The 72,089-nt window shown below is 36.5% G+C and overlaps 2 long non-coding RNA genes across 2 annotated transcripts in view; both read left to right on the forward strand.

Moving 5' to 3' along the window:
* The first annotated feature begins 4,462 nt into the window (after positions 1–4,462).
* LOC145280155 (uncharacterized) lies at positions 4,463–27,391 on the forward strand. Its single transcript, XR_013868562.1, has 3 exons — positions 4,463–4,526; positions 19,483–19,600; positions 21,017–27,391. It is a non-coding gene; the product is annotated as an uncharacterized LOC145280155 (long non-coding RNA).
* A 28,106-nt stretch (positions 27,392–55,497) lies between these two features.
* The window catches only part of LOC145280156 (uncharacterized), a 19,006-nt gene continuing 2,414 nt past the window's right edge, over positions 55,498–72,089 (forward strand). Inside the window, exon 1 of the long non-coding RNA XR_013868563.1 lies at positions 55,498–55,905. This is a non-coding gene — a long non-coding RNA (uncharacterized LOC145280156). The remainder of the gene's footprint in view (positions 55,906–72,089) is intronic.

Below are 72,089 nucleotides of genomic sequence, written 5' to 3' on the forward strand. Positions count from 1 at the left end.
TTTTTCTCCTTGTTGTAGACATCTACTGCAAATGGCCCGAAATATTTCAAATGAGCCGCATTACTTCTGAGGAAACAATTTCCAAATTTCAGAAGATTTTCAGCAGGTTCGGCATTCCAAGACTTTGGTCTCTGACAACGGCACCGCTTTTAACTCAGCCAAGTTCTCCACCTTCTGTGAACAAAATGGTATCAACCACATTCGCACAGCACCGTTCCACCCACAATCAAATGGTCAAGTCGAACGACTTGTGGATAACTTTAAAAGAGCCCTTTTAAAACTCAGGGGAGAAGAGTCAACATCAGAAATTCTGGAAACGTTCTTGACAAGCTATAGGCCAACACCAAACCCTAACACACCAAACAGTACCGCACCAGCCGAATGCTTGATGAATCGGAAAATCCGATTACACATTGATGTACTACGTTCAAAACCACATCATCCCATCAAGAGGAACACAAAAATGGAACGGCAGTACAACCGCCATCATGTTTCTGTCCAAAGAACATTCTCTCCGGGTCAACAAGTCCTAGCAAAGGATTACCGCAACAACAAGGACTCATGGACACATTATACAAAGAACTGGAAATGTAACGTACAAGGTAAAACACGCTAACCAATTGCAACCATCACATCTTCCAGACAACATGCAAGATTATTCTATTCCTCTAAACTTCTTGTTGGACACCTTCAACTTGCCTCAACAACCACCAGAAGCTTCTCAGAGCACTGAAGCTGGGATGTAGGACCCAAACATCCAGAAGTCAGCTTTCACCCATTATCCAACACAACACTTACAGGTGGATCCGCAATTTAACAAGCGACATAATTAAAAGGGGAGATGTTCAGATGACAATTAGAACGAATATAAGAATCCAATCTAAGGGAAATAACTCCTACATTTTCAGAGAAGAGTTGTTCTCCTGAACTGTGGAATGGTCCCTGGGATTCTCGTATGTAAACACAGGAACGAGAATACCACGAGAAGTGGCACAGTCTGTGATTGGGACAATGGAGGAACGAACATCTTTCTTCATAGCAAAGACATTTCTAATTCAATCTGTTTCCATCTGAGTATATATTTTTATGTAATCGTTAAGTTAACATCCATAAACATGTTAACTGATAACCATTGTTTTGCCTCTCGATCGATGTGATTTATTGCCATGGTTTTACTGTTAAGAACGATTCCATTTACCCACGTCATAACAATATATATATATATATATATATATATATATATATATATATATATATACTAAACTTTTTAGCCCATGGCAAAACAGGAACAACTTATAGCCTTAGAATAAGTACTTTATGTCAAATTTGTTCTTTGATGTGGTTAAATTTGTGCTCATTTTTGCATTAAATACTAATCTGTATTATCCTACACTGTACATCGAACGGATACCATAATATTTACTTTTTTTTTTTTTTACACGGTGGTCACCACTTATCAAGGTCCGGAAGCCACTCAGGGATAAGGGTTATTGCAAGTACAGTGTATTTTATCACAAAAAGATCCATACATAACTTCAGCCATATCAGACCAGTAGTTTCTGGGGGAAAATTGGAGTGGACAGTCAGACAAATAGATAAACAAACTGATCAACTAATATATATATATATATATATATATATATATATATATATATATATATATATGTGTGTGTGTGTGTGGGTGTGGGTGTATATATATATATATATATATATATATATATATATATATAGATATAGGTAGTTTTTTTTCTCTACGGCATATTTCATATAATAAAATAGACGTTTTTTGTCTATTAATTCTATTTTTGATCCTTTTCAACTTCCGAATAACAGTCTTCACTTTTGCCAGGAACTAGCTGATGTAATCACTATATTTATCATAAGTTCGAGTACTTTCCAATCCTTCAAGATTCATCGTGAGGGATAAAATTAATCTAACTGGTTTTGAACAATTTATAATGATTTTTTTTCTAATTGGTTAATTATTTTATTTATCTTTTTCCCATTGGTTAAAATTATTAGCATCCAGAAATGTTTGCAAATGAGATATATATCTTATATACACTCAGAGTTCTTAGTTTGTTAAAAACGTTGTCTTAGAAAGACTGTTTATGCCAAATTGCTGGTCGAATATGGTTCAATTTATGCTCATTTTTGCTTTGAATATTAATCCTTATTAACACCTTTTAATCCCCTAACCTTGAATTGAACAGCAAAGGTTAATGCAAAATTTAAACCCGATTGGCTTAGTATTTCCAGAGAAAACTTCTAGAGTAAATGCTGTATTATGGTGACTAATCCTTATTAATCTCTCTTTATCCACATTCAGCAAATGGATACCATGATACTTAGTTCGCTGGACCATATCATAATAAAGGTCCATGCAAAATAATAACATCAACATTTGGTACATTTTAGGTAAAAAAAAAAGTTAAATTGATCCAATGGACAGACTGGCAAACAAACATAAAGCGAAAATAAGACAAATGTAATATTTTCGCGTTCACTTTCTGCTTTTAATGACTCAGTAAGGGGCGTGTTTAAATTAATGTTTCTTTTCAGAACACAATCGAACTATGATACTTGACTTTTGTATGTTTAACTTTAATGCAAGTGATTATGTAAAAATGATTTTATAAAATCAACAGTTGGTTCTTTGATAAGACAGGGGCGCGTTCGAATTGAATGTTTCTGTTTAGAGCACAATTGAACCATGATACTTGACTTTTGCATTTTAAACTTTAAGTGAAGTTATTATTTCCGAATAATTTGATAAAATAAACAGTACGGTTTCTACATTGTAATGTACACTAAAATGTGGACTAAGTCTCTGCGGGGAGGCATGTGAGGCTTCCTTCCAATACACTGTGGGGCAGAGTCTCTAACCCCCGAGCAGGCAATTAGTCGACTTGATCAAAAAATGGGTGATTTTACAAATTTCGATGCCAATAAAAGTATGGAAAGACGGTACACTTGTTGACCCTCATTCAATCCCGCACAACGTCGGATCTCCCTGCTAGTAACATTTATGACAGACGTCTTTACAATAACAAGAGATGGATACAATTTTCTTTTGGGGGAATAACCTCGGCCAATGGGAAAACATATCTTATCCATCTGGATTGATCTTGGTTTGACAGATCTTTGGAAAAGTTGTAAATGAAGATTCGTACGACTTGAAGTATTGTATTTACAGCAGCTTTATTTACCAATGTTTCCCCACTGGAAAGCTGCATTTTTAATATCAACATTTTCCGACAATCTTTCCTGCTCGGAGCCATTTTGGTCAGTTAATCGGATATCTCTCTCTGACTACTTCCTGTCGACTCTCAACTCTGCCAAATTCTTGACTAATTTCTATGTGTCTCTCAAACTCTCTTATTATGTCGTTAACTCCATGTGACCAAACACGCAAATCAGATGATTCACTTTTGTCATGTATACTTGTTTATCTAGCTAACTTTTCCGTTTGTGTTATGAAAACTAACATTCCTTTTTATTTATATCATAAATATTTTTATCCTGAAAAATACCGTTCACCTTGATACATTCTTCCTAGTATCCTATTTTACAATATCAATAACAATCATTATTTTGTTTTGTCGGCTATTCTAATAAATGGCCCAGATGAATTCATTTTTAAAAAAATAATTAAAAGTGCATTTAAGTGTTAAAAAATATCAATTATATTTGCTGATTACACTGACAATTCATTCATTAAAAATCTAAAATACTTATTTATTAATGATGAAATTAAATACAATTAAAACTTGAAATAAATTGATTAGTTCATAAGTTTGGAAAAGTAAATTAAATTCACTGATTATGCTGACAATTTATTCATTTTAAAATGATCCCGATCCGCAATGTATTTTTTTCTTCTTTTTTTTTTTTTACAACGCTGTAAAATCATACGCTTTCACTAAGATTAAAAGTAATTAATGAGTTCATTAATGGGTGATCGTTTATTAACAAATACTGAAAATTTCATTAAAATTGGTTGATATCCTAAATTTTAATAATTTCATAAGTAGAAAAAGGGGGTCCAAATTTGATACATTTTGAGGATCAGCCATTCTTGCACGTATCTAGTTTTCTTTAATAATTACTATCAAATAAATACTTTTGTAAAATAATCAGAAAAGAGCCCAAATTTAAGCCAAAATTTTTTAAAAGCCAAATACAATTTTACAAAAGGCCAAATTTGGTGCATTTGGCCTTAAAAAGGACAATCTGGCAACCTCATTGAGAGGGAGGCGCGTTTATTTAATTATAAATTATGATTAACTAAAAAAATTCAAACGTTATCTTTTTAAACATAACCCAATCCCAAAACTAGTGCATATTTTGTGTTAAATGGGTGGAGGAGGGTGAAAGGAAGCACACAAATTATTATCCAATCAGAGAAAAGCAATTTTTCAGTCCGTAGACATAAAACATAAATAAATGAATAAATAAATAAATAAGTAAACAATTATTTAAACGCACGAAAAGTCCCCAATTAACAAATCACAGCATGAATATTTGTAAGTTTTGTTATTTTGTTTTCATTACATCAAACTACGTCATCAGGTGTAAATGTTTGTTAGACCATGTTTTTATTTCGTCTTACATTTCAATTTTGATTGATATATTTTTAAATTCATATGAAAAAAAAAACGTTGTTTTATACAACAGGGGCGCATGCACAAAAAAAAGGAAATTTTTCTTTTGTTTTAAGGAAAATCATGAAAGAAAAATATGTTACTCATTTCAGATTTTTATTCAAACCGAAAACACACTATTCGTCAGTTTAAAGGCTTCAGAAATCTTCTTTTTTTTTACGGGTAAAACCTCAGTATAGTGTCCTGAACATAATACGATGAAAAATTAGGCACTTGTGCTTGTGCACTTTTGTTTTTGAGGACAAACTTCCATCATCTGGTGTTTACGAAGGTTATGCCGGAACTATCGTTTGCAAAATGATTTTTTTATTGTATTTTTTTTTTTTAAATAAGCAACCAAACAGACATTGTAAACATTGAGCGACGGAACTTGAATATAGCACTTTTTGTTTTCATTTTGGAAGGCTTTCACTTGGAACAAGGGGAGACAATGGATGCCAGTACATTAAATTTGCATTTTTATTTTTTTAACTTTGTACAAAAAAAAAACGAAACTTGAAATTCACTTCGCTTTTTTTCTAAAAAAGAAGAAGAAGAAAAAAACAACTGAAACCACACTTTGTTCAGTTGGATAAGCTTTTTTTTCATAGGTTGCAACTTATCAAGGATAAAACACACTCGAGCACGAGCATAAGTGTTTTTTTTTCTCCTAAAACAAAACACAACAAAAGCAACTAAAACTTATCCAGAAAAAGCTCATGCACGTTGTTTACTTGAAGAAATAAAATTAGTTTTTTCTTCTTTTAATGAGTCGCAACTTATTAAGGATAAAACACACTCGAGGATATTTTTTTTTTCTAAAACAAAACAAAGCAAAAAACAAAACAAAAACTAAAGCTTATCCAGAAAAGACGGACTTTGTTTAGTGTAATTAAAAACTCCCCCATTAATCCTTATCTTCGAGTGTTTTATCTTTGATAAGTTGTGACTCATTAGAAGAAAAAATACTAATTTTATTTCTACCAGTAAACTATGTGCGCCTTTTCGGGATAATTTTTTTGTTTGTTTTGTCTTAGGAAAAAACCTTATCCTCGAGTTTGTTTTTATCCTTGATAAGTTGCGACTTAAGAAAAAAACAACTTATGTTTTCCTTTTCTTTCCCTATCTGCAATCCAGTCATATGATAGGGTAGACAAAGGCGTTGCCACTTACATAAGTAGTATCTTCTATTGCCTTTGCACACATCTCCCCCTACCCCTGTATTGCTGTTGGATGTGAGCCTCTTTGCCCGAGTGTGCCTCTAAAGTTGGGGGAAGAAATAATTTTTTCCATTATGCCAAACATTGTAGTTGGGCAGTCTACCACAATCGTCATCTTTCTGGGTTACTAGTGTAAGAAGAATTGTCTATCGATGCTGACCTTCTTGGCCTATTTAGTGGTTTGTTTTCTTATGGTGAGCCACTGGTGGTATTGAATAGAGTCCAGGCTCCCGGAAAAGGGTGCAAATTTTTACATGAAATATTCCATCACCCATCACTGAATTAGGACTGTTTATTCCAGTCAGCTGACCTGTCCTGGATGTGATTGTACACCTGTTATGAGGGATTCTGATTCAAATCGCATCTCCCACTTAGAATTGCCCCCAGATATCCGGTGGGTCAGGGCTGACTATGGAATTAATTGCTTATATACAAATGAGGTAATTGTATGTACTGTTGGATGGTGCTGTAGGTGTTGAAATACCGTCTTTTATACCAATAAATCACTTCTGATATGGAACAGTGTTTCCTAGCAACAATGTTTTTTTATACTTCTGTGGCTTTTCTCAACTATACCGTTTTCTTTCTGGTTCGTAGGCACAGCTTAATTGCAGCCATACACCACAGTCTTGTAGGAACTGCTGAAAGTATTGAAAATTGCGGTGCCATTGTCTGTTAGAATTATTAGATATTGGCTGGGCAATGCTGAAAGGTGTGCTGCTTGACAATTATTATGATCGTTATAAATATTTGTAAAAATAAAATGTCAGAAAGAATGTTATCATAGCGAAATAACACAAACAATAATTTAAAAATAAGTTTGACATCTAGAGCATAGCATAACATGACATAGATGTCACTTAAGATGGCGTGGATCTTAGGGTAGCACTTGAAAGACACGTACCATTTTAGTCAAGAGTTGAAGTCAAGAGAAGGACAGAGACGATCTTCAGATCATGATGGCTCTGAGTAGAGGTGAACAAAAATGGTGATAGTCTAGGACTAGCGTTGCAGCTTTCTAATGGAGAAAACATCCAGAATAAAGTTGTTTCAAATATCACCAAGACTTTGAGTTGTATGAATCTTTATTTGCAGCTTTTCTGAGGATCCCTCAAATCAAGAGCAAAGATGGCCCATGACAATACAGCAGTATTTCAACTGATGAGTCTTGCTCATGAAATATGGAGTCCAGCTGGTGTAGGATGCTTGGCGAATTTTCCTAACATAAAGACCACTAGATTGCAAGTTAATCAATTAGTCTGAGATAGTGGTCATGCCATGATGAGCAATGTCCACATCCAACTTGTTCCCGACATCAAGTATTTCTTTGCACCAGTGTACAGGCACAGGATGAACACCCCTCACATATTTTGACTGCCATTTGTACATTGGCTTTTGATGCAGTTGTGTCCTTTTGTTTGACAAAGTATATTGTACATTTTATTCTGGGTTGTCCATTCTGATAATGAATATGTGCAATTTGCTTAATGTTCAACTGATGTGCAGCAGCGGCGCAAGTATCTCGTCCACATGTGCATCATAGTTGACTGCTGTCACTGTGAACATGCAATCCGAGCACCTATGGTCTATTTTGAAGTTACTCAGAAAACGTACAGGCCAGTCCAAATTTTGCCAAATGTTCCTTCACTTGATGTGTAAATGTGAGACTTAAATTGATAAAAATATTGTTAATCTATGATGACGTTGCTCATTGTATGGCATAAAGGTTTACTTCATAAGATCTCTAGCTATGGTATAGCTGGAAATGTCTTCTCAATTATCAAATCATTTCTTTCTGATAGGTTCATAAGAGTAGTAGTTGATGGGCAAAAATCAGAAGCCCACAGTATTAATGCCGGTGTCCATCCTGGGCCCAACTCTTTTCCTGATCTACATTAATGATCTTCCAAATCACACCCTTACATCATTTGTAGACATTTATGCTGACGACACTACCATTTATGGTAGCACATCTAAGACAGTAAACGACCAAGTTCTCTCCAATTCTCTCTCCTCTGATCTTGAGCATGTAGTACAATGGGGAAAGGAGTGGCTGGTTACTTTTAATGCATCTAAAACCAAGCTTCTCTCTTTACATCATCAACATTCTGATCCACATCTGGCATCAATTGAAATGAATGGCTCTCGTCTTCAGGAGGCCTCAAGTTTTGACAAGCTTCTGGGCTTGACCATTACTCCTGATCTTAAATGGAACACGTACATCAAATCTGTTGCCAAGGCCGCTGGAAAAATGGTGGGATCTTTCTATCGATCCAGTAGATATCTCACTGCTGATGCAATTCTCTATCTATATAAGAGCCAGGTATGTCCAAGGATGGAATACTGTTGCCACATCTGGGCAGGAGCTGCTAGAAAGGACTTGGCCTGCCTTGATAGAGTTCAAAATAGACTTCGTAGCCTCGTAGGAGATGTCCTTTTCTCTTCCTTGCAACCTCTATCTCACAGAAGAGATGTTGCGAGTTTGTCTCTGATGTATCGTTATTTTCATGGAAAGTGTTCGACTGAGCTTCAATCTATGGTCCCCCCTCTCAAAACTTTCACAAGAAACACTCGTCTAGCTGTAAACACTATCAATAATTCCCCCCACTCTTTATCTGTGCCTAAACCTAAACGTAGATTCCATGAACAAAGCTTTTTTATTAGAACTGCACGCCTGTGGAATTGTCTTCCGTTTTCCTGCTTTCCGGCTGACTACAATATGGTTGTCTTCAAGTCTAACGTAAATAAGTTCTTGATGAGCCGTTCCATATAAGTTATCAAATTTAACAAATTTTCATTACTAATGATTATTATATTGTCCAATTTCTACTGTACACTCTTTAACCCTTATCCTTGAGTGGCCTCTTGGCCTTGATAATGAGTTGATACCTATGAAAAAAAAAAAAAAAGAAAAAGTCCAATGTGAACAAGTTCTAATTGAATCGTCCCCCTAAGTAATCCAAGTTTCAAAATTCCCACTGTTTACTATGCTAAAATCACAATGACTAATGTATACCTATTAACCCTTATCCTCGAGTGGCCTCTGGGCCTTGATAAGTGGTGACACCCTTGTAAAAAAAAAAAAAAATATCCGGGGGAAATTACTGAGTTCCTAATGGATTGCATTATTAGTGTAACATTCAGGCCAAACCCAAGTTGTGTGAGGCAATACCTTTGCTTCTTAAACATCACTATCTGAAAGGCCAGACTGATTTCTGTATATGCACTTTAAGGTAGGCCTTCTTCGGGTCCAGTATGACAATATCTTAGCCTTCATGCCACCATTCCTGCAACTTCTGTATAAATAAATCCTGTAGAAGCGTTGACAAAGGCATTGAGCTCCCTATAGTCCATCACAGATCACTTTGTTCTTGTTCGTCTGTGCTATTAATGGAATTAATGCCTTAGCTGGATCAGGTTATTTTCTGGATATGGCACCACTTTTCAATCATAGCTGCAGTTCTTTTTTGTATTCAGACTAAATAGGCTTTGCTATGGGGTACTCTTGTTTTCAATTTTTTAGTTGCCCTGTGTTATATTTCGGAAGGGAATAATTTTTGTCTGTTGTTATGGATATCTTATTATTAACGTGTGTATCTTCTTTTAGCATCCAACTTGACTCATCTGTTTCGCCCAAATTGGAAGCCAGTCTGTACTTGCATGCGAGTGAAAAGATGTATTCCTCTATTTCTTTTATGCTCTCTCATTCTTTCTTTTCAATGTTTTCTTTCACATGAACCAGTCAAGAAAAGGTCAGACATTCCCATTATATTGTAAAAGTTTTCCATTTAATTCCTTTTGATTAGTCATCCCCACTGACCACCCAGACAACCATAATACCACTGACCACTCCAACAACCATACAGCCCGTAGCTTCATGAACTCAGATTTTCAATGCAGGAAAATCCTTCTCGTTGACTCTTGACTTAAAGTTGAAGAAAATCTATAATTATAACCACCGAGGCCCTCAAGCACTTGACCTCTCGATGATTCAGTCATCTGCCAGATTTTCTGACACTCTTCCTCTCCCATGGGTGTTACCAGACCATTCTCATATTTCTGTCATCAACTTATACTTTCCATCATCTTAATCATACCATAATTCTGGGGAACAAAACTGAAAACCTCTAATTACATAGCTATGACAGTCAGATATCTAAACACACGAGATATCTTCTACATACCAAATCACTTGGATAGCGAAACCTTTGAAACTTAGCTCCTGGCACAGATTCAGAAAAATGTCACACCCCTAACCTTACTCGCCTTTTACCAGTGTAACATGCTTACTAATTTACTAACTATTGTTTCAAAGGACCATGTGTGATTTTTCCTACATCTCTGCCAAAGCGCAGAGTAAAAAAACTGTGATCAACCCACATATATACTCATCAAAAGACTTAATAAGGTTTCTTGTTATACTATCACTCCCATTTGGGATCCAATCTACTGATTAATGTGTTATGTATGTCAGCCCTTTTTTCTTCTATTTTATACGCCATTTCACTTTTCATCACCCAAGTGATTTGCTACCTAATAGCAATCCTTTTGCCATTAGAACCGTCCACTTCATGTCAGAGGCATAATCTGTATTCTCCAAGGTTAGGCATTCGTAACTCGCTGAGGCTAATGAGTGGCTCCTGTTCACATCTTTTTTTCATTATGTGGAAAATCCATTTCTCCAAGATTCAGCTAAAACTTGCCTTTTCTGGCCCATAGCAAATGTGAACACTGAATTTCCTTGGCAACCATCTGTGGCTGAAGAAAATCACAAAACAAAGCATAAACCGTGCAAATCATTTCCAAAATAATAAAATAAATCATGACCGTAGCATAACATTCAACCTATCAATCTTTACCCATGCTGACCTCTGCATCTCAATTAGCCATCTCGTAATTCTGTTTTTTTTTTATAATTATATATTGCTCTCTATTTACTTAAAATTAACTCAACCGGTTTAGGGTGTGACAGGCTTTCCAAGGAAAATTATACAACCAATATTACAATTATATCAACATTTTTCAATACACCTAAAATCGATTTCACACAAAGTTTTACAAATCATTGTAATGCCCTTAAATACAACAAAAATCCACCATAAAATCACAAAACAGTAAACATATACAACAGTTCAATTCGTTAGGTGTTCAGAAATATGAAAACATTTTTTTCACAAATATTTCCAACCCAAAACAATGAATTTATAGTTCACTTGCATTAAAACAAACTTTTATTCCCAGGTAATACCGGTTTATTACAATGAAAAATCACTTCATTTGCTCTTTTTTCTATACAATTTTCTATGTTTCATAAGTCAACAATAGAAGAAGCTTCCCCAAAACAAAGCTTACAACAATTACATACATAAACATTTTTCCAATACAACTTACATTAACAAAACACAAAATACAATTATAAACAATAAGAATCGATCTTCAACCACTATCCAACTAACCATTGTCCTAGCAATTAAAAGTAAATTGTAACCTACAAACAACTAATAAATGATCTTTAAAAAAGTCTCTCATAAAAAAAAGTCCCTGGAAAAAAATAACATCATTTGTTTTAGAAAACAGTTAACATGCATAATTCACCCTAAAAAGTTTTTTTTTTCTTTCATTTTTTTTCTTTCTGTGTGGGCAACTGTATTGACAGACCAAACAAGGTGCGCCAGCGTTTCATAAGATACAAATCAAGACCCCATACATTCAAACTTGCTTGTCGCTTTCTTTTTTTTCCCCTTTCTCTCTACCTGCAGTTCTTTTACAGTAAATCAAAGCCTTTTTCTTTTATAATTCAAATCACAATTCAACCATATTCTAACAATTTAAAAAAAAGTTTTCCTAAGTAGAACAAACATTTTATTTTTTTCTTACTTTCAACACAATTTTAAGCACCATTCCTTTTTCTGTGAATTTAAACACAATTCCTTTTTCTGTGAATTTAAACACAATTCTTTTTTCTGTGAATTTAAACACAATTCTTTTTTCTTAATTTAAACACAATTCTTTTTTCTGTGAATTTAAACACAATTCTTTTTTCTGTGAATTTAAACACAATTCTTTTTTCTGTGAATTTAAACACAATTCTTTTTTCTGTGAATTTAAACACAATTCTTTTTTCTGTGAATTTAAACACAATTCTTTTTTCTGTGAGTTTAAACACAATTCTTTTTTCTGTGAATTTAAACACAATTCTTTTTTCTGTGAATTTAAACACAATTTGTTTTCATTTGCAAACGCACAATATCTGTGTATATCTCATGTTTTCATATTTCTTGTGCGTCTTAACTGTGTGTGTATGTACGTTTCTTTTTTTCATTCTTACCATAACTACATTTTTTTTTCATTAAATATGTTTTCACTTTCCATTATTGAAATTATTCGTATTTCTTTGTTTTACAGGTTTTACTATCTTATTTTTATATGTTTTTCTATCTTTTTTTCTATCTTATTTTGTTTTTTTGTGACGATCTTCTCTTTTTTTTTGTATTTCTTTAATGATTACTTTTTTCACCCTCATGGTCAATTCTTTTTTCTTAATTTAAACACAATTCTTTTTTCTGTGAATTTAAACACAATTCTTTTTTCTGTGAATTTAAACACAATTCTTTTTTCTGTGAATTTAAACACAATTCTTTTTTCTGTGAATTTAAACACAATTCTTTTTTCTGTGAGTTTAAACACAATTCTTTTTTCTGTGAATTTAAACACAATTCTTTTTTCTGTGAATTTAAACACAATTCTTTTTTCTGTGAATTTAAACACAATTCTTTTTTCTGTGAATTTAAACACAATTCTTTTTTCTGTGAATTTAAACACAATTCTTTTTTCTGTGAATTTAAACACAATTCTTTTTTCTGTGAATGCTTATTGTATTACTATCTTTTTTGTATAATATATATATATATATATATATATATATATATATATATATATAACTAATTCGTGATATGTTCTCTTGTGCCTTTCTATATAAAGTGTCTATATGACTGTTGCTATGTGCGTCTTGTGTATATGTGTGGGTGGATCTAATTGCCTTTTTGTAATTGTCTCAAAATCTCGCCACGTGCATCTTCCCCATTTAATTATATACCCAAGTCTTACATACATTTATACAGTCGGGTGTGTATAGATGTGGTGGAGCTCCTTTTAAGGACCCTTAAGTTGTGTATAGTTCTTAACTCTGTGTGTGAGTGTTTTTTTTTCTTTATAGGTCTGTGGACTCATTCACGTTTTCTTTTTTTTTTGCATGTTTTTCTTCTCTCATTTTGTTTTGCATGTAACCATGTTCCTTCGTGTCATCAGATCACGAAAATGGTCATTGCAGCATCAAACTGACAATGTTATATTTTGAGGAAGGATTTTTGTTTGTTGTAATCTATGTCTTATTATTAGCATGTGTCTCTTAGTACATGTCTATACATGTGATCGTGATACATCTTGTGTGTGTGTGCCTATGTATATACACGATAAAGCTCTCTGTACCTTTTTTCTGTCATCTTTGTCTTCTCTGGGATAAATTCTTCCCATCACTGGTCGATGCAAGGAACATCTCCAATGAAAACATAACGCCAATTTTCTAGCACGGATTACTTTATTTTGTCTATGAGTGAATTAGGGGAAGCCATTGCATTGTTGACTTAAGCTTTTTGCGTTTCTTTTTTGACGTATTTTTGGCATCCAACCCTACACGCCGGTTTTGCCCCAAATCAGAAGCCAGACTGCACTTGCATATGAGCAAAAAGAGATCTTCCTCTCTTTTATGCTCTCTCGCTTTCTTTCCACGTTTTCTCTCATGTGAACCAAATGAACTATTTCAGGTGTAACCCTGACTTTAGATACAGCATTTGACATACGGGAATAACTTAACCCATTGAACTCTTTTTGCACAAACCAACCTACACAACAAAATCACAATTTTCAACATGCTGGTATAACTCAGAATAGATTACATATCACTTGGTGTTTGTTCACCCATCTCATTCCATGAGGCAGTCTATTCCTTCTGTTGGTCAAAGATGACACTGAAGTCAGGCTCATTAATTTTGGTCCCAGCACATCAAGATATGTTCACTCTAAGGAAGTGAACCTCACCAGATTCGGTCACATGCACCTCCTCTTCACAACTTCTTGAGGAGGTAAAATCCTAGTAAAATTTAAAAGCCTTGGGTGGGATTGCAACCACTATCTTTAGATAATGCTCACCTGGAACTGTAGAGCCTCTATCCATTGCACCAGCGGCCTTGAAGAAAAAATACACTACTTACTCATCTCAAAGGATTTCAATAAAATGATATATAAAACGTTCACTCATTTCAGAATTTTCTTGAAGAAAAGAAAATTCATTGATTTTCATATAATAGATACATGCAAAATGAATGACCGATCTCCAAAATGTAAAAACATTTTCACCCCCTCCTTTCAATTAAAAATTCATCAAAATTTAAGAAATTAACCAAATTTTATGACATTTTCAATACTTATTAATTTACAATCACAGAATGTAATAAACCCATTATTTTTTTTAAATGTTAGTGTAAATGTATTATTTCGTGTAAAAAAATCATTTTTATAAAGTTATATTTCTTAATATAAAAACACATGAATTTATTTTTCCTTTTTTACGAAAATAAAGCATAGCCGTTAATTAAATTCATAAAAATATATTTCCATATATGACTATGAAAGAGGTGTATGAATGAAATCAATATAAGTATAAGAAAAATTAGTTGTTCATACGAAGGATATTATCATTGAATTAAGCTCTTTTTAGCCAATATTTCCTAAAACAAATTATATAATTGAAAAAATAATACATGTCATTTTAATGTTAAGCGTTTTCATGAAAATTATTAATGTGGTATTCTAATATTTCCTTTATGCGCATAAAAGTGTAAACATCAGCTGAGAATTTTTTTATAATCTTAAAAAATCATGTATTGGTCCACTAAAGAATATTAAAACAATGCGATAATTCATACTAATGATTAGTTTGAAGAAGTATGGGTGGACAGAACGGTGAAAAAATAAAATCTAAGTCTTTAACTGATATTAATAAATACATTTTTTCAAAGTTGAATTCTATTTAATTCTTAATAAAGAATTTTTTTGCCTATTTTTTAATTAATCTTACAATTAAAAAAACTCTAAATTTGTAATTGCTAAAATTGATACAGTAACAATAAAAAGTTTCAAGTGACATTTTATAAAAGTTTTATTTTAAATTCCAAAGAAAAATCATTAATCAATAATTTGAGAATATTACCGAATAGAAAAAACTAACGCAAAGTTAAATAAGAAACTTTTTCAGGTAACAATAAATAAATATTTACTTGGTTCATCAAAAATATTCTGATTAAGTAATCATTCCCTTTTTTATTGCAACAAATTTAAATTAATTAAATCAAATTATTACATTAAACATGTTTCATAGTTTTCCGAAAGTCAGCAGACATTTTGTGTTTATATTTGACAGCAGACATTTTTTACCATCACCCTCATTTTTAGATAATATGCAATTTTTATTTTTTACTTTTTTATTTAATTTTATATTTTTTATTTTAGAAAAGTAAGTATATTTTGTTTAATTCCCTATCTTAAAACATTAATTTGCTAATTATCGTTAGAAAATTGATAATTATTTTTCCAGAGATTTTAAGTTAATTTATTCAAACTTTAAATTTAAATTATTATTTTCTTTTTTTAACCACCATATTAATATTTTCTGCTGTGGTGTTTTGAACACATAAATCTACAGATTTCCCTTTAAACGTAAACTACAAAATAATAATAAGCCTCTTTTAAGTAGTAGTAGTAGTAGTAGTAGTAGTAGTAATGAAGAAATCTAATGAGTTGGATAAGTGTAAGAAATGAAAACACTGCAAAGAACAGATTATAATGATTTTGAAAGAAATATATTTTTCTATCACCTATGAAATTTTAGAGAGAGTGATAGAATAAACTGCAATGTGTCCTCACACCTCTGTTAAAGAATGATAAAGTTGATACAGTTTAATGCAAAGAACTTGTTAAGATTACTGTCAAATGTGTTATAACTATTCTAGTGATGAAGAGGAGTAGCTCAAGTGATGTGAAGGTTGAGATTCTTGAAATGATTTCCAAACAGGATTGTGATGGATCAAATTAACAAGTGGAAGTGAAAGAGTCTGATAAATATCAAAGATAAAATGTTGACTGCAAACAATGGATTGAGAAGTCAACTGATATCTATGTAATTTGTGCCTTTGCAACAATTCTTAATGTGGTATTTTCATTAAGAAAAGATGAAAGGTTTTTTAAACAAGTGAAAGTGAAAGAATTTAATCCCAAAGATAAAATGTTGACTATCGACAATGGATTAAGAAGTCGCATCCTCTAGAGAAAATGTACTTGACACAATTTAAAAGAAGACTACTGATCTCTATGTAGACATACAATATTGAAAAGGGTGGAATTTCAACAAATGGCCCTCCTTGAAGATTCTATTGAATGTGATATGATGTGAATGTAGAGGTTCTTGAAATTATTTCTAAACAAGATTGTGAAGGAGAAGGTCAACTGTGACAAGCATTCATGGAAGCCCACAAGAATTATGCCATGAGTCAGGCATACCTGCGGCAAAAAAGCGAACCTGAGACCTTTAGATTGCAACTCAAATGTCTATCAATGAGCTACATCTACCCTACCCACAGTGATGATTGAGTTTTGCTCAACGGCGCTAAAAAGCCAATAAGTCATTCAGGGGCAGTTGAAAAGGATTGCTCTGTGTTACTGCATTCGTGATCATATCATGGCATGTCAATCGAGGTGTTGTTCAGAATCGTATCATGTCAATCGAGGTGTTGTTTGGAATCGTGTTATGTCGATCAAGGTGATGTTTGGAATCGTGTCCTGTGTAGTAGACAGTATCATTTGGGAGTGTGTCATGCTGAATCGTTGGAGGTGTTCAGGATTGCGTGGACAAATTTGTCTAGCACCATGCTGCCATGTGTAATATAAATATATATACATATTTATATTTCTTTTTTCTTTTGTCATTCTCTCTTCCCTCGTGAAGTAACAAGCTATTTCAGCCATCATGGCCTTTGATCTAAACCCCATGCTTGTACTTGATGGCAGTGAACCTGAACTGTCAAGAGTGCAGTGGTTGGAGAAAGCTGAACTGATATGTCAGCTGAGTGAGGTGAAGCGCATCAAATGCATGGAAGCAGTTTGCAGCATGCTGCCTCCATCCAGGTGAAACGATCAATGTATTTTTGGCAGAACTATATAGGTTTGCAGTCCTGTTTGGTGGCGTATCGGATCAATGCTTGCAATGTGCATTCATTGCTGGATTGTCTGAACATGTGGAAAACTTGTTACAAGTATCCTCCCAGATGGATAAACTAGATCTGTCACACATGCTGGCACATGCTCATGCCATTTTACAGAACTGCACGGTAGACACAAATCAGATTTAAGGAGATGGATACTTCGTGGTAGTGTTATAATTGTAAAGGACTCAATCTTAGGGCAAGCAATTGTTTACTGGATAGTGTGATGGGCAGATATGTTGGTGTCAAGCCTTGGAAAAATATCACCTGCTATCGATATCAGCAGCATGGGCACATTGCTCGATTTTGTTCAGGAAATGAGCAAGGGGGTGGGAATTCAGCACCAATCTCATACGCCAAACTGGTAAAAATGGTGCATTGCCAGTTATAACTGTTCACATCAGTGGACTACCACATACAGCTCTAGTGGATTATGGATGCATCAGTCACTAGTATGCAAGTTGTGTTGCAAGAAATGGATGAGGAAAGTGACCCCTGTTTTCAAAGTAGATGGAAGCACACTTAGCTGCTGTGGTATAGGAGTGGTGCAAGTTAACCTTGCTGCAACGTGAAGCCTTAGCATAGAAATCTTAGTTGTGGATGGATACTTACTGGGATTTGATTTATTGCTTGGGCTGGACGCAATCAAGCGACTGGGAAGAATAGCTGTGTCTAGTGCCGGTGAGGTAACTTTTCCACATTTCAGCAAGACCAATTTTGCTACTATCACCATTACCGAGTCTAATTTCTCTGCAGAGTATGAACAGAACACTCGGAAGTAAAACACTTCATGGAAATGAGCTGGCAACTCGTGTCAAGGAACATTTTGAGACGTTTGGTCTGGAAAGCATGGGCTCACGCATGTTGGGATTATGTGTCCAGGAGGAGCATGGAAAATATTTTATGGTGGCATGAAAGTGACCTTCCAGCAGTGCCTGATAGACTTACTCACCAATGTGTGGCTGGTCCATGTCATCACAGCATTTATAAAATGAAGGGCAAATATGATGGAATACTGGATGGAATAACAAAGTGCCAGACCCTCTTCTAGGATGGATAATCGAAGACATTTGTTTGAGAGCAGCCCAGGATGATCCAGTGAAAGATGACTGGTGTATCTGTGGAGAAGATGTTACAGTGTGGGGGACACTAGTTCCATTGCCACAGGTGTTGTTGTGGAAAGCAATTGTGGCTCTGAGCAGTGCATGAGGTCAAGCATATAAATTTAGCTGAGTTTGATGCTGTGCTGTGAGGTGTCAACCTTGCATTGCAGTGGAAAGCCAAAACCATACATTTACAAATGGATTCTGTATGTGTATATTGGTGAATGACTGACACCTTATCTGGACAGATGAGAATGCACACCAAAGCAGCCTTGGAAATGTTGCTTAGGTGTCATCTCTCCACGATCCGAGATGTGGCCTTGAAGTATGCAGTGACAATGTAGTGCTCGGTAAGTCTAATGATAACAGAGGTGATCAACTTATTGGGTACCACAGCAATGGTTGAATGAGATCCATAAAATTACAGAATGCCCAGAACTTGTGTGTGCCATGGCCACATAACAACATATGTTTCAAATACAGCCAATTCATCGGGCTAGTGGACATCTCGGTGTGAAAAGGACTTTGTGAAGTTAGTCAACTTATTAATAAGTGAAACTGAAGTGCAGGTAGTTGTTGGGGATTGTAAAGAATGTCAGACTATAGATCCAGCTCCAGTGCATTGGAAGCCAGGTAAACTTGACGTCCTGATAACCTATAGATATAACCTATTTCGGCACTCAGTTGTACTTGGCGTTGATAGACTGTAGCCTTAGCTATTTTGCTATTTGGAAGCAATTGCATTTACAGGATTCTGTTAGTGTCATGGAGAGTATATTCTGTGAAAGGGGGCCGTCGATTAAATTGCTCACAGATAATGGCGCAGTGTTTTGTGGAAAGATATTTGTGGAGTTTACATTGTGACAAGAACAAGGTGCACGATCTTAGAGGCAGTGTACTGGCACGGTGTCATGCCTAAAGATGGCCATAACAACACCTGCAAATGTGCTATACACTTAAAGGATCCGTGTCAAGGGTATCAATGAAGTGATGCTACCCGTTGCTAATCTGTACCAGGAGAGAGATGCGATTTGGGTGAAGAATCCACAGGGAAGATTTACAACATAGTTTGGCACAGGAACAGTAACAAAAATCAATAGCCAACACTCAATTTCAGTCAGTAGAACTACACACCACTTAAAGGATGTCTGTCCAACATGTTGACATAATTGTGTAATCAGTAATGAAATTACCTTTTCAGATGACAAAGCCCCACTGCTGTACAAACGGCCAGATTAAGAAAGCTCCTCAGAAGATGATGCATCCAAGAATCCAGAGCAGGAATAGTTTAATGATGCAACAGACAAAGGCATCACTGAGTAAGTTCATAAGCCTGTACTATTAAAGCAAAGTACCAAGAGAAAACCAACTGCCTAACATTATCATTTGTGTGATCTTGAGATCAGAGAAGAGTGTAACGAGCATGAAGAATTGTGTGCCAGTGTATGAGTCGGGCCTACCTGTAGCAAAAAGTGAACCCGAGACATTTAGACTGCAACTTAAATGTCTATCAATGAGCTACATCCATCCTACCTACAGTGGCGATTGAGTTTTGTCCATCAGCTATAAAAGATAAGCCAATAAGTCATTCAGGGGCAGTTGAAAAAGATTGCTCTGTGTTACTGTGTTCATGATCTCGTTATGGCATGTCAGATCGATGGTGTTGTTCGGGATCATGTTTTGATCAACGGTGTTGTTTGGGATTGTGTCATGTTGAGTTGACAATATTGTTTGAGAGCGTGTTGTGACAAATTGTCAGAGGTGTTCAGGATTGCATGGATGAACTTGCCCAAGACTGTGCTCCCACGTGTAATATAAATATATATATATAGATATTTATATATTTTTTGGCATTCTCCGTTCCCTCATGAAGCAACATCAACAAGTTGAAGTGAAAGAATCTGATAAATGGCAAATAGAAAATGTTGACTGCCAACAATCGATTGAGTAGTCAGATCGTCTAGAGAAAGTTTATTTGACACAATTCAAGACTACTGATCTCTACGTAGACAGATAAAATATTGAAAAAGTGGAATGTCAAGAAATCGACTTCTTTGGTGATGTTATTGAATGATTAGCTTCAGAAGGAGAACTTGTTGCTTTTGCAGAAATACTTAATGTTGTATCTTTAAGAAAAGTTAAGATGAAAGAACTTTGCTAAAGTACAATAAGGAACTTATAAGAAATTTAAATGGGTGAAGCTAAATGGGACAATTTATCATTCAGTTAAGTTGGTCAGTATGGACTGTGTTGAAGAAATATAGTACTTGATTACTAAATAGTTATAATTGATATACTTTTACTCACTAATATTTCTTTAGCAATTCTTGTCGAATATTCAATCTTTTCTACTGTTTAGAACTGATCATAGTTATTTTTTTAATTTATTTTAGTCACATTATTATTAATAAATATATGATTGAATATGAGATTTTTAATTTCAAGTATAGTACTGAAAATATTTAATTGTCATGGGAGAACTTCTATAATTCTGTTTGTTGAGAAAGTTTTCAATCAAATTGATAGTTATTTTACAAAATGACATCAAAAGACATGATTTTTGTTAAATCTTTAATTTCCAGCCAAAGTTTTATTTGATTGCTTGACTACTACAATCAGTATTATACCATAGTAAAGTTGAAAAGGAATTTTGTTTTTGAAAATTATTAAAAAATCAGGATATTGGACCAATTGAATTGTAAATAATATAATTTTAATTTATTTTTCATTTACAGATGTTCCTGCTTAAAAGATTCCATGAATTTGGATGAATCATCATTACCTTCGAAATTTACTTTGTATTTTCTAATGTTGAATACAAAAGTGAAATCTATTGTAAAAGTATTTTCTCTGGATTATGTAATTTAAGAAAGGGTTGCTAAATAATGAAAAATGTCACACATGCTGAATGCAAGGATTTTTTAAACAAACTTAATTTTTCTTTGGACGTTGTTTTTCAGGAATGTCTATTTTAAAATAATATATGAAGTTGACTTGAGAAATAACTTATAATAATCTACTTATGGACATCTTTATATCTGATGGATATTTGCATACATTTAAACTGTTGAACATGAATCATACATGATCACATTCAAATGAAGCAACAAAGTAAATTAATTTTAAGTTAAAATAAAAACTTAAACAACCATTGCAGAAAATAAATATTTTATGACAAATGTGATAAATCCATTTCAAGGAATTCCAAACAAAATAATGGAAACACATCTGAAACAGAAACCATATTCTTGTAATAAGTGTGATTATTCTTCTTCCGATGAATCAAATTTAGACATACATATACAAACACACACAGGTGAAAAGCCATATTCTGGTACTAGTAAGTCAAGTTTAGTGAAACCTAGTCAAATACATACTGGAGAGAAGCCACATTCTTGTCAAATATGTAAATATTCTTGTTCTCATAAATCACGTTTAGTTGCACATATGCGAACACACACAGGTGAAAAGCCACATTCTTGTAATGTGTGTGATTTTTCTTGTTCTCGTAAAGCAAATTTAATCAGACATATTCAAACACACAGTGATGAAAAGCCGTATTCTTGTAGTATATGTAATTATGTTTGTTCTTGTAAATCATATTTAATTAGTCATATGCAAACACACAGTGGGGAAAAGCCGCATTCTTGTAATGTGTGTGATTTATCTTTTTCTCGTAAATCGCATTTAGTCAGACATATTCAAACACACACTGGTGAAAAGCCATATTCTTGTAACGTGTGTGATTATTCTAGTTCCCGTAAAGCAAATTTAGTTATACATATGCGAACTCACACAGATGAAAAGCCATATTCTTGTAACGTGTGTCATCATTCTTTTTCTTCTAATGTAGTATTAGTCAGACATATACGAACACATACTGGTGAAAAGCCATATTTTTGTAATGTGTGTAATTATTCTTTTTCTTGTAATGTCACATTAGTCAGGCACATACGAACACACACTGGTGAAAAGCCATATTCTTGTAATGTGTGTGATTTTTCTTGTTCTTTTAATTCGAGTTTAGTCCTACATATGCGAAAACATACAGGTGAAAAGCCATATTCTTGTAATGTGTGTGATTATTCTTGTTCTCGTAAACCAAATTTAGTCAGACATGTTCGAACACATACAGGTGAAAAGCCTTATTCTTGTAATGTGTGTGATTATTCTTGTTCTTCTAACTCAAGTTTAGTCAAACATATGAGAATCCATACTGGAGAGACCAAGTGCAAGTGAAATACAAACGATTGCACTGAAAGGGACGGCTAGAATCCTGAAAAGATCTCTTGGTTGGACTCACTAAAATAGGGGTAAATGTCAGACATCTGGTTGGATGTCCCATCCCCTAGAAGAAAAAGTTTAAAAAAAATGAAAAAAAAAAAAAGAGAGAAGCTGTAACTCAAAGCTGATGAAAATTAAAGACCATTATCAGAACCGAGCAAGTAGTACAACATCTATAACACAACTTGCCACTCATTTTGGAAGGCATTGCCTTACAAATGATACTGAGAACTCAAACAAGCCTGCCACTGACATAGCCCAGAAAAGTCGGAAAAAATACACTAGCCAGTTCCATAGTGTTAAAACAGAAGAATAGACCAACCATAAACGGGCAAAATACCTACTGACTGAACTATCCCAAGAATATATCGGTAGGGATGGTTCCCTGGACTGGCTCAAAAGAGGATCCCTCTATTACGACCAAGAGAGGTTGATATTGGCTGCACAAGACCAGGGCCTCATGACGAACGCCTTCAAAAAGATGAGTGGTCTAAGCAACAATAATAAATGCAGGTTCTGTAGCACTGAGGTTGAGAGTGTGCGTCACCTGATTTCTAGTTGCAAAGTCCTACTTGGAGATGGTTATTATACAGATCGCCATAACAGAGTTTGCAAATACCTTCACTGGAAGATATGTAAGAAACTCAACATTCAGTGTAGTTAGAAATCCTGGGAACATATACCCGAACGAACAGTTGGGAATGACAACTACACAATTCACTATGACTGCATAATTCCTACTGGTACATATCTAGAAAATGCAGCTGTTAAACCAGATATAGTGATTTGGGACAGAGCAAACAAAAAAGCGACCATAATAGAGGTCAGTGTACCCAATGATACAGGGCTTAACAGAGCTGAGAGGGAAAAGATAACAAAGTATCAAGGATTTATGTATGATATGAAACGGAATTGGAAGTTAGAAGACGTTTCAATTATACCAGTCATCATAGGAGCAACTGGGCTTATGAAAAAGAACTTTAAAAAGTACATAGCAAGCATACCCGGTGAACCAAGTGCAAGTGAAATACAAACGATTGCACTGAAAGGGACGGCTAGAATCCTGAAAAGATCTCTTGGTTGGACTCACTAAAATAGGGGTAAATGTCAGACATCCGGTTGGATGTCCCATCCCCTAGAAGAAAAAGTTTAAGAAAAATGAAAAAAAAAAAAAGAGAGAAGCCACCATCATAACATTGAGGGGTTGCATAATACAGCTAGAGAGTTGGAGGGGAAAAAATATCAGCAGAGGATTAAAAACCAGGAGAAAAACAGGCAGTTTAAAACAAACCAAATGTATTTTTACATGCAGCTTATAAGGGACACCATTACTATTGATAGTCGACCTGGAAAACTACTGGAGGCCTCTATTTGAAACAGAAGGTAAATACAATCAAGCAGTCCAGTGGATTGAAGATATTATTAGGTTCAACGAAATCAAGCCTCAGATGCCAGAACCTGTCATAACTCCTGGTATGGTAACAAGAAAACTGGCATAATTCTCCAACCACAAAGCACCTGGCATTGACAATGTCCAAAACTTCTGCCTGAAACCATTGACTGCACTCCATCGCCATTACAGTGATTGCTTCAGCATGATGCTAAGAGGTGAAGAAGCAGCATCACCCTGGCTGACAGAGAGGGACAGAATCCTCATGCCTAAGACCAAGGAGACATGACGCCCAAATAAATACAGACCAATATGCTGTCTAACAACCACCTACAAGCTTTTCACTGGTCTGGTAGCCAACGATATATATGAACACCTATTTTCTGGGACCTACCTTGAAAAAGAGCAGACAGGGTGCAGAAGAAAATGCTTTGGTACCAAAAACCAGCTATTGATCAACAAGACCATCTTAGAAGACTGAAGGAAGAGGCGAAGAAACCTGAGCGTGGCATGGATCGATTACCAGAATGCATTTGACAGCGTGCCACACTCATGGTTACTTCGGTGCCTTGAATTATACAAAATCCATTTGGTAATTAAAGAAAAACTGGCAGCTCACCTTCAGATGTGGAAAACCACCATATCATTAAGTCATGATGGAGGAAAGACCGTTATCCCTGAAGTTAAGATGAAGAGGGGAATATTCCAAGGTTATCTCCCTTACTCTTCTGCATGGCAATAGACCCACTCAGCAAGCTTTTGAATAACAATCTGAGTGCCTACAATTTGAGTCAGAGATGCCATTGAGATCCAAGCAAGAGAATAAACCATCTGCTCTTCATGGATAATCTTAAGCTGTATGCCAGCTCTGATACAAATCTGCATCAGCTTCTGCAGGTAATACACACTTTCTCCAATGACATCGGAATGAAGTTTGGCCTGGATAAATGTGCCAAGTGTACACTCAGAGCTGTGAAAAAGACCCACACAGAAAATATGCAGTAAATGAAGACCTCAACATCAGGAATCTAGAAAAGCAGGAGCCTTATAAGTACCTTGGCATTGAGGAAAATAAGAACATACAGCATGCCAAGATGAGGGAGAAGATTAGTAAAGAATATGTATGCCGTGTGAGGAAGATCTGCAAAACACAGCTTACAAATAAAAATAGAATAACTGTCATCAACCAGCTTGCTATGCCAGTAATAACATACAGCTTTGGTATCATTGACTGGCCACAAAAATACATCAATGGCTAGATGTAAAGACACAGATGCTACTAACGCTTCATAAAATAATATATAGAAATCAGTGTCTACCAAGGCTGTATTTGCCCAGAGGAGAAGGACTAGGGCTCTCAGAGATCAACCATCAACATAGGGCAACTATAGGGAGCACAGGACACTCTGAGAAGCTCCCAGAACCACACCCTCTCAATAGTATATGAACATCAAGAGACAAGAGCCAGCAGAACAACATCAGTCACCCAGCTGACAAAGCATTTTGGTCAGGGCTGTCTCGCAGATGAGGATGAAGCACCAAACAAGCCTACCACAGAAATAGCAAGAAAGCCGGCAGAAATATACTGAGACCTTGCAAAGGATTAAGCTTAAAGAGTGGGACCAACATCAGCATGCAAAGTATTTTGGGGGAACTCTTTCAGGAATACATAGACAAAGAAGTCTCTATGGACTGGCTTAAGAGGGGATCCCTCCACCACGACCAGGAAGGATTATAATGGCTGCTCAAGACCAGAGATTGATGACCAATGCATTCAAGAAGATGGCAGGTATCACTAATGACAACAAATGCAGGTTCTGCTATACAGAATTGGAAAGTGTGAGTCACCTGATATCAAGTTGCAAGGTTCTTTTAGGGGAAGGCTACTACACAGCGAAACATGATGGAGTATGTAAATATGTCCATTGGATCATCTGTAAAAAATTAAACATCCAGTGTCGCAGCAAGTTCTGGAAACATCAACTTGAAAGAATGGTTAGAAATGACTTATATACCATACATTACGACCATGTAATCCTTACAGCCACCTACCTTAAAAATGCTGCTGTAAAACCTGACATAGTTATATGGAATAAGTCAGAAAGAGTTGCAACCTTGATTGAAGTGAGTGTCCCCTAATGATGGAGGTCTGAACAAAGCTGAAAGAGAGAAACAGACTAAATATCAAGGTCTCATGTATGATATGAAAAAAAAAACGGGAATCTTAGAGAGATATCAATCATACCAGTTATTGTAGCTGCTACAGGACTTATGAAGCACTCACCAGACAAAACAAGTTTTGTTCTAGAATCTGGCAATAACAAGAAAGCAGAACAATACAGATAAACTATAACAGTTTAGTGATCGACTTGGGATATAAAAATTGTGTTCTTCATTGCTTCATAGAGAGGTAGTGAGGAATCGTAATTGAATACCCAGATATCTATATATCTTGTACAAAAATTCAAGTTTTAGTCCCAGAAAGGGGACTCCTTGACTTATATAAACTCAAATTAAAAAATAAAGGAAATATTTTTTGTAAATTATGTAAATATTTTTGTTCTTGGAAACCAAATTTTAAGTTTTTAGATCAAATATTCTGTTAAGAGTTTGGCAGTAAATTTTCACACACACAGACAAGGTCATATATATATATATATATATATATATATATATATATATATATATATATGCATGTGGTAAAACGTTTCCATTTTAAATTGTACGTAATTATGCAAAATGTAAAAACTATACATGAATAGAATTTAGCATAAGACTGAAAAGAAACCAATAAAAAATGAAGTAATTAACGCTCGTTTTTGAAGGATACATGCAAATTATTTAATCTTCATATAGTCGCTCACATATCCATGATTAAGTATATTAATGTTTTAATAATTTTTAAAAAGTAAGCTTTTAATATAAATGTCAGAGTGTGAAAAAACTCAAATTTACAGGTATATAGATGTTACACATTTTTTAACAAAAAAAATGAATTGTAAAAATATTAAAGAAAAACGAAGCCAAACTATTTGGTCGTTTTTCACAAAAACGTTAAATATTAGTAAAACAACAAACAATCGGCAAAACAACAAATTAAATTCCTATTTAATATAATTACTGAGGGTAATTGTTTCAAGAGAAATCTGACATTTTTCAAATAAAGAAATTACAAATATTTTAAATGAAAAGATTTATTATATAGTTTTGCAGAATAAGGATTTTTTTAAAGGTTCGGCACCCTCCTCCAATTTTCCAGTAAAAAACTCAAAATACTTTTAAAAAATCATACTTTATTAAATCAGAAAAAATACTTTGCACTTATAAAATTCCATATTTTTTTTCATTAGCTATATCACGTTTTCTTCTTTCTGCTATGTATGAAACAAAATACTTGTTTTGCCGTAATGTTGGAAATAAAAAAATAACTTGATTTAGAATTTGTTAACCATCGTTTTCTGTTAACAGCCTGGAAATATTTTATTTTCCATATTTTAGAGTGGATCGTTAGTTTACTATATTTTACTCTCTGCTATATATGAAATAAATTAACTTGATAAAAAAATTCATAGCAGAAAACAATTTGCACTGATAAAATTCCATCCTTTTTATTTTTACCTTTACAGCTAATTTTTTTTCAGCGAATATAATTGAATAATATTATATTCAGATAAATACGAAACAAAATGCTTTCTATTACGGTATAATTAGAAATAAGATAAACTGACTTAATCAAAAAATTAGTTGATCAACGTTTTTTTTTGGGGGGGGGGGTTACATAATCTGGCCAGAAAGTGGATGATACTTTTACATTAAATTAGAATTTTTTTTTTTAAATTGATTAATATAAATTAAAAACGTAGAATATCATTGGTTCCTGCCATAAAAGTTAGTTTAAAATAAAAATCACTTTTCACAGATGCATTTTAATGGAATTCCATAAAGTTTGTTTTTACTTTTTCTCTTCATTCTTACCAAATAAGGGAAAGTATCTGAGAGTCTGATATAATAAAAACTTCTAATGCTTATTTTCATGTAGTGATACAATATATTCCTTCTTCAAATCTGCAAAAGAAAAAGGGCATGCTGAGAATTAAAGAGAAGAGGTTAGAGGAGAAAAAGAGACGAAAGAATAAAGAAAAAGGATAAGTATGTAGATTTTTGACTTTCTTGACTGAAGCCATTTTTCATTTAACATTTTGTATTATTTATTACTTTTTATTTTATTAAAATTTATTATAATTTATTTATTATTTATTACTATGGTATTAAATGATTTTCGGGTACTTGTACAGTTTAGTCAAGACATTAAAAAATGAAAATATCGAAAAAAGTTTAAATTTTACGTATCCGTTATGGAATGAGGTTCTCCGAAAAAAAAATCACTTAATTTCATCAAGTAGTTTTTGTTTTACAGCGAAAAAACAATTTGTTATGATACCGAGCAAAAGGTCGATTTTTAGGAAGAAAAGCTAGTATTAAAGATGGGGAGGGAGTGTCGGCGCTTTAACTGGAGTTGTCTCTCTTTGGCATTTCTAAACTCCAAACAAAAATTAAGAAAAATTTCAAGATGTCTGCCTTCAATGCGCTCTCATACAAACGTGTTTTTCCGCTGTAAAAAAAAAACAAACAAACTACTCGATCAAATTAAGCGAAATACTTTTTCGGAGATCTTCAGTCCATAATGGATAAAATGATAAAAGAAGAATGAATAAGAATGCCTTTCGTAAAGGTTTTATCAGCTTAAAATATATACACGTATTTGGCAAAATCAATATGGCGAAATCCTTAGTTCCGGCCAAGGGGAATAACTATGATTCATTTCCTGAAGAGTTACAGTAATTTATTATAACATTTTCCCCTTCAACAATAATTAAGTATGGAATTACAGAAGTTAAATTTAGTCAGTTCAGTACTAGGTTAAAAAGTCCTTATATTTACTTGGAAACCGCCGCATTCTGGACGATCTCCGCACTGACTCACAGGGATTTTTGTTCTCAGCATCCACATCGTGGCTAGTATGGATATGTTCAGGATCAGGTAAGGGATTCTTCTCCTCCACGTCGATATTGTTTTCATCAGGGGGCGGTTCTTTACGGGCTTCAGGGCTTGCAGTATTGTTTTCATCGTGTTCGTCTTCTTGGTTTGAGGAGTAAGGGGCCAGGTCTCACACATTGATAGTAGTTTCCGCACCAGAGGGTAGTCGTACATGAGCATAGTAGGGGTTGACTTCTAATAAGGTAGCAGGGGTTAATGGAGGGTTGAGCTTACTAGACTTAGTATGGTTTCTGACATATACTGGGCCTGGTTTCGCCCAAGTGGGAACAGAAGTTCCGGAGGAAGATCTACGACTATATTTGAACATTCTCTCATAAGGAGTCGTATTGGTGGCAGTGCATAGTAACGACCTGATTGAATGGAGAGCGTTTGGTAGTATATCTTCCTAATGAGGCAGTTTCATGTTGCTAGAGTGTAAGGTCGTTTGGATGGCCTTCCATAAAGTTCCATTGAGCTTCTCAACTTGCCCGTTACCCTCAGGGTGATACCTACTTGTTTTAGAGGTGGCGATACTTTTGCCACGTAAGTAATCTTTGATTTCTCCTGCAAGGAAGTCGGCAGCCCGGTCAGTGTGTATCATATCGGGCATGCCAAAAATAGCAAATAGTTGGTTTAGGCAATGGATCACGGTTTTACTAGTCATATCCTTACAGGGGAAGGCAAAGGGAAAGCGAGTATATTCATCAATTATGGTGAGTAAGTATTTGTTACCACGTACAGAAGTAGGTAAAGGGCCTTTAAAGTCGATGTTTAGTCGCTGGAAAGGTAGTATAGCCTGTATGAGTGTTCCTTTGTTACAACTGGCAAATTTAGGTTTCAAATACTGACAGGAGGGGCACGAGTCTGTTATGTTTTTAATTTGTTCTAAAGAGAAAGGAAGGTTTCTTGTCCGGATGAAGTGGCTGAGTCGCGTGACTCCAGGATGGCATAGTGTAGCATGCAAGTCGCGGAGGTCTTGCAAAGTGTGCGTTAATGCAGAGATGCGAGAAAACATATCAGCAGCTGTATTTTCCGTTCCTGGGCGGTAAGTAATGCTGAATTTGAATTGTGATAGTTCGATCCGCCAACGACATATCTTATCATTTTTAATTTTTGATTTTCTCTTATTATCGAACATAAAACTGACGCTCTTTTGATCTGTAATAACTTTGAAATGTCTCCTGAGTAAGAAGTGTCGCCACTTTCGAAGAGCTTCGACAATCGCAGCAGCTTCTTTTTCGACCGCGTGATGTCTAATCTCGTTTGGGCTTAATGTCCGAGAAAAGAATGCAACGGGTCCACCCTGTTGGTTCAGCGTAGCAGCAATGCAGTATTCACTGGCATCAGTTTCCACTACAAATTCTTTGTCCGGGTCAACAGTTATAAGGGTGGCATTACTTAAGTCGGTCTTCAGCGTCTGAAAAGAATTTAGAATAGACGGGGGTAGTGGAAACTCCCTGTTATGGTTCAGCGGCAGTATCTTAGAAAAATTTCGAATGAATTTACTATAGTAAGAGAACATACCAATTATTCGTTTTTGCGACTGTAAATTTAGAGGCGGTGGCATTTCAAGGAGTGGTTTTAGCCTCAGGTAATCAGGAGTAATTTGGTTGTTCTGGATTGTGTACCCAAGAAATGTGATAGAAGTAGTAGAAATGATGCTCTTACTTTGGTTGAGTGTGATGTTGCATTTTTTTGCTACATTATAAAACCTTTGAAGGTTGTAATCATGTTCTTGTTGATCCTTTCCGCATATCGTGACATTGTCTACATACACAAAAGTATCTGTTAATTTTTCTCTTTCTACAATGCCATCGATGCATCTTTGAAAGGCACTCACTCCGTTAGTGACTCCAAAAGGGATACAAGTAAATTGGTAAAGTTTTCCATTTACTTCGAATGCTGTGTATTTCCGATCGGCGTGACTAATTGGGATTTGATGGTAAGCAGACTTCAGGTCAAGTGTTGTAAAAATGTTGTATCGAGCTATGTCATCAATCATTTTAGTAATGTTAGGCATGGGATAGGCATCTTGTTCTGTAAATCTATTTATGGTGTCGCTGTAGTCGACCACCATTCTTTTTTTTTGATTCTCGTTAGAGGTCACTAAAACTTGGGCTCGCCAAGGAGATATAGAGGGCTCTATTATGCCTTCGCTCAGCATTCTGGCAGTTTCCTCTTTAATAAAAATGTTGTCAGTGAATGAGTGATGACGAGATTTGGTGGCAATAGGGGTCGTCCGAGTAGAAAGATGAGAGAAGAGGGGAGGAGGAGAAATTTCGATACATGGAAAACTGTTACTCTTACCCATCGCTCCAATAACAAGTTCTTCCCTGGGACCGTCGAATTTCAACGTCACAGTTTTATATTGTTTTAGAAGGTCTTTTCCGACAATCATATCCGTGAACAGGTCCTTAATTACTTCCACCATCATGGCGTGGTGGTTTTTACCGTTTAGAGAGATGTCAACAACAGTTTCACCGATGATTTTAGCATGATGATTCGGGTCCGCCAATGCTACGGTTTTCAGTTTGGGGATAACAAAAAGTTTCAGCTTTCTTGCTGTATTTTTGCTAATGAACGTCCCCACGCTGGCGGAGTCTACCATAGCATTCACTACCTGCCCATTTATTTCGCATTTGGTGTAGGTGATGTCTTTCTTTGGCACCCGTTCCTAGTCAGGAGAGATTGGGTGGGGGTGGGGAGTCCGGGTCGTACAACACAGCAGCAGGAGAGGAGGATGATCTACATACCTTAGCCCAATGGCCATTTTTTTTTTTTACATTTTCTACACTCGGCATTATGCGCAGGACACATCGCCTGTGCATGCCGTGTGTTCCCACAGAAGAAACAAATTCCTTTTTGTAATGTATTTCCTTTTACAGCGGCTAAAGGAGTTTCTTCTGGTTGAACTACGGTAGCTGTTACGCTCGGGTGGTAATCGAAGCTGGCCGTATGCTTCTCCGCTTGTTCTAGGGACCTAGCCACTGTAAATGTCTCTTGTAGCGTCGAGAAAGGTTTTTCAAGTAGGCGCTGACGGATAGATGAAGACGAGATGCCGCTAATGAACGCATCCCGTATATATTGTTTTTTGTTTTCCTCGGCACTTACCGCTTGAAATTCGCAAGATTTAGTGAATACTTCCAATTGTTGCATGAACTCGTCGATGGTTTGTGTCGGTTTCTGTTTACTTGTCAGGAGTTGATGTCTGTTAAATACAATGTTTGTTGGTTTCATATAAATAGCGTCTAGCGTTTCTATGGCGCCGTTGTAATCCGTGGCGTCGCTTATAATTTCGAAAATTGTCGCCGAGACAGAATTGATCAAAGCGAAAAGATTTTGCGCATTGTTTTCGATTTGGCCATTATTTAACGTGCGTAGATAGTATTCGAATGTTAACTTCCAATGTTTGTATATTTTTTCCGAATTCGGAGCAGTTGGTTCTGTGTTAAATCTGTCTGGCCGCAGTAATTTGTCCATTTTTTAAAATTTTTTTTAATTTTAAGCTGATAAAATTGAAATGATAAAAGAAGAATGAATAAGAATGCCTTTCGTAAAGGTTTTATCAGCTTAAAATATATACACGTGTTTGGCAAAATCAATATGGCGGAATCCTTAGTTCCGGCCAAGGGGAATAACTATGATTCATTTCCTGAAGAGTTACAGTAATTTATTATAACAACGAATACGTACAATATAACGTTTTTTTTTTTCGATATTTTTATTTTTTAATGTCTTGATTAAACTGTACAAGTGCCGATTTTCGTCATCTTAAAAAATAATGCCATAATGAGGATAATATTTTCGTACAATTGTAGATTTTGTTCTTTTGGCGATTTGCCTAATCAAAATAAAATTACTTTTATAGATGATTGCATGTTAATACCATGAACACAACATAAATTTTTCTATCGGTAACTAATTTCAAATCTAAAATGATATTAAGATGGCACGAATGTGTTGACGATAACTATAAAAAGTATAAACATTTAATGTTAACTACTTTTTTTAAATACGGTGTGGGGCAGAGCAACATATTTAAATTGAATTGATATTCCAAATAAGCAATTTGCTCCATCCTAGAAAGAGGTAATGGATAGAAGGCAAAGATTTTATTTTATCTACATGACAGGAAATTATCCTTATTTTGTGAATAATTTATTACAAGTTAGTATAGAATTACGCCATTTTAACAAAAATTAATCCCTACTGATAGGAATATCCAGTGATTCATTTTGTGACACTTACGTCACCTGCGTGCCGTCTAGTGGTGGAACGCTCCCCGATTGTTGGTCTCCGTGTCTCCTTGATGAGAATGTCAGTGGCCAGTACCTGAAAGAGACTCGTCAAGAAGCGCTTCTGCAATCATGCAAAACAAATTAAAAAGACAAGTCGATATTTGTTTTTTTTTCTTATGCAAAATTCCTTGTTATTCATAAAGGTTACAATTGTCATTTCGTAATTCGCTATTAAGTTAGGGACTGGCCGTTTGTTAACTGCAAAGTTCTTTCTTTTTCGATAAAAAATCAATAGCTACGTGACAGGGTCAATTGATGAGGCAGTCGTCTTTTTCGCTCATTCGAGCCCAGGGGAGCAGATCTCTCTCTCTCTCTCTCTCTCTCTCTCTCTCTCTCTCTTGCGCTTAAAACTCGCTGCTTATATTGTGGGGGCATGAACTATGCCTTCTTCCTGATCGTCTTCCTTTTTTCCTCTCATTCGGCCCTTTAGCCAATCAGGATGTCGGAACCGTTGTAGTTCAAATCTTCACCAGGCGGCCTATGCCCAGAAAAGGGGGTGTTTTTCTTCTTCTATTGGCAATCGAGTAGAATAGGCGGACCCCCAATCTCGGCCGGCGTGTGCCTAATGAAATTTGACGGGCCATTAAAACCAGAATGGTCTCGTTCAATTAACTATGAGGGATCATAAAAATGAACCAAATCCAATTCCACAAAGGCCACGTGTCTTTTCAATAGAGGCCACTTACCCACCAGGGAGCAGCCAACAATCGTCGCTTTGTAAATTGGAATTTCATTGGTACCCTTCAGCCACTCACGTCTTTGGCGATCGGCGCCGGGCTGTCATGGTCAATTTGCACTTACCGCTCTCTTGGCCAAAAGAAGTATCCTTTACAAATACCATTCTGGCCCTATCTACCTTTTTTCCTTTTTATTTATTTTTTCGTTTACAACTGGGTTTTTTTCTACGCCTATTGTCCGCCCCACCACCACCTCTTTTCTCGGTCGCATGTTACCTCTGTCAGTGTTTATCCTGTTGGGTGCATTTAGCTTGCAGTTTACTGCACCTTCGAGCCTGTCTCAATTTCTCAACAAACTGATGACATCAAAATTATCATTTTCAAACCAAAGATCAGAAGGAATATGATGCCTAACCAGTTAAAAACAAACTTTTTCAGGAGAGACAGCTTAGCTTTTGTTTGAATTTACTGCGTCCACAATGCTTTTAATCGAACAAAGAAATTCTTAAATTCAAATTACTCATATTTCACTGAAATGCATTAGACTGTTGATAACAAGTGTGAATTTTCAACTGACCTTGAGGCTAGAAATATTTTCTAGCTCTGTTAGCTTTTGAAATTTGCTGGAAATGAACACTTCTAATTGTTTGTCTTCAAATATTAGGCGCGTTTAATAACTTTCCAAACTTTTTGTGCAGATATTTAAAATTGTTGTAGACTCGAAAATTCTGTATGATATTGCTATACATCTTATGAGATAATTGACCAATTATTATGATTTCAGGTTCTAATGAACAGCTACAGCAGAAATTAGAATACACCATACTAAAGCTTGATTGTCACAGCTTGTGAATTTCAAAAATACTATCTGAACGTGAGGATACTTTAGAAGAAGGATATACAATAAAATTTTGTTTTAAATTTAGAAAAAATGTAGCAGAAACCTATGGAATGCTTTTGGACCATCTTGCTTAAATCGAGCATCAGTTTTTAAGTGACAAGACATTCATGGACGGCAGGGAGTCAGTGAGGGATGATGAGAGATGTGGGAGGAGTAAGGAAGTCAGAATCCCAGAGTTGATTGGCCAAATAAAGAATTTCATGGATAACAACCGTCGTGTGTCTATAGAGGCAATTAGTGCACAGTTTATTGTCAGTGTGGGAACTGTACACAATTATTTGTGAGGAACTGAAGATGCGGAAGATTTGCACAAATGCACCTGCCCACAACTCCATCCTTGTCACAGATTATTTGACCAAGATGGACACCAAGATATTTCCTAACTCTTCCTATAGAACTGACCTTACTGACTTTTGGTTATTCCCTAAGCTCAAGGAAACCCTTAGAGACTGTCGTTATGAGACAATTGAGATGAAAGAGGATGTGACACAAGGGTCATTGACACCCTCACACAAGAAGACTTCCAAGGAGCCTTCCAGAAGTTGTTGGAACAGTACAACAAGTACATTGCAGCCAGAGGAGATTACTTCGAAGGGGACTAGAGTTTCATGTATGTACTATTAATAAAAGTGTCCATACGAACAATGTCTGGAAACTTATTTAAAGCACTTCAAACATGTCATTCCTTTACAAATCGATTTCTACTTTCTCTTCAGCATTACTTAGTTTTAAATTGTGTCAATTTTTATCAAACATTAATTATGTGTTCGTGTTTAGTAAGTTTAAGACGTTTATAAAGAATAAATTAATAACAAAAGAAAAAAGAAGTGTTCATGAATCCTAGTAAAACGCTAACTCGAACAATCCCATACTTTAATCTTGTATGTATTTCGTCCAATGACATCATGTTGGTAAATTATTTAAATAAATCTATTTCATACTACAATTCTCTAATAAAGTCGTGACTGTCTTAGCATAAAACGATGGTGCAATTATGATGGTGCAAAAATTATTGGAATTTTTCTAAATTAGGTTTATGGTTTATTGTGATATAGGCTAGAGAAAAAGGAACACAAGCGCGGATAGAAAAGTTATAATTAATTGTAATACAAAGACGTGAAAGAAAGAAAAAAAGATTGGTATTTTCGTGAACTTATTTTAAATTTAGACTTTTAACAATCTTTGGATATTTTGCATCCGTATATTTAGTGTATTAAAATAAGGAGTCTTTGCTTTTTTTAATTACATTTTCACCCCAAACAAGGCACATTGCCACTTTGGTGTAGGGGGCTACTATCAGGGGCAACAACTACTGGGTACTATGTTGGGATTTGGGCAGCAAGATGTCGGTTCGCGTTGCACTTGAACTTCTGCATGTCAGTACAGTTGGGGAAGCAGTGGCCTGGAATGAAATTTCAGAGTCTAGCGGTTCTGGGGAAGAAAATACTGGAGTAGAAAGATCTTTTATATCTAGAGATCTCTACTGTGTGGGGGTGGGATTTAGCTGCCTGTCGGGTTTGTCGAGGGTGTCTACGTCGTGGGGACACAAGTGTCTACAGTTCGCCAGAGCATTCACCATTAAAATACTTGTAGAACAGGCAGAGGGATGGAACGTTTCGGCGATAGGACAGAGGCTGAAGCTTAGATGCCAGTTCAGGGCCTATCAGATTTGCGACTCTCTTTTGAACCTTGTCTAGGAGTGAGAGACAAGTAGCAGATGCACCATCCCAAATGTGACAACAGTACTCCATACATGGGCGAATGATGGCCTTATAGAGGTAAAGGATATTTTCGGGTGTTAGTAGTTTTCTAGCACGATAGAGAGAGCCCACCTTCTTTGCAGCGGCCCTGGCAACGCTTTCAATGTAATTGTTCCAACTCATGTTTCCTGTGAACGTTAGGCCAAGCAGTTTGAAAGATGTACTCTCAGATAAAGAGTCACTGGCCATTGCTATTGGTGGCAGAGAAGGTTTCTTGTAATTATTGAAGGAAACCAGTTTAGTCTTGGCAGCATTGAATGTGACCATCCATTTTTGTCCTCATTTCACTACAGATTGGAGGTCATCCTCTAGTGTTTTTGCCATTTCTTTAGATATATGTTCATTTGTTTTCGTGTCATGCCTGTTATAGAGTGTATTGTCATCAGCATATATACCCATCTCAGAGGCAATTTTGTCGGGAGGTCATTAATGAATATTAGGAACAATAGAGGTCCAAGGATAGACCCCTGAGGAACTCCCGCATTTATATCATACTGTTTAGATGTACGATCGTCGAGGACAACCTGGATTTTTCTCTTATCTAAGAAGGATTTAATTATGTTAAGTATTCTACCAGTGATACCGTATGATCTAATTTTCCTGAGGAGACCCTCGTGCCACACCCTGTCAAAAGCCTACCCTCCCTCGCTTTCTGTACCTCCTTTTGCCTACGTGTACCTCTGCATGTGTTTTATTCGAGTTTTGGCGAGGATACAGTGAGCAACGTCCCAATTAAGAATGCACCGATAAGAAAATTGTCCAATTAAGGATTGCCAAGCAATCGTCCTTTGATTATCGGCTGATTACTCATTAATCAGACATGTTTTCTGTAGTTTGGTATGCATTAATTTACATATCAACAAAGCTTCGCCTCCAAAATGATGTAATAAAAAACCTGAAGTCAAGATGGCAAGCAAGGTAAGTTCTGAGAACTGACCAGAACAGGTCGGAATTTACAATGTCGTTCCAATGTTGACACAGAATCTTTTTTTAATTATAAGCTATTTCGGCATAAAATATAAAGTTGATGCGAGTAAGAAATGGAAATATTATACATGTTGCATCGAACTTTGAAATTTAAGAGCATCAATAAAGCGAAATGTTAAATGAGTCACGTCGAAATTTGAAAGCGTCAAAAAATGGAAAGATTAAAATGATTCGCATTGAACTTTGAAAATTGAAAGCACCAATAAAGGGAACTATTAAACGAGTAGCGTCGAAATTTGAAAGTGTTGAAAAAGAGAAAGATTAAATGACTTGCATAAAACTTTGAAAATTGAAAGTGTCGAGAAATGGGAAGATTGAAATGTGATGCAAGTCAAACTTTTTCCTAATCGTTGTCATATGCTGGAGAATTACAATTCGCCTGATTTTTTTTGTGTGTGTTTGAGGAGTTAATTAAGTCCAGCAGGGTGTGAGAGGCTAGTAGTGCCTAGTAGTGTTGAAGAGGCTAGTAGTGTCTAGCAGTGTTGGAAGTTGATGTGATTGCCGATATTGGCACGGGGTTATGAGGTGAAATTTAAGGAATGTAGTTTGATATGCATGAGACTTCGGCATAATAAGGAAGGTGAAGTTGAGATCGTAGGGGAGTCGAGTTCTGCCCCATCCTCCTCTTGAGCATAGCGGTGGAACTGGGTGGTCTTCTGACTTATCTTCCGCCTTTTTTGCTCCTGCAAATGTAAACAGAATTTTTGTGAAATATTAAACGTGTTATATCGCATATCCGTCCATATCTCCATGAATAAACCGGAAACCAGCAATGGCGACGCTAGGGCAAATCTGTTCCTCGGTACAATACAAACGAACTCAATAAATATACATGACAACTTCAAATCCCATTTCTGTAGATACATACATCATTAGAATAGCTCGCACCTTATTTCAACAAAGAAAACCGCCAGAGAAAGCCGCACAGCAAAAGAAAAAACAAAAATACAAAACACAAACATCAACTCCTAAGCATATAAACACCAATATATAATTCACAAAACATTGCAACCTCACAACACTGACTAGATTATATTCACAATTTTATTAGCTTCAAATCGATATAACTCATGCAATCATGCATGCATACACCAAACAGACGGTTCACTACAACACATTATAGCACAAAAAACAAACACAATCAAAAAGCAAACTCAAGCCAGCGATTAAAAACACTTTCTTTGCTCCTTACTACGTCTGCTTCATGACTATAAAAATACCAGCCTTTTCGACAACCGACAGATCGGCCCTAGCGTGGTGCGCCAGTGCGCCACTGGTGCGTGGTGCGGCTGGTGCGCTGTGGACTCGCTCCGTCTTCAACCAGCATTCGACCCCTCGCCAACGACATCAGACGCTGAGCTTACTACGCACACACAGCCAGCATCGCCCACCCCCACCGCTACTATCTCACCCGCAATCCTGATACAAGCCCCTTTCCTTCTTCGGCCGAGACCAAATCATCACCTCTCACCAACCCCGCGCTAAGCGACATCAGCTAACAAGGGTCGCCGCACACGCTAAGCCACATTTCTGCCATCACCGCCCCGCACCCAACCGAACCTAAAGAAACTTTGATCGTTGACGAGTTTATCTCAACGCCCGGCCATCATAACGACGACGCCTTAAATCTCTGATTTGGTGAGAAATGAAATAAACATATATATTTAACCTTACTCGTCTGTATTTTTCTTGCAACAATACGCTTGTTTGTTTCAAACGGTTCTTCTGCTCGGTTAATGTCGACGATGTTAAATACTTACGGAAAAAATGGTTAATTAAACTGCAGAAGCACCTGTTAAAAATTATACAAGTTCTATAATTGAATACCCTTCAAATAAAAAAAAAACAAAAAAAAGAACGAAAATCATAAAAATATGTTTTTGTAAACCGCTCGTGAAAACTTACTGACAAACTTATTTTTACTATTAAATGAAGTGAAAACTTTTTTATTTTAGGAAAACTATTTGTGATTTGAAATGTCCACCATGTACTCATGTGCCTTGTAAAACGTCACGTGACTATGCGCATGTGCATGAACATACATTTCAGTAAAAACATAGCATTAACAGATGCGATGAAATGGTGAAAAGTATTCCCGGGGTCTAGGGGTTAATACTATGAAACGGTAAATTTGCAACTGGTTTGAATATCAGATTCGTTGTCATTGACCCTGAAACCCTCTAAAAACACGAACTAGAATATTCAGCGTTGTGTTAAAATAAACATTTACCGAATTTTGCTTGTAAGCAAGATGGACAACTCTTAAGATCTGGCCAAGATCAAAGTGTAGTATTTGTTCTTTAGATTCTACACTTCAGTTTCTTGTTCTCTCTCAGTAGAGGAGAAATCCTTCACGACTGAGACAACCTTTATTTATGTTCCTTTTCTCCATGTTAAAAAAACAACCCTGGTGTCTAAGTCCGTCCCGTCAGGGGAGGCATTGTAAATAGGAACTCTTAAGATTTGGCAGATTACAGACTTATTCTTATGAGGACTTTCACCTTAATGAAAATCATTTTTTTTTCAAGTTTTTTGTTTGTTTTCTTTTAATTCTTTTCTCCCATGAATGTTTCTTTTTATTTAAGTTTCAGATATCAAGCGAAGAAGAATGAACTTCCTCTGGACATAACCGATAATGTTTTCTTCATATTATTATTATTACACTACATTACAGGGGACTCATTCATATGTAATATATTGATGTTGACATTCTGTAGATGTTCATTGTAAATGGAAAAGGTATGATATTATTGTAGCTTTTTTGTTAAAACTGCAAAAGTATTTATCTAAGCTAGAACGAACGCCCAGCAAAGCCCGGTCGTAAAATATGCTTAAATATGATATTTTAATTCTTGCAGATTTTGTATATATTATAGAGTTAATGATTTTGATATATTATAAAGTTACGATTTCAAAAATAAAACAAAGATATCCATATGACTTGGGTGCATTAGCTTGAATCGAAACCAAAATAAAAACTTATGAAAAAAATATGTTTATATTTATAACTTTCGTATATATGAGTTTCTTTAGGCATAATCGAAACCGAAACCAAAACTTATGAAGAATTCTTGATAAAATTATTTATTAAAAAAAAAAAAAAAAAAATAGATTACTGGAGTGCCATCAATTATAATCGAAACCGAAACCAAAACTTATGAAGAATTTTTAAGAAAATTATTTATTAAAAAAAAAAAAAAAAATAGGCAACTTAAGTGCCATCAGCTATAATCAAAACTGAAACGAAAACTTATGAAGAATTCTTAGTAAAATTATTCATCACAAGAAATACATAACAATTGAATGACCCAGATGACAAGAAGTACATAACAATTGTAAATATAATACCGAGTGACATCGTGGCAATTAAGGCCCCCATGATGGGCAGGTTGTCATCGTTAACGGCATGTAACCGGTGCCTGGTGTGCAGCAGATGTTCAGAAGTGCACCCGAGATTGTTTGATAAGTCCACACCAGCTGTACTTGTCTGAGCTCCCGTGTCTGCCAAAGCGAGCAATTGGATGGGTTGGTGTTTCATATTTGTATGTCTGAATCGTCCGAGGTGTTGGTGGGCCTTTGTATCTAATGTGATGGTAATATTGAAAAATGGAGGTGGCTCTGGTCGGCCTGGTGTGAACTTGTTGTTGGTCCATGCACCATGCGGGACCTCTTCTTCTTTCTCTAGTCATTCAAGTTGCACAGTCATTGTCGATATGAATGAAGAATCTTCATCCTGGCTGTCATTTGGGTAGTCTCCCATTATAGCATTTGACGATGCTGTGCCATGGCATGTAGTTGAGAAGTGTTTTTCTTTGCCACATTTGTGGCATGATTTGCCCTTTTGTCCTTTTGGGTGTGTCTTGTGTCCGCAACCTTTGCATTTGCCATCATTATGTTTTGTCTTATTTGGTGGGGGAAACTTTTTTGATGACGCAGATTAAAATTTTTTTTTATTACATTTACACTCCAAACAAGGCACATTGCCACTTTGATGTACGGGGCTACTATTAGGGACTCAGGCTACAGGAGTACTAGGTGAGGAGTTGGGCAGCAAGATGTCGGTTCACGTTACACTTGAGCTTCTGCATATCAGTACAGTTGGGGAAGCAGGAACCTGGCAAGAAGTTCCAAAGTCTAGCGGTTCTGGGGCCACTTGTGCGATCTCTGCTGGTCGGAAGTGATTTGATGCTCTGGCGGTAGATTCCAGAGTCAAGAGACGTCTAGTTCAGTCATTTAGAGTTGGCAGGGATGTAATCTCTGTAAAAATTTTGCTCTGGTTGGAGGTGTCCCGTAATTCGGCAATGATTTGAGATTTGATTATATCCTCGGAAAATGACATTGCTGGTTGCCACAATTGAAAGCGCAGAGCACCGCGCTTGTGATTTCAACCGGGAAATAAACGACATGATAGTCTCCCCATCACTTTGCTTCATTACAAAGAATTGCCGACGGTATACCTCAGGATGGATGGTTTTCACTGTGATGGATTTAATATATTCTAGCAGTTGTTCCTCTGTGGTATTATTTAGAGCATCCGGATCAGCGAAGTTGAACAACATTTCATTGACAGATGAACTGCATGCAGACCGTAGCTCATTTCGGATTTCTGTGGGGTCAGTAAGTTGCGTCATCTCTTTATAACGAAGCCATGCATCTTTAAAAATGACCCATTTGTTGTCTGACGAGTCAGGTTCTATCACTGGTCACTCGGGTTTCACCCATGATTGGTGCGGGCGTGTTGCTTGGTGGGCAGAAGGGAAGGCATGAAAAAAATTGGGTCGATTTCTGTGTGTTTTGATGAAGCTTTGTTTGGGTTAGATATTTTTGTGTTTAATTAGAGTGTCAAAGTGTATAGAATATGTATAGTGACTGGATTATAGGAGCACAATTGCAGGAAAAGTGGAATATGTGCCTATATTAAGGATTGCTTCCCGTGTGGCAGGGATATCTCTAGAGAAGATCCTAATTTACCCTATATGTGCTTCAGGGTTGCACTTGCTAACACCACTGCATTTATATTTGCCCTCTATCGGCCCCAAAACAGCGGAGTTACTATCTTTGAGAGCATATCTGAGAAAATAGACCACATACTGTCTTCACATCCCTCGGCTAACATCCACATCTGTGGTGACTTCAACGTCCATAACGTGGAATGGCTGACCCATTCAAATAAGACAGACGATGAGGGGAGGTTTTTGTCATGATTTTGCCATTGCTTATGACCTCACTCAGATTGTTCGCGAACCCACCCATGTGCCCGATACACTCGGTCAATATGCAAGCCTTCTAGACCTTTTTCTCTCAAATTCCCTTGAGCTATGTTTATGTTCCGTTCATTCTCCTCTAGGATCCTCCGACCACTCCGTCGTATCAGTTAAGATGAAAACGAAATGTAAGAAGTCCCCAGACGTACCCCTCCACCGTAGTGTATACCGATACTCAATGGCTGACTGGGATAGCTTCCGTACATTCATATCTGATTTACCTCTGCACTCCATGTTTAAAAAGGAAGTGTCCTCTATAGTATCAGATCTGACCGAATGGTTAATTGTAGGCATAGACCAATTCATACCATCTAAAAAATTCCAACAAAAACCTAACAGCCAACCATGGTTCTCCCCAGAATGTGCTGCTGCTGCTATCGCGCACAGGAATCACTTTTTCCATAGCTACCAACGTAATCGATGCACTGAGACTAAAGCTGCTTTCAGGACTGCCAGCAACCACTGTAAAAGAGTAATAAAAACTGCAAGAGAGCTATATACCCAGTCTGTTAAATCCAAGGTAGCTGATCAGCGGCTTGGTTCCCACCAGTTTTGGCAAATAACAAATAGGATACTGAACAGAAGTGTGCGTTCTATCCCAACCATTATCAATGGAGCAGAGGTCATCTCGTCAGCGTCAGACAAGGCCAAACTATTTGCAAAGAACTTTGCAGCTAATTCTACCCTATGCGACGAAGGCCATCAACTCCCCATATTTCCTCCTATAACACAGAACAAGCTAGGTAACATACAAATATCCGTGCATGAGGTCGCCAAGCTGATCAAGAACCTAGATTCCAGTAAAGCAACTGGCCCTGATGGCATCCCAATTATAGTGTTAAAAAAGCTTCAACCAGAACTTGCTCCCATACTTACGAAACTATTTAAGCGCTGCCTTAAGGAGAAGTGCTTTCCGACTCCCTGGAAGACCTCATCAATTTGCCCTGTATTTAAGAATTCAGGTGATAAGTCATCTCCCTCTCAGTACAGACCAATAAGACTCCTGTGTGTTATGAGTAAGTTGCTGGAATCCATATTAAATAGAGAAATAGTCAACCACCTCAGCAGGAACAACCTTCTTAGTGACACACAATATGGTTTCCGCTCTTCAAGATCTCCCGCAGATGTGCTGACAGTTATATCCCACAGGATTAGTGAATCTCTTAACAAAGGCTTCCTTTCTAGGGCAATTGCTCTTGACATATCAAAGGCCTTCGACAAGGTATGGCATAAGGGCCTACTTCACAAGATTTCCAGCTACGGTATAACTGGAAATGCTTTCTCAATCATTAAATCATTTCTCTCCGAGAGGCTCATAAGAGTAGTGGTAGATGGACAAAAATTGGAGGCCTGCAATATAAATGCTGGAGTCCCTCAGGAGTCAATCTTGGGCCCAACTCTCTTCCTGATCTACATCAATGACCTCCCTAAATACATACTTAAATCATTCATTGACATCTATGCTGATGACACGACCATCTACGGCAACACATCAAAGGCTGTAAATGACAAAGTTCTCTCTGATTCTCTCTCCTCTGATCTCGAGCGCGTGGTTCAGTGGGGGAAGATGTGGCTGGTTACCTTTAATGCATCCAAAACCAAACTCCTATCCTTACATCATCAAGGCTCTGATCCCAATCTGGCATCAATTGTGATGGATGGCTCTCGTCTGGGTGAGGCCCCGTGTTTTGACAAACTTCTGGGTTTGACCTTTACTCCTGATCTGAAATGGAACACGTACATCGTCTGTTGCCAAGGTCGCTGGAAAGATGGTGGGATCTTTCTACCGCTCCAGAAGATATCTCACTACTGATGCAATTCTCTATCTATATAAAAGCCAAGTACGTCCAAGGATGGAATACTGTTGCCATATCTGAGCAGGAGCTGCTAAAAGCAGCCTATCCTGCCTTGACAGAGTACAAAATAGACTTCGTGGCTTAGTGGGGGATGCCCTTTTCTCTACCCTGCAACCTCTCTCCCACAGAAGAGACGTTGCGAGCCTATCCTTGTTTTATCGTTTTTTCCATGGCAGGTGCTCGTCTGAACTCCAATCTCTGGTCCCCCCTCGCCAATCTTTCACGAAAAACACCCGTCTAGCTGGATCCACTGTGAAAATTTCACCCCACTCTATATCTGTGCCTAAATCAAAAGGCAGATTCATGAACAAAGCTTCTTTCTTAGAACTGCACGCCTGTGGAACTCTGTTCCGTCTGCCTGCTTCCCACCGGACTACAACTTGGATGTCTTCAAGTCCAACGTTAACAAATTCCTAATGAACCGCCCCCTTAAGTAAACACTTCATCAAATCTCCACACTAACGTAATGTACTTGCAATAACCCTTATCCCTGAGTGGCTTCCGGGCCTTGATAAGTGGTGATCACTGTGTAAAAAAAAAGATATACTTCTGTTTGCATTATATGATTCTAGTTTGTTTGAAGCAGTCATTTCGAGGGTCGTAAAGTCCTATGTTCGTCGTAAAGCAATCGATTAAAGCATTTTCTTTATTTGCACCTCCTTTTACAATTAGCATTGAACGTTCGATCCTAACATTTGCGACTATTTTTTTTAAAAGCGTGGATTAGTTTGTTTTTTTCTATATTTTTGAGACACGCAAATAGGTCGAAGACCAAAATAAATTGTTATTATTTTTTTCTAATTCACCATAATTTTATTTACACGAAAATAGCTCATTAAACATAATAAATTGTTTGGGCCTATTTTCGCCCAAATTCATTTCCTTTCAGGTATATAATCAATATTTCTGATATATTACAAAACTGAGCGCATGGAAGTAAGAAAAGGATGAACAGAAAGGGTTGAGTTTAAACTTTTAGTTGAAGTTAAGATGATCGTAAAATGAACTGTTGCGGTTGCGGTGGCAAGGGGCATTGGTAGGAATGCTGGCACGGTGTTGATATGAACTCGGCTGGCTGTGATGGGGGTGGCGGTGACAGGAACGTGGCTTTGGTCTTCTGGTGTCTGGAATCCGGGTACAGTGGCAGCGGCGTCTGCGAAAGAGGAGTAATCTTAATAGTTGCTGTCACTGATGAGAGGTTGATGACTGGCTATTGACGGAATGAAGTTCACTGCTTGACACGCTTGCTTGGCTGATCTCGGCTTAAGCAGCTGGTGTCAAGTAGATCGTTCTTAGCTACCTGCTATGCCGCTGGTGACAAGTGGTCGTTCTTGGATTGCTGCTGCTGCTGCTGCTGCTGGCGGGATGAACGTCACTCCTTGACGAACTGTGGTGATTTGCTTGATTGTCAAAACAGTGGTTGTAGTTACGCTCATGTTGCGGACATAGTTGTAAACAAAGGTGGCTTTCAGCACTGTACGAGCCTTTCTAGTCTCATGCGTTCACAGCTCAAGCCATATTTCTTGTCATATACATACGCGCACACGTACACACACATAGATATATTCACGTTCACGTACATACACTCACATTCACGTGCATATACACACACGCTAACATACACACATGTACGCACACATACGCGCACATGTACGCACACATGGGAAACGTCACTTCTCCTTTGAAGGAAATTCACACATGCGCAAAAGACCACCGGAAAACCTATAAAATCAAGAGAGCTGAGCTGTTCAGCCTTTTTTCAATTCGGCTTCTGAGCTGAGAGGTCGATGGACCAGCCGCCTCCCTTTCGGGGCGCACGCCCGCGCGCTTTATGCCACCTGCTACTGTGTGGGGCAAGAGCTAACAGATAGTATGTACACTTTATACGCTTTTTCTCTCCATAAACTGGATTGACTTTCTCATTCTTTTTTCCCTTTTGCTTTGGTCCATCAACCAGACAAGTTCGCGTCTACAACTTGTTCCTGAGAACACCTCCGCGTAGCTGACTGCTAACATGGCGCGCAGCTTTACTGATGTCAACCCTCTATCTTTTTCCTTGTCTACACGCTGGACTGTCATTTCCCATTTCCACTACATTACTCACTCCTCTTTCCATGCGCGGACGTGAACACGTGTTACACCTAAAACATTCATTTTTCAACAGAAAATAAACATCATGTTTATTTTATTCAGCAATTGAGTTTTGTTTCCTTCTTTCCATTCGTTTCATTATTTTCTTTTGTGGTGAGTTAGGATATTTATATCCTGGCCCGCAACAGCACTGATCATCGTTTTCATTTTTTATTTGTGTTTGGTTTTTGTGCTTTAACGTACTGTAAGGAGTCGTCTGTTTGAGGTTTGTATTCATGTGTCATATCAATTTAAAGCTAAGAAAGTTGTGAATGTGTTCTAGTAGGCATTGTACTGTGGCAGTGTTTTATGGGATCATTATTTGTGTTTATATGCTGCTGGAGTTGCATTTGCTGTAATGTTTGTGCTTTGGATTTTTTTTTTTTCGACGGATGGTTTCCTCTGGCAGTTTTCTTTGTTGAGGTGAGATGCAAGTTATTCCGTTAATATGGGTATATAAAGAAATGGGCTTTGATGTTGTAATTTATGTTATATCAACGAACGGCGTTCGTCTTAGTGTCGCTATTATTGTCACCGTCACTGCTCCTGCTGCTTTCTGGTTCATTCATGGAAATATGGAGGGATAAGCGATATAACATTTCTATCATAAATTATATAATTCTGTTTCTGTTGTCTAACACTTAACATTTAAAAAGGTTTACATTTTTTCAATCTCTAAATGGTTCTGTTTATATTGTTTATAATAGAAACAAAATCCTGTATATATTGTTCAAATTAAAAAAAAGAATTGTTTATTATTTAAAGAAACCGTTCTGTGTATACGGTTTATTTTTTCTGCTTACTTAAACCTGTCAATTTCTGCAAAACCGTGTACAGTTTTACATGGTAACCTACATATGGCTACAGGAATTTAGTCCCCTTTAAGTGATAGAGGGTTCAAGATTTAAAAAAATTTTTTTTTTTTTTTACATGGAGTTCCCCACTTATCAAGGCCCAATGGCCACTCGGGTATAAGGGTTATTGTCTGTACAGTAATCAAAAGGATAGTGTAGCAATAGTATTGGAGAATTGGTAAGGTGTCATTACTTAGGGGGGCGGTTCATCAGGAATTTGTTTGTGTTGGACTTGAAGACATCCAGTTTGAAGTCGGGAGGGAAACAGGCAAGTGGAACAGAGTTCCACAGGCGTGCAGTTCTAAGAAAGAAGCTTTGTTCATGTAATCTATGTTTTGATTTAGGCACAGATAAGGAGTGGGGAAAATTATTGACGATGGTTTCAGCTAGTCGGGTGTTTTTTGAAAACGATTGGCGAGTGGGGACCAGAGAATGGAGCTCAGACGAGCACTTGCTATGGAAATAACGATAGAACAACAACAAGCTCGCTACGTCTCTTCTGTGGGAAAAAGGTTGCAGGGTAGAGAAAAGGGCATCCCCCACTAAGCCACGAAGTCTATTTTGTACTCTGTCAGGGCAGGATAGGCTGGTTTTAGCAGCTCCCGCCCAGATGTGGCAGCAGTACTCCATCTTTGGACGTACTTGGCTCTTATATAGATAGAGAATTGCATCATTAGTGAGATATCTTCTGGAGCGATAGAAGGATCCCACCATTTTCCTAGCGACCTTGGCCACAGACTTGATGTATGTGTTCCATTTAAGATCAGGAGTAAAGGTCAAACCCAGAAGCTTATCAAAACATGAGGCCTCCCCTAGACGAGAGCCATCCATTTCAATTGATGCCAGATGGGGATCAGAGCGTTTATGATGTAGAAATAGGAGCTTGGTCTTAGATGCATTAAAGGTAACCAACCACCTCTTTCCCCACTGTACCATGCGCTCAAGATCAGAGGAGAGAGAATCAGAGAGAACATCATCATTTACGCCCTTTGATGTGTTGCCATAGATGGTTGTGTCATCAGCATAGATGTACACCGAAAGATTTTAGTATGTGTTTTGGGAGATCATTGATGTAGATCAGGAAGAGAGTTGGGCCCAGTATGGACCCCTGAGGGACTCCAGCATTAATACTGTGGGCCTCTGATTTCTGCCCATCAACCACTACTCTTATGAGCCTATCTGAGAGAAATGATTTAATGATCGAGGAAACATTTCCAGCTATACCGTAGCTGGAAATCTTGTGTAGTAGGCCTTCATGCCAAACCTTATCAAAGGCCTTTGATAAGTCGAGAGCAATTGGCCTAGAACTGAAGCCTTTGTCGAGAGATTTGCTAAACCTATGAGATATAACCATTAGCACATCTGCTGTAGATCTAGCAGAACGGAAACCATATTGCGTGTTGCTAAGAAGGTTATTTCTGCTGAGGTGGCTGACTACTTCTCTATTTATTGTGGATTCCAGCAACTTACTCATGGCACACAGGAGACTTATTGGTATGTACTGAGAGGGGGATGACTTATCACCTTAATTCTTAAATACAGGGTATACTGATGAGGTTTTCCAGGTTGTTGGGAAGCACTTCTCCTTAAGGCAACGCTTAAACAGTTTGGTAAGTATGGGGGCAAGTTATGGTTGTAATATTTTTAACACTATAATTGGAATACCGTCAGGACCAGTTGCTTTACTGGAGTCAAGGTTCTTGATTAGCTTGGCGACCTCACGCACAGATATTTGTATGTTGCATAACATGTTGTCTGTTATAGGAGGGAATATTGGGAGTTGATGGCCTCTGTCGCACAGATTAGAATTTGCCGCAAAGTTTTTGGCAAATACTTTGGCTTTGTTGGATGCTGTCGAGATGACCTCTGGTCCATTGATAATGGTTGGGATAGAACGCACGTTTCTGTTCAGGATCCTATTTACTATTTGCCAGAACTGGTGGGAACCAAGCCGCTGCTCAGCTACTTTGGATTTAACGGATTGCGCATATAGTTCGATTGCATTTTTTATTACTCTTTTACAGTGGTTGCTGGCGGTCCTGAAAGCAGCTTTAGTTTCCGCGCATCTATTATGTTGGTAGCTACGGAAAAATGATTTCTGTGTGCGATGGCAGCAGCACATTCAGGGGTGAACCATGGCTGGCTATTAGGTTTTTGTTGGAATTTTTTGGATGGTATGAATTGGCCTATGCCTACAAGTAACCATTCGGTCAGGTCTGGTACTATAGAGGGCACATCCTTTTTAAACATGGAATGGAGAGGTAGATCAGATATGAATGTACGGAAGCTATCCCAGTCCGCCATTGAGTATCAGTATACAGTACGGTGGAGAGTTACGTCTGTAGATTTATTATATTTCATTTTTATCTTAACTGATACGACGCAGTGGTCGGAGAATCCCAGAGGAGATAGAATGAACATGAGCATAGCTCAGGGGAAGTGGATAGAAATAGGTCTAGAAGGCTTGCGTACTGACCGGTAGTATCGGGCGCACGGGTGGGCTCGTGAACAATCTGAGTGAGGTCATAGGCAATGGCAAAATCATGACAAAAACCTCCCCTTATCATCAATCTTATTTGAGTGGGTCAGCCATTCCACATTATGGACATTGAAGTCACCGCAAATGTAAATGTTAGCCGAGGGATGAGCAAAGAGGATGTGGTCCATTTTGTCTGATATACTCTTAAAGACAGTAACTCTACTGTTATGGGGGAAATAGACGGCGAATATAAATGCGGTGGTGTAAGCAAGTGCAACCCGGAAGCACATATAAGGTAGATTAGGGTCTTCTCTGGAGATATCCCTGCCACATGGGAAGCCATCTTTAATGTAGGCACATATTCCATGCCCGTGGCGATCTTTGGGGTAAGATTTAGATGTTTAGTTAGAGTATCCTTTAATTATGAACTCATCTAGGGAGGTGGTCGTCCCTATTCCAGTTTCACTTAGAAAGAATATGTCAGGGTTTGTCTCCTGTAATTGGGTTTCAACCTCTGGAAGGTTAGAACGTAGACCCCTGATGTTGGAGAAGGTGACATGGTAGTAGGGGTCTACGTAGGAGGATGGGGTTCTAGGTTTATTCGTGTTTTTTTTTTAGATATTTCATGTTGAGGATTTGGGGGTTTGTGGAACAGGTCAGCATACTTGGTTAGAGCAGAACATTGAGGGAAAGTAAGAGAGGAAAGATGGGAAATTTTCTTTTTTTTTTTGTAGCACATGATAAGGTAAAGCCGTAACAATTACCCACTAGTATGGTATCGAGAGGCCCCACCAGAGACTACTGCATGGTCCAGAATCCATTCACCTAATGGCAATACACCAGCCCTAGTACTTTGCACCTGCTTATAGGACAGCCTCCTTAGTGGTTATTCCAAGGTTCGGGTCCCTGAATATCAGGCAGTAAGATCAGCCCAGATGAAAACATTTACCTCCAGTACCCTTACTAGTGACATGGCCACAAGGATAAACATAGAGACTGAAAATTTCCGACATCTCAGACGAAGTCCTATCGACCTGGGAAGCAGCTTTTTCTTCACGCTTTGTCAGAAACATCATCCATTAGGAATGAGGACTGAGGGACAAAAAAGGAGAAGCGAGAGTTACTGGAGCTGCCGATAACACATCCACTGCATTATCTACTCTCCATTAAAAAAAATGGTAAGAGGGGCTTATTTATATCTACTTAGTAAAGTCCCTTGCCCATTCCCAGTTTAGAATAGAATTTGAAGATAGTCTCCTCTCCCATATTTATCCGTGAAAGTTTTTTTTTTTTTGCTTTAGGTACCTCCCGATAGAACCTTCGAAATTAAACTTATAATTACGTTTCAATAATGCAACTTGTGAGGTGAGCTTATGTTTTTAGATTGGGGGCATTTATTTAAAGGCTGGTTTGTATTTAACAAAAAAGTTTAAAACATGAGTAATAAAACATGATAAGTAATGTTAAGGTGTTTCAATTTTTAGTAAGACTGCAATAAGAGAACAAATATAAATAAATGATATATATATATATATATATATATATATATATATATATATATATATTTAATAAAGAAAAGAATTTCAAACCACACTTCTTCTTTCAATAACCAAAACTCAAATAATAACCAGGGAACTTCTCTAACTACACTGGTTAAAAAGCTTAACTCTGCCAATACCCACTTTTCAATTAAATGGACCATCCTAAAAAAAGTTAAGTCTTACACTCCAGGATCTAAGTCTTGTCACCTCTGTACATCTGAAGCTATAACTGTTATAACCTCCCCTCAAAGTAGTAATATAATAAACTCTAAAAACGAACTGATCTCCTATTGCAAACATATGTCCAAGTTTAAATATGGTAAATTTGAAATTGCATAGCTATTAATTTAACCCTTCAAATATATATTTTTTCCCATAATTTTTTTTTTTTATCTTGCCTTCTAAGCTTTTTATATTTTTAATTTTATTTGTTTTTCTTTATTTCTTTGGCTGGTTTTCCATCTGCTGTCTCCGTTTTATGGTATAAGTATACCTATTAATTAAATATATACATCAACCTACTCATTTTTATTCTATGTATTTGTTTACTTATATTTTACTATATGCATTTACATACACATTTATTTGCCTTATTCCGGAGTTTGTAGATACCAGCCAGTCCCTCCCCTTAAATTGTATGTAAGTATGTATGTATGTTTTTGTTTAACTTGTATATGTTTTTGGATATGTTTTTGGATATGTGTATATATTTATGCATGCGTGTGTGTGTGTTTGTATATATATGTATATATATATGTGTGTGTGCGTTATTGTATATGTATACATATATGTATATATATGTATATGCGTGTGTGTATGTATGTACATGTATGTGTGCATTTGTGTGTCTGTATGTATGTATATGCATGTGCATGTGTATATATATATACATATATATGTATATGTATGTGTGTGTATATATGTATATATAGGTTTTTTAAAAATTTATTTTAACTTTTTAATTTTCTATTTTTAATTTATTTACTTTCATTTTTTTTTTTAATATAATAGACGCTCCATTTCATAAACTTAGCCATTTATTTGTTCTTCTGACGCGTGTTTCTTAATTTAATTCTGGGACTTTCACGGGCATATCTAAGTTGACCTAATTATTAACGCTAACTTTTGCGCTTTTTGTCTGGGTCAGTTTGACCTTGCTTTTCAAATTTAAACTTTCACCGCTTTTCGTTTTTTTTTTTTTTTAAACCTTAATTTACTTGATTCCTCCAGCCTTTACAGACGTGTTTTAAATATTCTCTTCAGTGTTTTTTCTTTTAATGATTTGGAATTCATTCCATTTGCGATTTTTTCCAGGGAACTCTGCCTTTTGGATCATTTTGTACCATTTGGAACTTACCCATTGGATTGGAAATTTTTAATTCGACCGTTTTGGATTTGACCATTCTTGGATTTTTTACCCTTCATCGGACTATCCATTCATGTGAAATCTTTTTATCATTTTTCTTTTACCTCCTATTCCCCTTACCTCACCCTTTTTTTAACCAAGTAAGATCTGTGACTTACTTGTAGTTTCATTAAATACTTTTATATACAAAATCCGATCCCGCATTTTGCTAATTCCTGCCCTCTGATGAGAAGGAGAGTATTTCTTCGAAACTCCGTGGATTAAGGACTATCCACTTATCGTGTGCTTCCTTTTTTTTTAAATTAAATATGTTTTTAACTCTTTTTCAAGATGTCTTTTAACATCTTTTATTAATCATTTGTTCATATATATATATATAATATATATATATATATATATATATATATATATATATATATATATATATATATATTTTAATACACAGATATTGGCAAAATTAAGACAAAATACATTTCAACAGTTATTGATAAAGAGTTTAACTTAGCTCTGAAGGCACCGGCCACCTTAAGTCCAGTCTTGCAAACAAAAATACCATGCCCTGAACAATACTCTGAACAATACTCTGAACCATACCCTGCCCGCCAGCTTAGTCCACACGAGCCAAATGACACTGTAACTACCGATTATTGTTGTTCGTTCATAGTATTTGCACGTGGGATTCCTCACAGCAATTAGTAAAGTTACGTTTACAACAAATTTTTGTGACAAACCCACCCCACTCACAAATTTTATGTCTATTCCGGAAGCTGTTCTTAACATGAGGAGGTTGAAGGTTGGCCAACAACAAAAACAACAACAGTTGTACTTAAAATTTTACACGAGGGCGGGGATGCATGCTATCACCGAGCAACGTCGGTTAACGGGTCCTGCTAGTTTTTAATAAAAACGAGATTTTTTTTGTTTTTTTTTGTTTTTTACAATTATATTACAAACTTTATTTGAAGTTTTAAACAAATTTTTACATATATAAAAAATAGACTTTATAGATCTTTTATAATATAAAATTAAAAAATTTTTTTAACCTAAATATATGCTGAAAAATTGTCCCCAGGTTTTTAGGAAATGAGATTTTTCCAATCGACTTTTTTGGAAATGAGATTTAATTATGGGGGGGGGGGAATAAATAAATAAACGAGGTGTTTTTTTCTCCAATTTGAAATTTTGGTAAAATAATCAGAAAGCCGAAAATTTAAAAAAAGGCTAAATACAATTTTTAAAAAGAGCAAATTCGCTAAAGTTGGCCTTAAAAAAGCCGATCCGGCAACCTTACTGAGAGCGAGACATGTTTATTTAATTATAACTTACAATTAATTAGAACAATCAAACATTATTTGTCTAAGTATAACTCAATCCCAGAACTAACATATATTTTAGTATATATTAGCGTGGATGCCCGGTGTTGCCCGGGTGTTTGAAGGTGTATGTTGAGCAAAAAAAAAAAAAAAAAAAAAGTGGTAGTAGAAGGCAGGCTCGAACCCGTACTGCGAAGGAGGAAAAGAATGGGAGGAAAAAAACTGACGTCTTTGCGGTTACGACCACTGCCAAACCTGAAATGACTTGTGTTTAAATTAAGGCTACACAATCGAAAGGAGAGGATAACTTTAAAAAATATCGGCGAAAAAAGCGACTGCCCCTGTAGAACAGTGCCTAGTTGAAGGTGAAGATATTAATGTTTTTAGCCAATTTTTCGATATTTGTCGTATGACAATACTGATTTTGGTAAAACGCGTCGCCTTTGTCCGAAGTTTTGGCACAAATGCAAACATACCTACATACATACATTTATATATTGGTAACTGAAAATTTTCGCCCCAAACCGATGAAAAAGCTAGCCCTATCTCTGAATACCCTTTATGTAAAATTTCAAGTGTTTAGACCAGAAATTGTCTGAGTAATTTGGTAGAGACCGAAGAAGCGGCCAATTCTTTTTAAACTTTGATCCCTAACATTTATTGTTTTGGGCTCAAATCAAATTATTAAGCTAGATCCATGTCTAAGGAACCTACATCTAAAATTTCAAGTGTTTAGACCCAAAATTGTCGGAGGAGTTTGGTAGAGTTCTCAAAGGTCAAATCGTTGAACTTTGACTCCTTAACAGCCAAATTTCTGGCCGAAAACGGATTACAAAGATTTTTCCAAATCTCAGTACCCTGTATATCAAATTTCGAGTCTGTAGACTGAAAATTGACAGAATTATCTCGTAGGGAAATGCACACACACACACACACACACACACACACACACACACACACACACACATTTTCACTTTTATAGATATAATAGAATAGATATAGTAAAAAAACTTATGGAATCCAAACATTATTATCCAATCAGAGAAGAGCAATTTTTCAGCCCGTAAACACACAGACACACACACACACACACACACACAAATTACAGGGTGTTCGGGAGAAATTTGACATATTTATATTTGATTATTTTTTTCTGCAGTTTACATATATTAACCCATATTTCTCCTCATTTTACAGCTTGAACCCTTCTTCATCCATATACAAGATGTCAGAGAGGATAGATAACTGGAACCCACCTGAATCATGGAAGAGAATAACTTGCATCATGATGATTCGTGCCGGTCAGCAAAATAAGGATATCATGATTGCTGCCCAATGCTCCCTGAACACTGTAAAAACAATCAGACATGAACTAGAGACTTGCAATGGAGACTACGAGGCTGTAGCAAAAAGAAAGATCCATTTTGTATTTGATCAAAATCTCTAAATTTAAAAGCACAAAAAATCCCATCGAATATTGAATTTTGGTAAGTTTTGTTATTTTGTTTTCGTTACATCAAACTACGTCACCAGGTGTAAATGTTTGTTAGACCATGTTTTTATTTCGTCTTACATTTCAATTTTGGCTGATATATTTTTAAATTCATATGAAAAAATGTTATTTTATACAACAGGGGCGCATGCACACACACACACACACACACACACACACACACAAAAATGAAACTTTTTCTTTTGTTTTAGGAAAAATCGTGAAACAAAAATATTTTACTCAATTCCAATTTTTATTCCAACCAAAAAGACACGTTATTCGTCAGTTTAAAGTCTTCAGAATTTCATTTGGTTTGGAACGCTAAAATAATCAATCGAACAATAAAACAATTTCAAGAAAAAGAAAAAAAAAAAAGACAGTCTCCGTAAGAGCATCCCGGAAATTACCTTGAAATTGTTTCTATTGTTTGCTCACATATTCAGCGTCCTAAATTATCTAATTCACTAAACAAATAAAAAAAAAGAAGAAAAAGAAAATATAATTAGTGTAAAATACAGAAACGTCCAAATACGATGAAAAAAATTGCGCACTTGTGCATTTTTGTTTTTGAGGACAACTTTTGTGGCTTTCTTTAAGTTCCGTTACCCGGTGTTTACAAAGATTTTGCCCGTAGCTGTCGTCTGCAAATTGAAACGAGTTTTTCTTTTTTAAATTGTACTTTTTAAAAAATAAGTAGACGAACAGAAAAAAAAAAAAAAATTGATAACCCATTTGTAAATATCGGGTGACGGAACTCGAAAATAACTATTCTGTTTCATTTTTGAAGACTTTTACTTGGAATAAGGGGAGACAATGATATCAATATATTGGGTTGCACGATATATATTTTTTTTATTTAACTTTGTACCAGAAAAAAAAGATATTGATATTTTAGTCTTTAAGATTATTTTCCTGATTTTTTTGGAAAGTTTAATTAAAAAAAAAAAAAAAAATGACAGAATAATAATAAAAAAGAAAACAGACACTTCCCAATAATCACTGTTCAAAACTATTGTAAAAGAGTAATAAACCACTGTAAAAGAGTAATAAAAAATGCAAGAGAGCTATATGCCCAGTCTGTTAAATCCAAGGTAGCTGATCAACGGCTTGGTTCCCACCAGTTTTGGCAAATAACAAATAGGATCCTGAACAGAAGTATACGTTCTATCCCAACCATTATCAATGGACCAGAGGTTATCTCGTCAGCGTCAGACAAGGCCAAACTATTTGCAAAGAACTTTGCAGCTAATTCTACCCTATGCGACGAAGGCCATCAACTCCCCATATTTCCTCCTATAACACAGAACAAGCTAGGTAATATACAAATATCCGTGCATGAGGTCGCCAAGCTAATAAAAAACCTAGATTCCAGTAAAGCAACTGGCCCTGATGGCATCCCAATTATAGTGTTAAAAAAGCTTCAACCAGAACTTGCTCCCATACTTACGAAACTATTTAAGCGCTGCCTTAAGGAGAAGTGCTTTCCGACCCCCTGGAAGACCTCATCAGTTTGCCCTGTATTTAAGAATTCAGGTGATAAGTCATCTCCCTCTCAATACAGACCAATAAGTCTTCTCTGTGTTATGAGTAAGTTACTGGAATCAATATTAAATAGAGAAATAGTCAACCACCTCAGCAGAAACAACCTTCTTAGTGACACACAATATGGTTTCCGCTCTGCAAGATCTACCGCAGATGTGCTGACGGTTATATCCCACAGGGTTAGTGAATCTCTTGACAAAGGCTTCCTTTCTAGGGCAATTGCTCTTGACATATCAAAGGCCTTTGACAAAGTATGGCATAAGGGTCTACTTCACAAGATTTCCAGCTTCGGTATAACTGGAAATGTTTTCTCAATCATTAAATCATTTCTCTCCGATAGGCTCATAAGAGTAGTGGTAGATGGACAAAAATCGGAGGCCTGCAATATAAATGCTGGAGTCCCTCAGGGGTCAATCCTCGGCCCAACTCTCTTCCTGATCTACATCAATGACCTCCCTAAACACATACTTAAATCATTCGTTGACATCTATGCTGATGACACGACCATCTACGGCAACACATCAAAGGCTGTAAATGACGAAGTTCTCTCGGATTCTCTCTCCTCTGATCTCGAGCGCGTGGTTCAGTGGGGGAAGATGTGGCTAGTTACCTTTAATGCATCTAAAACCAAACTCCTATCCTTACATCATCAACGCTCTGATCCCCAGCTGGCATCAATTGTGATGGATGGCTCTCTTCTGGGTGAGGCACCGTGTTTTGACAAGCTTCTGGGTTTGACCTTTACTCCTGATCTGAAATGGAACACGTACATCAAGTCTGTTGCCAAGGTCGCAGGAAAGATGGTGGGATCTTTCTACCGCTCCAGAAGATATCTCACTACTGATGCAATTCTCTATCTTTATAAAAGCCAAGTACGGCCAAGGATGGAATACTGTTGCCATATCTGGGCAGGAGCTGCCAAAAACAGCCTATCATGCCTTGACAGAGTACAAAATAGACTTCGTGGTTTAGTGGGGGATGCCCTTTTCTCTACCCTGCAACCCCTCTCCCACAGAAGAGACGTTGCGAGCCTATCCTTGTTTTATCGTTATTTTCATGGCAGGTGCTCGTCTGAACTCCAATCCCTGGTCCCCCCTCGCCAAACTTTCACGAAAAACACCCGTCTAGCTGAATCCACTGTGAAAAATTTCCCCCACTCTATATCTGTGCCTAAATCAAAACGCGGATTTCATGAGCAAAGCTTCTTTCTTAGAACTGCACGCCTGTGGAACTCTGTTCCGTCTGCCTGCTTCCCTCCGGACTACAACTTGGATGTCTTCAAGTCTAATGTTAACAAATTCCTAATGAACCGCCCCCCTAATTAAACACTTCATAAAATCTCCTCACTAACGTGATGTACTTGCAATAACCCTTATCCCTGAGTGGCTTCTGGGCCTTGATAAGTGGTGATCACTGTGTAAAAAAAAAAAAAATGTTGGGGTTCCCATTTAAGGGAGACAAAAGTTTTGGAGGGTTTCTTTAGTGGGCAAGATACTATTGGGATGAACCGATTTTAGACAAATATTTTCAATGAAAAATATTTTTAGGTTTATATTTAAATGTGAAAAAAACGAGAGACATGTTATACGATAACCCCCTCCCCAAATAATGAGGCCAAAAGAATACATTCACAAGAGTTATTTGATATATGTTTAAAGTGGAAGTTTACAGCATTAGCAAACACATAGAGTGAGTGTAAATATTTTTAGATTCTCTGTAAAACAAGAGGAATTCTTTAGCTGAGATATCAAAGAAGTTAGAGTCGATATTTTAAGGGCTGTGAATTACAGTTTTGGAAATCAGAATCAAAATTTACAAATCAAACTCCACTCAATTATTATTCAAATTATATTTCATTAAAAATCATTGATAAAAGTAAATGTTCATTTGTTTTCACAGTAAAAAGTTTAGAAATATTGCATGAGTAAGTTTATACACATTCACAGATGATTAATAAAGTCAAGGAGTTGTGTGTTCACTAATGTTTACATGCAATTGTTGCATGATTTGATATATGATGACAGGCTCAAGGCTCAACAGAGTACCACTGAGTAACGCCAATTTGTGGACTTGGCTCAACTGGTTTATCGAAGGAAAATGTGGCTTTTTAAAGGATCAAGATTGCCACAAAAAAGTAATTTCAAATAAATTCAGAAAATCCTCTGATAGGTCCGAGTCTAAAGTAGCTGAGCAGTGGCTTGGTTCCCACCAGTTTTGGCAAATAGCAAACAGAATCCTGAACAGAAGCGTGTGCTCTATCCCAACTCTCATAAATGGACCTGAGGTAATCTCGTCAGCATCAGACAAAGCCAAACTCTTTGCCAAGAACTTTGCAGCTAATTCTAACCTTTGCAACCAAAGCTGCCAACCTCCAATATTTCCTCCTGTATCAGAAAACATGCTATGTGATATACAAATATCTGTACGTGATGTTGCCAAGCTTATGAAAAACCTTGATTCCAGTAAAGCAACCGGCCCTGGCGGTATTCCAATTATAGTACGGTATTCCAATTATAGTACTCAAAAGACTTCAACTAGAACTTGCGCCCATCCTTACAAAACTGTTTAAACGTTGTCTTAAGGAGAATTGCTTCCCGTCACCCTGGAAAATCTCATCAGTATGCCCCATATTTAAGAATTCAGGTGATCGCTCATCTCCCTCACAGTACAGGCCAATAAGTCTCCTATGCGTCATGAGTAAGTTGCTGGAATCTGTGTTAAGTAGAGAAGTAATCAACCATCTTAGCAAAAATAACCTTCTTAGTGACACGCAATATGGTTTTCGTTTTGCTAGATCTACAGCAGATGTGTTTACAGTTATATCTCATAGGATTAGTGAATCTCTCGACAAAGGCTTCCTTTCCAGGGCAATTGCTCTTGACATATCGAAGTCCTTCGATAAGGTATGACATAAGGTCCTACTTCAAAAGATTTCCAGCTACGGTATCACTGGAAATGTTTTCTCAATCATTAAATCATTTCTTTCCGATAGGTTCATAAGAGTAGTGGTTGATGAGCAGAAATCAGAAGCACACAGTATTAATGCTAGAGTCCCTCAGGGGTCCATCCTGCGCCCAACTCTCTTCCTGATCTATATTAATGATCTTCCAAATAACATCCTTACATCATTCGTAGGCATCTATGCTGATGACATTACTATCTATGATAGCACAACTAAGACCATAAATGACCAAGTTCTCTCTGATTCTCTCTCCTCTGATCTTGAGCAAGTGGTATAATGGGGAAAGAGGTAGCTTGTTAGTTTTAATGCATCTAAAACCAAGCTTTTATCTTTACATCATCAATTGAAATGAATGGCTCTCGTCTTGGGGAGGCCTCATGTTTTGACAAGCTTTTGGGATTGACCTTTACTCCTGATCTTAAATGGAACACATACATTAAATCCATTGCCAAGGCCGCTGGAAAAATGGTGGGATCCAGTAGATATCTCACTGCTGATGCAATTCTCTATCTATATAAGAGCCAGGTACGTCCAAGGATGGAGTACTGTTGCCACATCTGGGCAGGAGCTGCTAGAAAGGACTTATCCTGCCTTGATAGAGTTAAAAATAGACTTCATAGCCTTGTGGGGGATGTCCTTTTCTCTTCCCTGCAACCTCTTTCTCACAGAAGAGATGTTGCGAGTTTGTCTCTGCTTTATTGTTATTTTCATGGCAGTTGCTCGGCTGAGCTCCATTCTATGGTCCCCTCTCACTAAACTTTCACAAGAAACACCCGTCGAGCAGAAAACACTATCACTAGTTTCCCCCACTCTTTATCTGTGCCAAAACCTAGGTGTAGATTCCATGAGCAAAGCTTCTTTCTTAGAACTGCATTCCTATGGAATTGTCTTCCGTTTTTCTGCTTTCCAGCTGACTACAATATGGTTGTCTTCAAGTCTAATGTAAGCAAGTTTTTGATGAGCTGCTCCATATAAGTTAACAAATTTACTGAATCTCTATTACTAATGGGTACTATATTGTCCAATTTCTACTGTACACTCTTTAACCCTTATCCTCGAGTGCCCTCTTGGCCTTGATAAGTGGTGATACCTATGTAAAAAAAAAAAAAAATTGTTTTTATTAATTTGGGTAGATGCCTATGCAGATTTAGTTGTGCAGAAACGAATTAAAGCATTTAAATTTTATTTATTACAAATATTTAAATTTTGAAAAAGGAAAGTTTTTTTTTTATCATAAAAGATGAAAGACAAAATTGATATAACGCCTTCTCACCAACGCCGCACTTAAACTTGAACTGTAATTCTCAATGTCTATGCTCTCTCTTTGTTGTCAAAAACTCGACCCTGTCTACTCCAGTTCATTCTTCTCATAGCCATTATTAACCTCATTATGTAAATTAATGCCATATTAATGCCCTTCACAAGTGCATGATATAAAAAAACCTAGACGCTTCAAAAGCATGTGGACCCAATCTCATCCTGGCTGTACTATTAAAAAAATGCTCTGCTGAGGTTGCTTCAGTTCTCTTCAAACTTTTCAACAAGGCCTTAACAAATCTTGCTTTTCTGACTACTGGAAAACTGCTTCTGTGATACAAGTTTATAAGAATTCTGGTGAAAGAACTGATCCATTAAATTATCCCCCTTTTACTCTCTTCTCTCGTTTCACCAAAATATTTGAGTCCCTAATTAATCCACCTTTAGTCCATCACCTTACAGTTGATAAACTTCTGTCCGACCAACAATATGGATTTAGGTGTTTAGTTCTACTGCAGATATTCTAATTGTAATCTCTGAATGTATTTATCATGCACTGGATAAAGCAGGAGAAGATAGGGCAGTAGTTCTAGATATATCTAAGGCTTTTGACAGAATATGGCATGATGGTCTTCTCAGGAAAATTAGATCATATGGTATTACTAGATGAATACTTACTTGATTAAATCCTTCTTAAGAGAAGAATCCAGGTTGTCCTTGATGGATGTATGTCAAAACAATATGATATGAATGTGGGTTTACCTCAGGGGTTGATCCTTGAACTTTTATTGTTCCTAATATTCATAAATGACCTCCCTGATAAAATTGTTTCTTAGATGGGTTTATTTGCTGATGACACCACGCTCTATGGCAGGCATGAGGGCAAAAAGAATGAATGTGTATCCAAGGCAATGGCGGAAACACTAGAGGAAGACCTTCAGTCTGTAGTGGAATGGCAACAGAAATGGATAGTATCATTCAATGCTGCCAAGACTAAGCTTGTTTTCCTTCAATAATTACAAGAAACCTTCTCAACCACCTATGGCTAATGATATATTACCTGAAAGTACTTTGGTCAAACTCCTCAACTTAACGTTCACAGTGAACATGAGTTGGAACAGATACATCGAGGGCATTGCCATGACTGCTGTAAAGAAGGTGGGCTCTCTCTACTATGCTAGAAAGTTTCTTATGCCTGAAAGTATCCTGTACCTCTATAAAGTCATCATTCGCCCATGTATGGAGTATTGTTGTCACATTTGGGCTGGTGCATCTGCTACTAATCTCTCACTCCTGGACAGGGTTCAAAAGAAAGTCATCAACCCAATAGGTCCCAAACTGTCAGTTAGGCTTCAGCCACTGTTCCATTGACGAAATATTGCATCCTTCTACAAGTACTTTAATGGTATATGCTCTGACGAACTACAAGTCTCCTCGATGTAATACTACCTCATCGATGTAAAAACCCCAGACAAACCTAACAAGCAGTAAAATCTCATCCTTATACAAAAGAGATCCCCAGATTCCAAGAAGCCTTCTACTCTAACAGTTTCTTCCCCAGAACCACTAGACTTTGGAACTTCCTTCCATTTCACCCAAGATTATTGTAGGCAGTCTATCATATTGTGATTAGTGGTTTCTGAGCAACTACTATCAGAAACATTTTCTATTGATACCGACCTTTACCTGTTCAGATGTTTGCTTTCTCATGACGAGCTACTGGTAGCAATAAATAGTATACAAGCTTTTGGAAAGGGGTGCAAATTCTTTAGATAATGAGGGATTCCATCAACTGGTCACTTGGCCTATCCTGTATTTGCTTGTACACCTGTTGGTAAACTGCCCAAACTTCATCTTCCACTTGGTACTGCCCCTATGCATCTTGTAGATTAGGCTGACCATGGAATGAATACGTATACGAATGTTGTTGTATGTAGTGTTGGATGATGCCATAGATGTTGAAATGCTGTCTTTTAGCATAATGTTATACCAATAAACTGCTTCTGGTATGGAACATTGTTTCCTAGTCACAATGGTTTGTAGGCACACTGTAATTGGAGCTGCAAATTCCAATCTTGCAGGAACTGTCAAACCTGTTGGCTGGTAAATGCGGTGCAATTGTCTGTTAGTATTTCAATTTGTGCATACAATGCTTTGTGAATTTTATAGAGACCACAATTTTGCAAGTACAAAGGACCGCAATCAATGAGTGTGAGATAGCAGTCATGTTATGATGAATGATGTCAGCATTCAACCTGTTCCAATTGTCCCCACATCAAGCCTCCCCTTACAACTGTGTACAGGTGCAGGGTCAATCGGCTGGCACACCTCATATTTAAACTGCCATCCGTACATTGGGTCCTTTTGTTTGGCAAAGCATAATGTGCATTTTATTGTGAGGTGTCCACTCTGATGATGAATGTGTGCAATTCATTTAATGTTCAAGCAATGTCCAGCAGCAGCACAGGTGTGTTGAGTTGGTTAAACTTTGGCTTTTACTTTACTGAGCCACCAATGTCATACACTTGCTAGCTTTATCATCACCTGACTTGACTAGAACTACATCTACTATTAGCCCATATTCTTTAATCACATCTAAAAGCGTGCTGAACTGTGTTCATAACATCTACTGTCTATTGGAAAACACAAGCTTAATATCTTCTGATATGTAGTACCTTTGGCTTCCACTGAAATGCCAGGTTAACTAATCCCTCGGCCTCTAACATAATCCTAGTGACAAGTGAGCTTGTTTTTCTCTAAACTGTAAAATCTCTTCCGTTTACACACGAATCACCTTGTACATGGTTGTCTTGATGTATCCTGTTCAGCATTTCCTTCAGCATACTCCAGAGTCATTGGTTATTCCAGCCAGTTGTAACTTTGTTGGCATGATGTTTGACGAAAGCTGTATCGAAGCTATCCACAAACTGGAAAATGACCAACCGGTCTTCCCCGCACTGAAAAGATTGTTCAACATGTCATGACTGGTGGAGATTTCAGAGTATGTCCTCCATGTGAACGTCATAGTCTACTGCCATTAATTTGAATGTACAAATCGAGCATCCGTGTTCTTTCTTGAAGCCATTTCGGTGACACAAACCGGTTCACATTTTGCCAAGTGTTCCTTCACTAGATCTGCAAATATAAAATGTAAATTTTACTAAAATGTTTTATGATGTGGATCGTTGTGTTGGCATATTCTGGGAGATTACTCAGTCTATAATGGTTAGCATTATCAGTGTAACTATCAGGCCAAAGCCAAGTTGCATGAGGAAATAGTTTCACCCTGGTACTTGTACACTTTAATCAAGACATTCAAAAATGAAACTATCGAAAAAAGGTTATATTGTACGTATCTGTTTTGGACTAAAGATTTCCAAAAAAAATTTAATTTAATTTGATCGAGTAGTTTTGTTTTACAGCGAAAAAAACACGTTGAAGGGTAAGGAAACTTGGTTGTGCAGACCAAGCTTTACTCAACTTAAACCCAAGGTACAGCCTGCAATACAAAAGAACATAACGCTCTTGAGACATATTGTAAAGACAGTGACATATGAACAATGTACATATACAACAATAAATAAATAGTGAGGTAAAGTAAGTAATGAAAGCGAGACACCCATATGTCTGCACCGATGCTGAGCTTGTTTCCCGCCAGTCTCCAAAACATAAACAAATATGAAAACGCTCGCTAGCGAGGTATGAAAATGTCACAGTAACAACAAAGTTAACCTACAAAACCAATATAACACAGCCATTATGGAATTTGTTGAACATTAGATAGCTCCATGTAAAGCGCCGACACTCCCTCCCCGTCTTTATTACTTGCTTTTCTTCATAAAAATCGAACCTTTGCTCTGTATCATAACAAAATTGTTTTTTCGCTGTAAAAAAAAAAAAAAACTACTTGATGAAATTAAGTGAAATTTGTTTTCGGAGAACTTCGTTCCATAATGGATATGTGAAATATAACCTTTTTCGATATTTTTATTTTTTAATGTCGTGATTAAACTGTACAAGTACTTCCCTTCAAAATCACTATCTAAAAAGGCTACAGTAATTTGTGTACCTTAAGCTAGGCTGTCGTCAGGTTTAACATCTGAGCCTTTACACCACCAACTTCTGTACACACATCTGCATTTGCCATAAAAGTGTCAGCAAAGTCATTGAGACTTATCACAAGTTCGCTATAATGAACTGCACACCAGGTTTACTATACTCACATTGTTTACACGAATAAGTCCCCAACATAGCTGAATTACAAAAGTACACCAACATTCCCAGCCATTTCTTGAGATGAGTTCAAAGTTCCACCCACATACAAATAGGAATCATCTGTTATAGATTCAGAGGCCAGAGTCACATGGCCAAAGACTTTATGGACAAGATGTATTCTTCATATGTAAAGCTGAAATATCCTGTAGCGAAAAAGAAAAAAAATTGTTAGAACTCTTTCTTACTAAAGCTGAACTTTGTAGCAACTTGAACCATAATTATCACTGCTTATGCTCTCTCCACTGTCAAAAACTCGACTCTGTCCATTCCAATTCATCATTCTCATAGCTACTATTCTCTGCATATGCAAATTAATATCATATATATATATATATATATATATATATATATATATATATAAAGGTAAGAATGTGTGTGTGTGTGTGTGTGAGGACATTTCTCAATCTAGATACTTAATGAATTTTGGATCTACAGACTTAAAATTTCGGATATATGATATTCAAACAAATGGAAAATTTTTAAGCGGTTTTTATTCAGAAAAAAAGTCTGCTAAGTGGTCAAAATTAGCATGGTAGGGGGGGGGGTCGTCAGATTTTTATCTGTTTGTCAACTGTTTCATGACGGAACATGCACGGTCCAGGAAGATGACAACTTCTTCATGTTAAGAATAAGTAAATTTGAAAACACATTTAAAGATTCTGTCAAGCTGGTCTAATGGTTATCGTACTGGACTTACTGTTTTTAGGTTTTGATTTCAATCTCAGCTCGAATATTATTTTTTACTTACAAGAAGTAAACTGTTTAGAAAAAAATATAATACTCACATGTATATGTATCAACTTCTTTCCGTTTTTTACTTCATTTTTTAAGAGAATTGAACATTACATTTAATACCTAAAGTATATCTGTTTATTATAAATAAGAAATTTACAATAATTAAAATATAATATTTATGCATATTTTATGACCAGGTAATGCTGACTGGCCTGCTACTATATATATAAATAGTCTATCTATCTTTTTTACTATCTACAAACTAGTTTTCTTTTTTACTTTTTTAATCCTGTTACTTGATAGGGTAAACAGAGGCGCTGAATTCCATTATCTTCATATTTTTTAAAGGCATACATTTTCATATAATCACAACGTTCAGTCATTTCTGAATTTTCTTGAAAAAAACATCATGTTCATATAATTACATACAAAATGAATGGCTGATCCATAAACAAACATTTTGCCCTCTCCCTTCACTTGAAAATTCACAAGAATCTAGGAATCAACCAATTTTAATGACAATTTCAGTTTTTATTAATTAACAAACACAAAATCTAATGAACTTGTTATTTAAAAATCTCTTCAAATGTATTATTTCGTGTAAGCAAAAAACACCTTCACTGTAGTTTTAAGTAGGGTAACCTGAGGCAATTCCATACTATACTTTTTGCTTTGTTAAATTTGGATACCTTGCTAATGCATATCAACACTTGATATAGATAAAACATATTACAACAACTTTAGTTAAGAACAAATAAAATCAGAAAAGTAAGAAAGTTGATTTAAAAAAAATCATTGAGTACATATAAAGTTTGGGTAATTCTGTACTTTCTGTTTGACACTCACGGATTGGAAACATCAGCAAATCAAGATAGAAATAATGACAATCGATAAACTGAGCATTTATTTAACTGCATAGAATAGAAAAAGAAAGGCACATAGAAACTGTTCAACTGTTAATTGCCTCTGACAAAAGATGAACTGCACAAGCCTTAGTTCATAGCAAAAGAGAAATTTTCAAAAATGTTTCTTCTGGTTTTGACAACAACTCCTTCAGAGTAATTGCTGTTTCTTTTTAGCTCGTTGATGTAAGAATCTGGCTGTGAGGTGTCAACATCTAACTGTCCAGCACATATTTTTTTCCTCTTCATAATGGTATTCTGTGTCTTTCTTCACATCCCTGGACCTCATCCTCAAGAACCTGTCCTCCTTTTTTTGCTGCTTTCTCTTCTTCACCTTTTTGAAGTTGGTGCAGACATTCAGCTGAGGTCAGGCTTTATTCATACTGCCTTTTGATGGCCCTTTATCTGTTGGCATCATTTTTTTCTTTCAGGCCTAGTCAGCATGGGTGTCAACTTTCTCATGAATAAATCCTTTATAATCTTATTCATTGGACTTGTATACGTTTCAAAACACAAGGGTGGGTCATCTGTTGATGTAGAAGGTACAGGTTCTGATGAGGAAGGCACATCTACACTTGATGTTGAAGGCACTGACATCTGATATCTGGCTGGATGCAGTCTGATACTAGTGGGAGTATAAGTTGATTAAACAATTCTGCAAAGGCATACACAGAGGGTGGTATCTGTGTGGAATCCTATGGACCCCACACCTTTTGAACTCTGTTGCTGAGAAGCAAGTTGACTACCATAACGACTTGAGGGAACTTGGAAAAAGTTCCTTATACCCAGATTTAGCTGCACAAACCAAACAATAATGTATATATTTATTTATTTATTTATTTACGGACTGTTGTCCTCATTTTTATAGATTCAGCCAACTATTTCTCCAGCCTTCGTCAAGTGGTTATGCTGAATCTCTTAACTGTATCTTCAGTAATTGCTGCCTTCCATAGTTGTTCTCTCACCACGTTTTAGTCAACTAAACCGGCTTTGGGTAGGATTGAAACCTCTATCTTCAGACAATGCTCATCTGGAATCCTAGAGATTCACCATCTCTATCCACTGTGCCACAGGTCCTGAAGGGCAGTCAAAGTTGGATTTTTTGGTTTTATAAATTCAAGTTTTCTATTATCTAATCTTCCATTGTTGGGTCAGTACCGAATGGAATATTCTTTAATTATTGGAATTCTTTGAGATAAGTAATTTGTATATTTTATTTATTTATTTATTTGCGTTGTGATGTTTAATGGCTTCTTTTACTGACATGCCCATCAAATATGAGAAACTGGTCTTTCAGAGGCAGAAATGGGATGAACATTTTAGAAAACAAATCATGGAAGCAATCCAACTTTTGTCAGATGCATTATATTGAACGCCTTCTGGATCGTTGCCTTTCGATTTGACATGCAAAGATTTTGTACCATATAGAATATATGGTAGACGTATCACTCCATCACTGTGTACACACTTTTGCACAGTGATGGTCTCCCAGCCAGATACACCAATGATTCTAAAGAGATTTTAGATCCTCTTCTCCACAATGACTTTTATTCTCTTTGGGTGAAGAGGAAACCCACTCTTGATCCATCATGTTGTTTTCTTCCAAAGTTGTCTTCAACACGTTAAAGCATTCCTGAAAGATTACTTTTGTTGCTGAAGACTTGATCCTGGTCATTTTTATTTGTTCTGCTTTTCTTGTTGTCAGCACTTTGTGCTGATTCAGAAACTCATCCAGTCAATCTGGTCCTAGGAGACTGTTGACAAAGGGTTGTCCACTCTGATGGTTTTCATGAACTCAGCAACCTCTGCTTAGGTTTCTATATGAGTCATGTCGAAATCCTATTTGAATACCAGCTTTAAGCAGGTTGCAAATTCTTTCTCCTGCTCTCCAGTCAGAGCTGTGTTACTTCCTGCACCTATTAAACAATCAATAAAGAGTAGACTTATAGACTATGCAAAAAAAGTTTCCAGATGCACACACACAATCTTTCATGGTATCACAAAGAATAGCAAAAAAGTGAAAAAATTAAATTAAAAAAAGCCTGATGAAACTATTAGGAATACTGATGTGATACTATAAAGTTGACCTGAGTCACTAAGTTCTGAGGGGGAAGCAATAGACAAAGGAATAGGAAGTGTCTTTCAATAAACAAAGAAATGGGAAGTAGCAAACAATGAATCTGTAGGTATTTTTAGATTGAGCCTTTTAGATTTGACAATGACAATAGAAACCCACTGAACAGATAAAACAGGGAAGGCAGCTTCCGGTAGCCAGGGTGGGGGGATTTCAGGTACCCACACAGAGAAGACAGTTAGTTGACAACTAGATGCCGTTCATAGCAGATGGGAGCTGATAGTGACAACAGTTGGACAGTTTTTAGAGTTGACTGCAAAACAAATAGAGACGAATTGCGACTGACAGATGAACGTAACATCAATAGAACGGGGAGAAGACACGCACACACTCAAGTCCAACTGTCAAATATATGTGAAACATTGGCGTTTGTGTTTTTCGTGTTTGTTTTATTTTAATATTTCTACTTTGTGAACCCACACGTGTTCCCACTGTCAATCGCCAGCGAGAAACTGACGATCTAGCCATAAGAAGAATAGTTGAATGAACAATCCATGGCACACAACATTGGGGGTCGGCGATGTGTTGGGGCCACACATTTAGTGTCACACTAATAAGTTGGCTTTAACATGTTTTCAGAAACTCACAGGAAACGTTAATTTCCTACACAAGTTAAACAAAAAGGATTAGCCTTGGAGCAATAAAAACAACTAATAAAATAGGAGAATAATATTTTATTTTGCTCACCCATCTTTGGTAGCGTTTTTTCACATGATTCCTGACGGTTTGCTATTTCAGTTTGTAGAGCTTAGCAGCCTTCTTGTAACCCATTGTTTCATTACGAACAAGACATAGCTTTTTCTATGCCTTCTGAGCTGTACTTGGCAGTCATCCTTGTGTAGTACCTCACCACTTTGTTGTTGTAACATAAAAGAACAAAGAAAAAATTATTTAAGTTTGAAAGGTTCATTCAATTTTAGCTTTCTGCAATTAAAACATTCAAGCATAATATTATGATGGCATGGGGCAATTAAATACTCTTTGGTTATGGAATTGCCCCAATGAAAAAATATAGAATAATGACAAATTCACTCATAGAAAATAGTAGGAGAGGCTAAAATGTGTAGAAAAAAAGCCCGTTTCATGTTAAACATCTATTAGTTTCTGTGCTGGAATCCTTTGTAAAATTCCATACCATAGAGCTATAGAATTTCCCCAAGAATATGTTCATTTGACAAAGCATAAATCCGACATCAGGACATTCGTAGACTCTTTTTAGCTGTCTTTCATAATTTTCGTACATAACTCTAACCAACTTCGAACAATAGAGAGACCATTAATACAAGTATAAGGATGACTGAAAAGTGAAATTGTTGTGCTTACATTAGTATGATTCTGGATTGTGTTGCTTAATCAATTGATACTCACCATAGACAGCAGAGGCAGCTCAAGTACTTTAAGGGGAAGTCACCAACAAACTTATCTTCTTTTTGAGAAGAGTTCTCTAAAGTATTGAATTACTGCCTTTTAAATGAACAGCTTTTCAGTTTAGAGGACATGGAATTGCCTCAAGTATAGAATTGTTCTAGGTTGCCCTACTAAAATAACACATGAATTTAATTTTGCCTTTTTACAAAAATATAGCATCATAGATGTTAAATAATTTTTAAAAATATTTCCTATATACTACGAAAAAATTCAGTTTGTGTTAATAAAATCAATATTATTTTAAAAAAATGATTTCCTCAGTAAAGATATTATCATTGAATTAAGCATAGTCTATTCAATATTTTCATAAAAAAATTGCAAAAAAAGTTTTTGGGAAATTTTAAATAATAAGTTTGTGTATTTGTTTTGCTTTTACCAAAAGTTATGCGAAACTTACATTTTCAGAGAATTTTTTTGAAAAAGTTTAACAACTTCTGGAATTGTCTCCCCTTGTTCCCAATGGAAATCTTCAAAAATGAAAAACAAAAAAAATGTCTTTATAATTTGAATACACAAGTGCAAAAAATTGTGTATATCCAATGAATATTTTTTTATCTTTTTTATTTAAATATTAGGAAATAAGGAACTATTTCTGGTTATAGTCAAAATTGTTCTATCTTTTTGAATTCCACTTTTTGCTGAGTTCAGACATTGCTGGGAATACCATAAAAAGGCCCCTTCTGATTAATGGTTACATAATGTTTTTCATTTTCTTATAGGCTTAAAATGACTAATTTTTGTATGATAAGTGTGCCACACACGGGCTTTAAGTCTATTTTTAAGAAAAGCAGTTCATAAATCATATAAGCAAATATATGTTCGTATCATAAGAACAGTATTTCGAAATAAGATTTTTAAAAGGAGATTTTTATCCTCACTCAATATGGTAATTAAAATTCATGCCTGTTGCATGTAAAATCATCACGGGTGTTTTAACAACTAAC

This window comes from Euprymna scolopes, chromosome 7 (genome assembly GCF_053919585.1).
Source record: "Euprymna scolopes isolate OS-2025 chromosome 7, ASM5391958v1, whole genome shotgun sequence".
NCBI lineage: Eukaryota > Metazoa > Mollusca > Cephalopoda > Sepiida > Sepiolidae > Euprymna > Euprymna scolopes.